The following is a 72,089-nucleotide window of genomic DNA, read 5'->3' on the forward strand; positions in this document are numbered from 1 at the left end:
CCTACAGTTCCAACAACGATTTGCCAAAGCAAGTTTACCAAAGTTTAAATCCATCAACATTTTCTCAAACACAAAAGAAACAGCGCAATAAATTAACAGATACATCATCAGTCTCATCTCTACCGCAAATGCAAATGATTTCACACAAAGCAGCAAATAAAAATTCCACTTCAAAACACATAAAATCCATTTTCAAATTGTCTAAAAACCGGTCAGCCCGACCCGAACCAAAACAAAATATTAAAAAAAAAAAATCGCGATCAAACCCTAGCACATTTCGCAGCAGATCCTCAAGGAAATGAAAAATTCTATAAAAAAACAAGAGAAAGACCAATCGATGTGAATATAACGCAGAAGAGAGACAGATCACGCTTAAAAAGAAGAAAAAACTGCAATAAAACGAGAAAATAACAGAGGAAACAGATCTAAGAAAGAAAGAGGTGACGAAATAAGAAGAGATCTAAGAGAAGAGACCATCGCCGTCCTTATCGAATAGGCTGAAAGCTTCCTTGAACTCGGAGATCTGGTCTTCGGTGAGCTGATCGGCCATTTTTGTTTGGAGACTGGAGAGAATGAAAATATCGGGGAGAGAGAGATGAATAGAAAATAGCTGGAAATGTGGTTATAATAATAGAGGATGATGATATTTGCTGGCTGGTTTTCTCGGTGCGGGCTTTGATAAATCTGACTCTTGGCTTTGGAAAATAAATAGGCAATGGAGAGCGTCTACGTGGGGTTTTTTTCTTTATATATATATATATATATATATATATATATATATATAAAGGAAATGTGCCCTCGATGGTGGTGTTCCGCATCTGATTCTATCTCATCCGCACCTGATAATTCCTTTCCCTCAACTCCTTCCTTTCTCCTTTACCACGCTACCCCTTCCAATTCTTCTTTCTCAATTTTCGCTTTTTCTTTTTTCTTTTTCCTTTATTTGGTGAGAGTTAAAAATGGTAACTCTTGCAGTAACAAGACTTCCCAATTTATTATAAAAAAAAAACTATCAATTTACTTTATACGGTGAATGAGTTTGTTTTTGAATTAAAATCATTATATATTCTATTACATATTAATTTGGTTAAATCAGTATATATTATATTTTGGTGATTAGTTTATTGGTTAATTAGAATATTCATTCAAATATCTTTTTATTTTAAATTAAAAAAAATATATCACTTGATAAATACTCTGAATATCTCTTTTATGAGATTTAAGAACTCTCTAAGATAAAGTCAGTAAAGTAATAAATATATTGAAAAGCATTAAATTTCAAGAATAATATTGTTTTTATGTTGAATATGAATGCAATTCATGTTTACCATGTAACATTAATAATAAATAAAAATATCTTATGCATTAACAAGGGAAAAAATAATTAGGAATTAAGACACTTATTGGACCTATAAACATTAAATCATGTTATTGGGCTAAAAAAAAAAAGCTAGAGCCCAAAAGGGCAAGCATACCCCTTGGTGTTGGCTCAAGTGCTCTGCTCATATCCACGATCTAATCTAGGGTATGCAACTCAAGCCTACAAGGAGCTGGACATAGGTTTAGTAATTACACTCATAACTATTATTATAACTACTATTGTAGATTTGTTCTAAATATAAATATCTTTGTATTAAATATTAAAATAAATATCAATAAATCTTGTTTTCAACACTTTCTTACATGAAGTGTACCATTTTTATTTTATTAAAGATGAAAAATATGTGTCATTACTCACCAATTTATCAATTTATATTTATTTATTTTTGTTTGAAATGCTTCAATTTATATAGTAAATCACTATAGAAGAAATTATATTATATTGATCTCTATTATATGAACAATATCACTTTCAACATGTGTCAACCTATAATGGGTAGTTAGTTCATCAATGAATTTCTCTCGGTATAAAATGCTTCAATTTATGCTATAAATCTCCTGATATCCATATACCATATCAATTTAGTAAGATGAACACATTTATATGAAAATGGATAAAATTGACCTAAACTATTTTAAATCGATTTTCAGTAGAAATAAAATATGCACCCCATCTTTTTACTGATATTTCAAAATTTTGATGAATTTATAATATGTTTAAAAGTGAGTTCAATTTGAATATGGAAGAGGATTTCAAATTTATAAGTTTTAAAGAAATGATCAGCATTCATTTTGGATTTCATTGCTTTGGCTTTCAAGTTTTCAACCTTTTCTCCTTCAGCTCTACAAGTAACCATAATCAGGCTACACAAAATAATTTGATTGCAACAAGGAGAGCATCACCGAGACTAGAAGGAGGAGGAGGAGAGCACTCTGATTACCTTTTATCAAAACACACACTAAAGAGACTTGTCAATCTTTAGTTAATAACTTCCCACTCTTATTCACAATAATCTAACGAGGATGCCAATGATTGCAACTCTTAAGAACTAAATTCACATCCTCTAACGAATTTTATTCAACCATAACCAATCTATAACTAAGAAAGAGTTGAACAAAAAAATTTGGGTTCTAGTGTAATTGTATTTATTGTCTAGTTTTATTGCAACAATCATAATTCTCAATCTGATTTTTAAATTAAGCTGCAAATTTTTTCAAATCTACCCGAAAATATTATTCTATGTTGGGGTAAGATTTTAGGTCAATCAAAGCTTAGAAATGCCTTATAATATATGTTAGAACAAAATATACATATTTTGTTATTTATTTCCTTTTAACTTATGAACTTTTTATTTAGCAATGATCATTTTTTTTTAAATGATGAGGCATCTTGTTTTTTTTTTAATTTCCTAAAAGGAAGGTCAAAGAAAGCCAACAAAGGTTTTCGTGTTTTTAAAGCTACACAAGGAAAAAATGATTCTTTAAAGCTACAATTAATTAATTATTCTAGACAAATAAAGAAACTAAAGAAGAGGCAGCTTCAATAATTAATTTTCTAGTTTTTTAGATATCTAAATGTGACAACAAAGATTATAGTGTTTCTAGGATGAGAATTTCGTTCATGACATTATTCAAACTAGAAAAATTATCTATCTTAGATTATTTTGATTAATTAGGTACAGTAGCTTTAGTTTATGTATTAGATTTGTTATTTTTATTTTTTTCTTATTTGGGCTTAGTTAACATACTTTAGGTTTATTGTAAATAGATAAATTTTAGATCCATTAGGGTTATTAGTTGAACCATTATATAAAGATTTGTAAGCTGAGATTTTCAGCAACCATTGATTTATGAAATAAACTTGTGTTTTGCGTGATGCAACATTTTTTTTTTTGCTCGAACAAAAAACAAATTGATTTATCGAAGCATAACTGATCTTGTGGTGTCCTCATATTTTTTTTATTTGCAAATTTGTATTCATTGGGTAGGAGTTTCTTATTCCAATAGTATTGATACTTTAGGATAAGTTATTATTGTGTCATACTCTATCAAACCTGATTTATTGGCTTTTTAGGAGTTGTATCGTCTTGATTATAGATCGTTTGACCACATAATCAAGAGATCTATATCATATACTCAGACTCTTAAATAATAAAAAGCTTAAACACCATGTTAGAAGCATGCCAAACATAACCAAAAAAATTCAAACTACCAACCACCAAGGTGATTCCTAAATAAGTTAACTTAATGGGTGAGGTTTGACCTAATTTTAATGGGTGAGGTTTTTTTTTATATAGTTAAATTAACTGATGAGTAATTAATAAATTACAAATATTATGAAATCCGACTTAAACTTAACACGAGATGTTTATTTATATGATATAAATATACATGTAAAGCTATATATTTTTTAATCCAGGATAATATATATATATATATATATATATATATATTGATGTAATATACATATATTTATAATATTGTTATTTTATTTTTTTTGTTGAATAATAAATAAAAGTTGATTTATTTTTATAAATATTTAAAATTCAATAAATAAAATATAAATACCTAAATTTCTTACAATATATATATATATATATATATATATATATATATATATATATATATATATATATATCCTAGCCATTTACAACAGGAGGAAAGATGCTAAAGTTATCAGCAATGACGTAAGAAAAAGAGAATACATTGTTGAAAACACCGGCAGGAAGTTTGTGGACTGAATGGTCAGCTTCAGGCCAGCAATCAGCAAGTGGAGGGACCAGCTGTGAAAAGCCCCTGCTTGGTGTTAGCAACCTGCTAGACGCGGGCGGAGGTGAGGATGATAGGCGCGTTAAATTTTGGAACACCCAGACTGGCACATGCTTGAACTCGGTGGACGCCGGCTCGTATGTTTGTGCTCTTCAGGGGAACAAGCAGGAGCGGGAATTGTTTAGCTCTCATGGATTTTATTTAATAAAAGAAAGATAACACGATAAAAAGATTGATATCTTCTTTCAAGTGCAGGAATATCGAAGTAATAAATAACCCGGCAAGACCGGGGTCGAACCACAGAGAGGTTAATTGTACAAATTATAAATAACAATAATACAACAACAACAATAATACTCAGTACGTGGCGTTGTTATACCTGAGAATGATATAAAAGATCGGGTCACAGGTTTCCAGCCTATATACTAAGTTTATGAAAATATCAAAGAGATATATTATATAATATAAACATAATGTAAATAATAATAATAATAATAATAGTAATAATAATAATAATAGTAGTAATAATAATAAAAGAAGAAGATAAAGAAATTAATGAGAACTTTGAGATGAAAGATTAATGTAAGGATTAAACAATGATAAAAACAAATGTCAAGGTTAAAGGATTCACTAATAGTATTTCAAACAAGTATAGTATAAACTCTTATTACTCAATTTGGAAACCACACACGGAGGAGGTTCCAATTGGATGATTTGTCATTAATAGCTCATTATAAATTATTAACATGATCATATTAATTATCTTATTTACATAACACCAAACTTTCAAATATTGTCAGGAATTCATGATGTTAACTGATGTTAACAACAAATCAAGTTCCTTTCATAGCCCAACTGTAGGTAATACCATACGGTTGGACTATGAGAGTGCCAATCATTTGTTGTACCAAGTGCTATACAACACAAATCTAGATTAACCATTTAACAAGCAAGGTATTAAGAATTAGTAAGATAAAAAGATAAGACATGTTAATATTAAACATTAAGGTCCATGTTGAGTTTACACCATACTTATTCTTACACCATTAATGTAACCTTTTCACCTTGACATAATAAACTTAGCTAAACATAATGAAGAAGAGAAACATAAATAAACAAAACAAGAATATAAATAAGATACAAGTTAACTAAGAAAAGGAAAGGAAATGAAAAGCATAAACAAGAAATTAATGAAAGCAAAACTTAAGAATTACAAAAAAAATATAAAGAGAGAAATAAAGAGCATGAACTTGATCTGAACAACCAAGCTCCCAAATACATGGCAAATGCCTCCTTTTATAGGCCAAAATTCAGAATTATTAATTTGATGACTAATTGTTGAGTGGGTGGCCAACTCTTGACTTTGTGAAAATCCTTATCTTCTTGTATGAATGAAACGAAAATGCTAGCATCATAACTGGGTCCACTTGAAAACATGAAAGTTGCAGGAAATTGTCTTAACAAATCTGTGTAAAAAATTAAGGTCATGTGGACTTCTAGAACTCCAGATATGGGCCAAACATTGAACAGTATTCGGGCTGCAGGACAGATTCGGACTTCTCTGTTGTTGCTATAATTTGGACTTGAAAATGGTCTTCTTAGATCTTGATGAAACATGCAAGTTGTAGGCCTATATCTTACTGAATCTGTGTAAACATTTGAGGTCATTTGGACATCTAGAACTCGAGATATGACCCAATTACCGAACAGTGTTCCAGTTTGGACTGCACCAATATCTCTTTTCTAAGTTTCACCCTCTCTTTATCTTCACAAATTTCAGTAGTTGAATTCATCAATCAATCCTTTGATTTATGTGATAGGCCTGCATTTAAGATGAACATTTACCATATATTATGGCATTTTATAGTATTAGACTTGTTATTATAAAACTTGCTTTAGTTAAGGAGTTATTGATACTTAAAGTGCAAAATGATGATATAAAACCTTGATAAATATGCACTTTTAAGCAGTGTTATTAAACCCGGCCCGGCCCGGCCCGGCGAGTCGACCCAGGACTCGGTGGCTGGACCGGTCCGGGTTTAATAAAAGACCGGTTGTGGCAACAGCTCGGCTAAACCCGGGCGACCCGAGCAAACCCGGGCGAGACCCGAGTTTTTTTTTTTTTTTTTAATGTGGGATAAAAAAATTTTGGTTTAAATATTTCAACTTAAAATGATAGCATAGTATCTTTTCAATGTGGGATTTGAAGCCCTTTCATATATATACCCTATGTTCACATGAAAAAAAATTATATTTTTTCAATGTGGGATTTGAAACCCATTAGTATATATACTCTATGTTTCCAAGGAAAAAATCATGTTTTTTTAATGTGGGATAAAAAACCTTTTGGTTTAAATACTCCAACTTAAAGGGATAACATAGTATCTTTTCAATGTGGGATTTGAAGCCCTTTCATATATATACTCTATGTTCACATGAAAAAAGTTATGTTTTTTCAATGTGGGATTTGAAACCCATTAGTATATATACTCTATGTTTCCAAGAAAAAAATCATGTTTTTTCAATGTGGGATAAAAAACCTTTTGGTTTAAATACTTCAACTTAAAGGGATAACATAATATCTTTTCAATGTGGGATTTGAAGCCCTTTCATATATATACTCTAAGTTCCCATGAAAAAGGTTATGTTTTTTCAATGTGAGATTTGAAACCCATTAGTATATATACTCTATGTTCCCAAGGACAAAATCATGTTTTTTCAATATGGGATAAAAAAAAAATTTAGTTTAAATATTTCAACTTAAAAACTTAACATAATATCTTTTTAATGTGTGATAAAAAAACTTTTTAAAATATTATTTTAAATTTTATTATTTATAATATGTATAATCTATATTTACATGGATTTTTTCATATGAAATATTAAAAATTTAATTTTTTTTTAATTTTCCCGGGTTAATCCGGGTTGACCCGAGTTGACCCATGAAACCCGAGACCCGGCTCCTTGGCTGGGTCAACCCCCGGGCCGGGTTTAATAACTATGCTTTTAAGTACTAATCACACCCCCAACCAGCTTATTACTAGTCCCTAGTAATCAAAGCGTTAAAATAGAAAAACAATTTACAAATTCCACAAAGCAAGGCATTCATCATTCAACTTACTTTAATTTATCCAGATAAACAAATTCTCATTAAATTCATATATCTGCTCAATACCTCTTAAACAAGATATTACTAAACCTTTCTTTTATGCTCAAAATATCAACATATAGTTATGGGGCTTTACTTGGAAGAAAAACAAATTTTTGTTCTAATGTTTAAGGCTAACTTCCTTAGGTTGGGATTATTATTTTTTTTTCTTTTTATTTATTTATTTATTTATATATACATACAACTTGAAACACAATGCATCTTTAACCCATGTAACGAGTTTTAGGCTAATTACTCCCAGACTAGTTGGTCTTAGGGCATCAGGTGTTGAGACACCCCTACGAGCTTAGCAACTCGGGTTGCAGATACTGATACGTAGATAGTGCAATGTTTGATTCCCTTAAGCTTTTCTCCTCAACCCATGTAACAAGCATTGGGTCAATAACTCCCAAGTCAGTTGACTATAGGGTATTAAATGTTAAAACACCCCGTCGGGCTTAATTGCTCAGGTTAGGGAGGCTACGAAACCAAACTTATCTACCTTTTTATTATCATTGTTTTTTTTTGTGCAAATTATATATTATCCTTTTCCTTTAGTTGTTACCTTTAACAAAAGAACATAAATAATGTAATAATCCAATGTGCAACCCATAATCATATGTTAAAGTGTGTGTGTGAAAATGAAGATTTAAAAATACTTGTTAAATGAGCATATAAGCAGAATCAAGTGCTACCAATACAAGAGTTTGTAAACCTGAATATTTCAAGAAGTATTATGATAGACCCTGTTAAGAATGTTTACTAAGATGTGTCTCAAGAGTCACTTTAACAAAAGAACTCCTTTTACTCTACCATCCTAGTAACAAAAGTTTTGCAAATAGTTTATGAAATAGAAAACACAGGTTTTTTTTTTTTTTTAAATATCAACTACTACCCTTTTCCCCCAACCAAAATGAGACATTGTCCTTAATGTCTTAAGGTAGAAAGATAGAGTATAGAAGACATCACCTGAAATAACGAACACTAACAAACCTGAAACACACTTAAACAAATATAAAAAACAACAAAACATAATAATAAAACCAAAAGACGCAAATATTTATAGATGAGAAATTGAAAATGCAATCACACCATCTATATGTAGGCCAGTCATAGTCTCGCACTCTCTCTCTCTCTTTATTTATTTATTTTGAAAAAGCATGTGTATGTACAGGTAGTTGTGATTGTGGCTCACATCTTTTCTTGGTTTTACGTCCAAGAACGGCTTAAACGCCCTCTATGGGTCGGGGATAGGCTTCCCATCCAGTTTTCTTAAAAACTAGCAAACAAGGTCTTTTTTACTCAGATTCCCAAGACTAAGTCAAGCATGTTCTTTATGGAATTGTGGCCATAAATCATAAATTGCACGATGCACATCTCCACTAGGGTGCGTCTCAAGAGTCAATAGAAAATTATTTAAAGACCCCCTACTCATGCCATCCTTAATGAATTGTATTTTATCTTCACGGTTTACAGATATCATTTCTAAAGAACGACATGTCGCATTACAAGTCCATCTGGCACATCTGTGACAGACTATCAGTCTTTGCAAAAGTGCTTTTACCTGTTCCAGACATGTGTGAAATGAAAGAATTGGAGGACTGACCTGATAATCGAACCTTTGCTTCAATCAGCCAACGAATATCTTCATGAATTCCATGGTTCATTAACAACCTCAATCTTTCACACCTAGCACGGTAAATTTTTGTAATCGCATTCTGAGGCAGAGCGGGAAAATACTTTTTCAATTTTTCAAGAGTGGTGTCCATTTTCAAATGAGAATTGGGGGAGAGATTCAAAGAAATGAGAAAGAGCAAAGAATTGCACAAATATATACACAGATATCAGTTATCATGGGAAACTAAAAGAACCGACTTAAGAGTCACGAAGTACCGTTATCCGCTATTTGAACGGGGTGAGAGAAACTAGCAAAACAAAAGTCACACCAAAAAGGAACACAAAAAAAAAAATGTGAGAAAAACAAAATAATCAACCTTTATCTAAAAAATCATTCATACCAATGGATTCATTTTCACCTGGAAACTCATCAAAGTAAGCTTTCAAACGATGTCCATTTACCTTCAAAACATTGTCATTCTTTGAATTCTCAATATCAAGGGCTCCATAAGGATACACATGTTTCAAAATAAATGGATCGCTCCATCGTGGTCTTATTTTTTCAGGAAATAAATAGAGTCGAGAATTATAAAGCAAAACTTTTTTACCAGTATCAACTTTTTGACAATTTTCACAAGTTTTGTAGAATGCATGCGTGTCCTTGAACATGGTGGGCCAATAAAATCCATTTTGTAAGATTTTTGCAGTCTTCTTTCTTGATGAGAATTAACTCTCACATGCTTCAGAATGACAAAGTTTAATGACACTACTTACCTCATTGTCAGGAATGCATCTTTGAAATTTTTGATTAGGACAATATTTGAATAAGTTAGGGTCATCCCAATAAAAGTTTTTCACTTCGTTCAAAAACTTTCCTTTGTCTTCAGTACTCCAGTGAGCTGGCAAATCTCCTAAAGCAAGAAAGTTGATATTTTTAGCAAACCAAGGCATTGAACTAAGAGAAAGTAAGGATTCATCAGGAGAGTAATCATCGATTGGTGGGATGTCAGATGTCAAATTTGTTGTCACTCTTGACAAAAGATCGGCATCAATATTTTTGGTGCATTTTTCATCCGTGATTTCTTCCTGAGAATAAATCATTTGCAAATTTTCAGATTCATCCAACTCAATTTTACTCAAAGTAGATTAAAGTTGATCATGAACTAATTCTTCAATATGATCTACTTCTTGTAAATCATTATCATCTCCAGGCTACTTGCAAATGTTAAAAATATTCATCTCCAATGTCATGTTTCTAAAAGATAACTTCATGAGTCCATTCCTATAATTAATCAATGCATTAGAAGTTGCAAGAAGCGGACGTCCTAAAATAACAGGAAATGAATTACATGCTTCAATAGGTTGCGTGTCCAAGATAATAAAATCCATAGGATAAATGAATTTATCAACTTGTAGTAATGCATCTTTAATTATTCCTCTAGGCACTTTTACAGATCTATCAGCAAGTAAAAGAGTTATAGAAGTTGGTTTTAACTTACCTAGTTTGAGACTCTGAAAAACTGAATATGGAAGAAAATTCACACTAGCTCCAAGATCAAGTAAAGCTCTTTCAATTTTATGTTCTCCAATAAAGCAAGAAATTATAGGACAACCAGGGTCTTTATATTTCAAAGCATTATTGTTTTGAAGAATGGCACTTATTTGTTCGGCTAAAAAGGCTTTCTTTTTCACATTCAGTTTTCTCTTCACAGTGTATAGATCTTTAAAAAATTTAGCATAGAAAGGTACCTGTTTAATAGCATCCAACAAAGTATATTGATCCTTACCTGTTTGAAAATTTCAAGGATTTCAAAATTGTGATTGACTTTCCTTTGTTTGGTCATGGCATAAGGAAATGGAAGTGCTGGCGGAGAATCAGTTTTTTCTTCATAATGTTCAGATTCAACCCCTTCCTTACCCTTAAAGATTGACTCATCATCTTTCTCACAAGGTTCAAGAGTGGGTTTTTCAATAACCTTACTACTGCGAAGAGTGATGACTGATTTGACTTGATCCATATGTTGACTTCCAGAACTACTTGCATTTGCATTGTATTGCCCCTTTGGATTTTGTTGTGGTTGAGATGGAAACTTACCTTTCTCTTGAAAACTGAGAGCAGATGTGAATTTTGCAAGAGCATCTTTAAAATTTGTCATGCTTTGAGCAAGTTGAGTGTTGATTATCTTTTGCTTTTCAATGAATGCATGCAATGTTTCCTCAATATTTCTTCTAAGAGGTGGAGCATAAGGAGGTGCATATCCATGAGAATTTTAGAAATTATGGTGTGCTTGAAACGGTGGCTGTGAAGTTTGTGCATTATTGTTATCACTCTTCCAACTGAAATTTGGGTGATTTCTCCAACCAGGATTGTATGTTTGCGAGTATGGGTTATGATTGGGCTTTTGGAAACTGTTTAAAGCATGGGCTTGTTCATAGAGGCATTCCTTGAAAGAAGGCAAAGTTGGACAGTCATTGGTTGCATGTTCATTTGTTTCACAGATTTGACACACAATGTCTTGAATAGATTTTAATTGACCATTCCTTTTCAATTCTAGTGCCTCGACTTTTCTAGCTAAAGATGTAAACTTGGATTAGAGGTCATGATCTTTCCTAAGGTTATACATACCTCCATTAGATGTATGAAGTTGAGTTTTACCCGGTGCCTCATAAGTACCCGTAGTGTCCTAATTTTCCGCATTTTTAGCTAGCAAGTCTAGGTACTCCATTGCTTCATTAGGGTCTTTATCTTCAAAAGTTCCATTGCACATCAATTCAACAATTTGCTTATCTTTAGGTGTTAATCCTTCATAAAATTGTGAAACCAATCTCCATGTTTCAAAACCATGATGCGGGCAAGTATTAAACAAGACTCGATACCTATCCCAATATTGGTAAAATGTTTCACTTGGTTTTTGGGTGAAAGTAGTAATTTGTCTTTTGAAAGAGTTGGTTCTGTGAGATGGAAAAAACTTCTTTAAAAACTATTGTTGCATTTCATCCCAAATACGAATGGATCCTGACCTAAGATTTTATAGCTATGTTTTAGCTTTATCTTTTAATGAAAAAGGAAAAAGTTTTAATCTAATGGTATTTATGCTACAATTTAAGTCATTATATGTGTTACAAACTTCTTCAAATTCTCTCAAATGCAAGTATGGATTTTCTAGATCTAAGCCATGAAAAGAAGGTAAAAGTTGAATAATGCCTGGCTTAAAATTAAAATGAGATGCATCAGGAGGGAAAACTATGCATGAGGGTGCACTTGTTCTTGTGGGATTCATGTGGTCTCTAAGTGTCCTAACACGATTATTCTCATTATTCTCATTATGAAGTGACTGGTTATCTTCTTCGACCATATTTTCTGAAAATGATGAGGATACCCTACAAAGTCTACCACTTAATGTACGTGACCAAACACTCATGCACGTGTAGAAAAAGAATAAAAGGAAGAAGAAAACAAAACAAAAGGGAAACAAAACAAAATAAACAAAGTTAGATACAAGAAAAGTGAAAAGAGAAAACAAAATAAATATTATAACTTGTACAAGAATTTACCTCCCCGGCAATAGCGCTAAAAACTTGACACGACCAAAAGATTGATGTCTTCTCCCAAGTGCAGGAATGTCGAACTAATAAATAACCCGGCAAGATCGGGGTCGAACCACAGAGAGGTTAATTATATAAATTATAAATAACAATAATACAACAACAACAACAACAACAACAACAACAATAATAATACTCAGTACGTGCCGTTTTTATACCTGAGAATGATCTAAAAGATCGGGTCACAGGTTTCCAGCCTATATACTAAGTTTATGAAAACATCAAAGAGATATATTATATAATATAAACAGAATGTAAATAATAATAATAATATTAATATTAATATTAATATTAATATTAATAGTAGTAATAATAATAATAGTAATAATAGTAGTAGTAGTAGTAGTAGTAGTAAAAGAAGAAGATAAAGAAATTAATGAGAACTTTGAGATGAAAGATTAATGTAAGGATTAAACAATGATAAAAACAAATGTCAAGGTTAGAGGATCCAGTAATGGTATTTCAAATAAGTATAGTATAAACTCTTATTACTCAATTTGAAAACCACACACGGAGTAGGTTCCAATCGGATGATTTGTCATTAATAGCTCATTATAAATTATTAACATGATCATATTAATTATTTTATTTATATAACACCAAACTTTTAAATATTGTCAGGAATTCATGATGTTAACTGATGTTAACAACAAATCAAGTTCCTTTCATAGCCTAGGTGTAGGTAATACCATACGGATGGACTATGAGAGTGCCAAGCATTTGTTGTACCAAGTGCTATACAACACAAATCAAGATTAATCATTTAACAAGCAAGGTATTAAGAATTAGTAAGATAAAAAGATAAGACATGTTAATATTAAACATTAAGGTCCATGTTGAGTTTACACCATACTTATTCTTACACCACTAGTGTAATAACCTTTTCACCTTGACATAATAAACTTAGCTAAACATAATGAAGAAGAGAAACATAAATAAACAAAACAAGAACATAAAAAAGATACAAGCTAACTAAGGAAAGGAAAGGAAATGAAAAGTATAAACAAGAAATTAATGAAAGCAAAACTTAAGAATTACAAAAAAAATATAAAGAGAGAAATAAAGAGCATGAACTTGATCTGAACAACCAAGCTCCCAAATACATGGCAAATGCCTCCTTTTATAGGCCAAAATTCAGAATTATTGATTTGATGACTAATTGTTGAGTGGGTGGCCAACACTTGACTTTGTGAAAATCCTTATCTTCTTGTATGAATGAAACGAAAATGCTAGCATCATAACTGGGTCCACTTGAAAACATGAAAGTTACAGGAAATTGTCTTAACAAATCTGTGTAAAAATTTAAGATCATTTGGACTTCTAGAACTCTAGATATGGGCCAAACACTGAACAGTGTTCGGGCTGTAGGACAGATTCAGACTTCTCTGTTGTTGCTATAATTTGGACTTGAAAACGGCCTTCTTAGATCTTGATGAAAACATAAAAGTTGTAGGCCTATGTCTTACTGAATCTGTGTAAACATTTGATGTTATTTGGACATCTAGAACTCGATATATGACCCAATTACCGAACAGTGTTCTAGTTTGGACTGCACCAATATCTCTTTTCTAAGTTTCACCCTCTCTTTATCTTCACAAATTTCAGTAGTTGAATTCATCAAGCAATCCTTTGATTTATGTGATAGACTTGCATTTAAGATGAACATTTACCATATATTAAGGCATTTTATAGTATTAGACTTGTTATTATAAAACATGCTTTAGTTAAGGAGTTATTGATACTTTAAGTGCAAAATGATGATATAAAACCTTGATAAATATGCATTTTTAAGTACTAATCAAAAGATGAGGCCATTGTGATCCATTTTTCATTGATGCATCCTTGTATTTATAGTATTTAATTAAATGCTTGAGAAAGAACTTGTAAAATAATATTTTTCAACTTACAAAAGCACTTTGGGTATTAAAAAAAATCATAATAACAAACCTATAACATTTTACATTTTTTTTGGATTAAATTCACTTATTTTTAACTCGGTATATAATATGAAATCAACTATATAAACAATAAGATTTAAAGAATAATTTGTAAAAGTATGGTTGCAAAGTGTTATTGTGCTAAAATATTTTACATTGCAAAAATTAAAATGATTTTAGTGATAATAGCATAATAATAATGATATGATGTAGTATGCAGGTGATTTGAGTGATATTGAAGGTGATGGTGGTTTTATAACAATCCATAAAATCTCAATTAATTTTAATATGTTGTTTATTTGTAATAAGTAGAAAAAAAAGGTGTATTTTTTTAGGTTGCGGTCCTTCAGCATAATGTTTAATGCAAAAATTATTAATTTATATTAGTTTTGAACTATATATTTCATGATATTATCTATCATGTTAATAGCCAATCATCATTAGACATTTATATAAACTACATACACGTAAGATACAATAATATTATAAAAAAGAAAGGCTCGTAAATACCATGTGCAAAATATAAAGTTTATCAACACACCATAATTTACATATTCTAAATTCAAATATTAATAGTATACAGTTTTACAAAATACAAGTGGTTAATTCTTATTACTACACAAATTATTACATTATCATACAATTTCACAAGGTGCATATTATGAGATTACTAAATACCATGGTCATGAAATTATCTTGTTACAAATTAAATTTAATGTAAGTGCATAAACATTAATTATAGTACAATTGAGCAAACAAGCATCTAGTTGTGGTTAAGATTAATATCTAATGAGTAAGTTCACATTAATAACTTCCTATTGAGTCTATTTTGAATACATCACTTCACATTTTCATGCAACAATAGTCCACGTTACTTTATTTTTAGCTATATTCAACAATCAACTAATGATATGTATTATAGTCTAGGAATTCCTATACATATAGAATTCTTCAATGCGTAAATGGTTCATTGTTAACTATAACTAATCTATATAGCTTTTTAAACATGATTTTTTGTCATAAATAATACGTTATAATCTTTCTTTCATCATATCGATGAATGCTTTTAGTCGAGGCTATTCTCATTATATACTTATGGTTGTCCTAGCGTGGACACAATTAGTCAGAGTTAATCTTTTCCTTTACTTCTGGCCATCCAACATGGATACCATTGAGCAAGTTAATCTTATCATTTGTTCCCAACCATCCAACATGGATAACATTAGCGAAGGCTAATCTTTGATATTTTTCCTAGCTATCCAACATAGAAGCCATTAGCCAAAACTAACTTATCATTTATTCCCGACTACCCAACATGGATATTATTAGCTGAAGCTAATCTTTAACATCTATTACAGGCTATCCAGCATGGATGCCATTAGCCAAAGCTAATCTTATCATTTGTTCCAGCTATCTAACATGGATACCATTAGCCAAATCTCAATATTCCTTATAATTCATGGTTATCAAATAACAGAATTCAAATGATAATACCTTATAAAAAGTACCTTAAGAATTTAACAAAATTAGATGAAGATGGAAATCACATACTTGCCCCCTCGTGATATGTCCTCGCTTGATCGAAGATCCGATTCCTGTTGTACCTTATGGTCCCTAAAGAGACCATTAATTAGTATATTTTATCTCTAGGCATTGTCAAAGGTTATTTTCACACATATATATATGCACACACACATATAAATATATTTTATACGTGTGTATTTTATTCATGTCATTGCATGGTAATAATGTTATAATAAAACATTCATTCAAACTTTATTGAAAATCATCAACAGGAACTAAGTCATTACGACACTGAAAATCATTAACAAAAATTAAGTCATTACATTGAAAATTATCAATGAAAACTAAGTCATTAAGATATTTCTTTTCCCAAGTTCATGTATAAAAATCAATACCAAGTTCTTTTTCTAAAAGATCATATCATAACCTATTTATGGACATCGACCACATCACAATTCATTTCCAAAAGCATATGAGGCAAAATTAGCATGTAATATCTCCAATCTATTACAATTTCACCCAATTGTCAAATATTATTAAGGAGGATCTATTAATTACCATTACATTCATGAAAGCCCTTCTTTCCTATTTTCTTCCAAGATGGATGAAGCCCTAGTCTTTTCATTACCAAGCATACTTTTGTGTGTTTTTAATATGATATTATCAAATTCTCATCTATTATAATATGACATAATATGTTCTACACATTTCAATTTATAAAGTTCTACTAGACATGTTCAAGAATCATGCTTATTTCCATAATCTCATTAAGTATGTTATTGAGTAGTATTTAATTAAATTCAAATATTTACATTTTAAGGATTTTCTTTCCTAGATCTTTATGGTGGCTGAAATATAGAACATTCTTTTCAAGTGTTCATTTCACCATTCTCAATCATTTCTCTTTCAAATCATTAAACACAAGCTAGTAACTAATCTCATATTATGTATAAATTCAATTTCTACTGTCTTGTTTGTTTCTCTAAAGATGATCATAATCTAATGAGACTTTCTTTATTTTCTTCTCTTAGTGGAACATGTTGTCTCTGTTCCTTCAAGTTTATGTATGGGTGGCATGCAAGGGATTTCTTTGCTGGAACTTATAAGAAAAAGGGTTGACATGGTTGTTTCAGCAGGCCATAGGGAAGAAGAAAAGTCTCTCTCTCTCCAATGTATGTATTTATATCTTCTCTTAAATACAAATGGTGGTGATGAGGAGGTGATATTAATTTATGGAATAGTGTATGAGTGGTGGTGGAGTTATAGTACTACTTTATCTACCATGCTAGTCGAAATTATTAAATGACAATGTGAATCAATATTTATTTATAAAATATTTTATAAATAACTTTATAAGATAAAAATATTTTATAAAAAATAACCTAATTTTAAAAATTAAATATAAAATTTATTTATGTTACACAATTCTTATATGAAATATTTGTTTAAAACAATACCAAAAAAGCCACACAAAATATTTTTACTCAAAAAAAGAAACCTTAGTCATAATTAAAACTTGATTGATGTTCTTTTTACACCTCAAAATAATTTAGAGAATATTTATTTTTACGGTTTTGTGATTTTAAATTTTTTTTTATTTGAAATCATTATTTTATATTTTTAAATCATTTAATATATTAATATCAAAAATATTTTTTAAAAAATAAAAAATATATTTTTTTAAAATAAAAACACTTTTAAAAATTTCACTTAAACACTCTCAATCACTAACTTAATAGGAAAGAAAACTACCTTAATATGAAAGAAAGCTCGACTTGCTTGCCATCCGCTTTCAAATTCGCAGTAGCAGCAAAAAAAATAAAAATGAACCTCCTTTCTAATGCGTTCTCTCTACTGGAACTCGACGCCGAAGACGATCGAGTAAACATCGCTTCCTCTTCAAAGTCTAAATCATCTAACAACAAAGGTACTCTCCACAATTTTGCTTCTCTTTTTCACTCACACACTGCACGCTTTTACATCTAGGTTAATCCGAAGGCTCGAAGAATTTTGACTTAATTGTTCTGATAAGTATCTGATTAAGCAATAATTACAAGAGAAACACAAAAAGGTTTTGCTATTTAATTTTTAGTATTGATTTTTGTTGATTTAATTTTTTTTTCAACAGGAAAGAGCAAGAAGAAAGTGAATGAATCGAATTTAGTGGTAAAAAAAGAGAAACAGAATGAGGAGAATTTGGTTACGTCTTCTTCAGAAGTTTATAAGATGCCGCTAGTGTGGATTGACTTGGAAATGACTGGTACATTTGTGCCTGTTCGCGTTTGAAGGTTTTGAGTATTATCCGCGATTTGGGGTTGTGTTTTTTAGCTCATAGTTTTCTAGTTTTTTTGGTTGCAGGTTTGAATGCTGAAGTAGATAGAATACTGGAGATTGCTTGTATAATAACAGACGGCTATTTGACCAAGTCAGTGGAGGTATTGTTCAACTTAAAACACTTTTTTTCTGTTATACTTGACTTGCGGCTTCGATTTGTTGTTTTGTTTTATTGTGTTTGTTTTTGAGTTTTTATCCTATGTAAGTGATTTGCTGTTTTTGCTATTAACTGGAGGTTATGAAATAGACAATTTGAAACTAGAATGATAGAAGAGTGAGTTGGGGATGTCAGGGTTTTAAACTTTTGATGTGGTTGGGAAACCGAGATGGCAACAGTATCCAAATCCAATGGGTATTTGAACGACCCGATCTGAATGGGTGGTTTTTTTTATGAAAAAAAAATAGTCGTGGTTAGTATTTGGATAAAATCTGAAAAAACATTCGTGGCAATGGTTAGATTATGGTTTTCGGAAATCCCAACTGCAGTATAACCAATATGAAAACACATGTACTTATTATATTTATTTGGTTATATTGTGAATGGATGTGTTTTTAATTTTTTTTTTGTTTTTTAACTTATTTGGTTATTGTTAGTGATATGTTCATATATTAATAATGCTTTTGTCTACATATAGTCAACTAAATTTGTTAAAATTATTGATTCTAGAAAAATTTAAAAATGATTTATTCAATTAAGTCTTTTTTTTTTTTTAATAAAAAAGGTGTATGGGTCATGGATATCTAAATTCCGATGGTTTGGATATGGTTATTCAAAATCCAAATCCAATAAATGATGAATAGGTTATGATTATTGTTTTTTTCATTTGCATATTGTTATGGTTATACTACTATCCGAATCTGTGGTTACCTACTGCTATCCCTGTTGAGAAATGGTGAATGCTGGTGTTTGAGGACAGTACAGTTTTAGCCTCTACCTCTTGATTTTACTGGCAATTTTTCTTAAAACTTTCAACTTTTTGCTTCAGAAATTTAATGTTTTAATTAGAGGGAAGTGGAGGAACTTATTTCTTTTGTTTAGATCCTCACTTCTTTTCAGCTCTTAGGTCAGATAAGATGGTTTAGAGTTGGGACTGACCTGGTGATTTTATGTGCACATCTTTTCAATAATTTTTTATCCATAATTCTTTCAGTTTAACTCTTCTTGCCTATCATATTTGGGAGGCTAAACACCCTTGAAGGTCAATCTTTTTGTTTGGTTGGTGGTACCCTATTACAAACAGTAGTAACTTGTAGGTGAGTAAAATGAGGAAGGTACTTGCATCTGATATTTGCATAATTTGCATTAATATAGAGAGACAAACTATCTCATTTTGCGTTGTCATTGTATCTTTGCACACCTGTCTTTTGGTATATGCTGTGAACAATGGTTATCCCCATGATGGCTAGGGTTCTGCAATTGATGCTCTTCTCTGATTTAGGAGGAATACAAGAGAGGTGGAGTGCTGACAGCAAAGAGTTCAGACCTCTTGTTTGGTTGCTGGAGTTGACTTTTTAACTTGCTCATTAATGTTCTGGATCCTCTGGCTGCTAGTCAGTAAATTGTTACTGTTATCTCTCAACCATTCAATGCATTAGTGGGAGCGAGGCTAACTAATGATTGGTTCAGATATTATCAACAATATAACTTGGGTTTAGAAACATCATACAATTTAATTCAAGGTTTCTCCTTTGCATGTTAGAGAAATGGGTTTTGCAGAACAATGAAGGGCTTGAATTGCTTGGTTTGTTTCTACTGTTAGGTTTTCTATGCTCTAAGATGGTTAACCTACTGGGATTTCCTTCAATCCCAGGGTCTTTGGCTATGGGATCTGCTTTAGCTATTCTTCTTTTCTGTTGAAACTTGTAATGAAAGCTTCAGGCAGGAGACTGTGGCAAACTTTCAGTTCTTCTACCGGATACTGTTGTTTTCAATCTTGGAGGGGTACATGCAGAATGGAGGGCTCAAACCTCCTGAAAATTTCAAGTTTCAACTATTGCTAGTAGGATTTAATCCTTGTGAAACCTCTTCCTCATCTTGAAGCTTTCTCTACTGCAAGGATTTTGAGCACTTATCATCCACCTTTCCTAATTTCATAGACTCAATGATCTTAGACAAAGCTAGACAGATGTGCTCAACCAGGGCTTGTTTTCTCCTTGCTTATTTTGCTGTTTAAATTTTATGTAACAGAGGATCAGAGCTCCGAAACATATAGTTTATGTGGTTGGTACTGCATGGGAAATGGGAATGGAGTAATCCTGTTCAAAAAAGAGGATCTCGTGAAGCGTGATGTATAATGAAGTGTTTAAATATATATACATATGGTTCTGCTGTATCATTTGCTCGTAATCATGCTGCACTTATTCATGGTCCTTTATTCCTCTTAAATAACAAATATTATGCATGTATGATTACTCCTAATCTTGTAATCCCTCAATTTCTCATCTTTTAGGGTCCTGATTTGGTTATCCATCAAAGCAAAGAATGTTTAGATAGAATGGGAGAATGGTGTCAAAGTCATCATGCAGCTAGTGGTATGAACAGTTGATGATAAGAAAGCGAAAGATATGAAATGATTTCGTATTATTTTCAATAGTTGTCTTGACTAACAAGTCACAACATTCTAGGTTTGACAAATAAGGTTCTCGGAAGCAAAATTACTGAAAGTGAAGCTGAAAAGCAGGTATGAAAGAACTTTATCAAGTGGAAGTCGTTGTTTTAACAAGTATTCCCAGTCAACAGTCTCTTGTGATGTGTGCTTTATTGTTATTTATTGGCATGTATTTCACAAAGCAATCCTCGGAGAGTATTGAACAATTCTGTCTATTAACTCCCACTTGGTTCATACTGGTTCTCTTAACTTCTCTTTCACTAAATCTTGACCTTCAAATGGTTCTTCATGATTGGGAATATTCTCGTGTGCTTAATACATGTAAATGATCATATATATTATTTTTATGTACATTAATAAAAAAATGTATAACCTTGGCTATTTTGTTTTTTTTCTAGTTTATCTAAATCTTTCATCTTGTTTGATGCACATGAATTTTTTTTTTTGAGATACCTCTTTCTTTTATTTTTTGCATTTTTTTTCTCATGCATTGTGATAATGGGTAAAATGTCCTCTATGTGAAAAACATCTCTTAAAACCTTATTCTCTTAAGTTTTGCATATTTTTTCTTCTTAATTCATTTTTTACATGGACATGATGTCTTCTATGTGAAAAACATATCTTAAAACCCTATTTAACAATTAATCACATTTAATTCATAATCATGTTCCTCTTTCCTTTCATTTTGATGTATAATGTGTTTGCTCACATCTAATTCAAAAATCTAATCCCGCAATCTTATAGTCATGTTCCTCTTTACTTATTCATGTAAGGCAACATCTATATCATGGCATTCTAGTTGAATGTTTTATTCATGTCTCTCATGCACCTAATTATATGCTTGAATATTGCAGGTTATAGGATTTGTGAAGAGACATGTTGGTGGTACTCACACACCTCTTTTAGCAGGAAATTCAGTTTATGTGGATTTTCTGTTCTTAAAGGTATCTGACTGTTTTACATTTTCTTTCCCACCCACCATAATGTGTATTGAAGAACCATTTATATAGTGCACTTCTTTAATATTTGGTTTCTGAGAGAGTTTTTATGTATGAAATCAATTTGTTTCATCATATGGATGCTCATCAACACCAATTGTTAGCATGCTTATTTTTGGATGATTGTTGTGAATGTTGGCTTGAGATCTTAAAGGCATGCCAAAATTTCGAAGCAGTTGCATAATCTACAAGTCCAAGTGGTTGCACTTGGACTGTTTTTTTTATCTTGCTACACATATGAGAAATATTTTTACCCCTAGAACAGTGCATTGTCGTTGGAGAATTGCATAGTTCTTCCAGCTCAAGGGATTAACTAGTGATTGCACTTTACTTGGACTGTTTTTTTGATCTTGCTACACTTGAGAAATATTTTTACCCCTAGAACAGTGCATTGTCCCCAGAGAATTGCATGGTTCTTCTAGCTCAAGGGATTAACTAGTGGTTGCTTTCATTTGAGGACAAGCTGCATTAATATTGTTAACAGTGATGCTGGTCAGGTTGTCATGCAGATCATGTGCATGGAGATATTCATACATTCAGTTTCATTTGATACCCTGATCTCATATGTTTGACGTCTTCTTTATTCAAAATAACCTGTTGGCATTTTGTGATCTACTCTCTGCGCAAGATTTTGTTTCCTTGGTATTTAAACATCAATGCATGCCTGTAATATCAGGGATAAATTATGAGAATATGGCCTAATTTTGTTTGTTGAATGCTAATTTCGAGGTGAACTTGACTGGTGAGATCAGGTTGCAAAGACATGGGCCCAATAATGTATTGATTCCAGGAATTTTGAGAAACTGTAGATGTTAGGCCTTTACATTGGAAGAAAAGTTTTGGACAGCTAAAGCTTCACAGTTTCTTATTTTTCAAAAAAGTTGTATCAAACCAGATTCCCAGACCTTGGCAATCTTATAATGCTTTAGGGGGAGGCCACTAACCTCATTCCCATAGTTTTTAAAATGAAATGCAGTTGCGGCAGAATATGAAATTTTTGGAATATTTTTTATGTTCAAAGTAATTGTGGTATCCAACATTCCATCATATGTTTCTTGGAAATTCATGCAAATTTAATAAATGGAACACTACTTTAACATGTAAGGTGATTTCTTTAGGGATTTTTCTTTCCTTTTAACTCCAAAGAATGAAGTCAACAATTGCATGATGCATGTTTTGTTTATGTTCAGTGATTATCATCGCAATTTTCTGTGATACCTTGTTTTCTGTTTCTTCTGTTAGTTTCCCATATTTTTGCAATATTGAATGGGGGTGATATCTTCCTTACTAATTGTTCCGTAACTTTATTTTTCTTATTGTGATCTTTTTTTTTGTCTCCTTTGCAGAAATACATGCCAGATTTGGCTGGTCTCTTCTCTCATGTTGTCGTTGATGTTAGCAGTGTCAAGGCTTTGTGCATTCGCTGGTATCCTAAAGGTAAATGTCTAAAATTACAACATAGATCCTGAAAGTTTGTTATGTATCATTCTTAGGGATGACTCAACACCATTGCTGCAAGTCAATGAGGGCACCATGCACACCTTGCTTTCTCAGTTTTGTGTTTGAGGCGCATCACTCTCATGTTTCTCTAGGATTGTATCTTAACTCTAGAAAGCCGGCGGGGTTCCCAATTCCTAGAATCCCCCACCCCCCTCTCCCCCTCCCCACATTCTCCTTAATGGAGGATGTCTTGTCTCCTCTCTTCCAACCTTCCAGGAAAGGTTAGACCAAAAGACAGAGATAGAAGAAAAGGTGAAGACAGTGTCACAAGTCATCGCTTATAGTGTTAAACTCTATTTTTCTAGTTGATATTTCCTGAAATCAATAAACAGTTGGAGTATTATCACCTGTTCTTATGTCGTTTCTGTGATGAAAGGTTTGTTTATCAATTAACATAACTTGTACAGATCAGAGGAAGGCCCCTCAGAAGGAAAATAAACATAGAGCCTTGGATGATATCAGAGAAAGCATAAGGGAACTCAAATACTACAAGGAAAATATGTTTAAACCAAAGTCTAAGTGATGCGAAAACGCACCGCATGCATTCCATTTTTTGCCGAAACTGCCTCTTGGTTGTTGTAGAAGGTGCATGTAATTTTAGCTGAAATGCTCAACTTTTGAATGTCCGTTATCATTTAATCTCGAAGTATGGCTGGCTTTATGACATTACAACACTTGTGTATCTATCTATGATGAAGTGATGGTTATGTTTTGAAGAAGTAGCTTTTAAAAAAGCTATAAATTGTAACTTTTTTTAACCAAAACAAACCTTCTAGCAGGAAATATCAGCAGCAATTGCAACAGAAATACAAGGATCGAGAAGCACAAGATCCTGAAACTAAGCAACATGGCAAAACATAACCATGAAAATGGAAGCAGTGTCCCATTACACGACTATGCAGCAAGACAGGACTTTGGGCCTACAATTCATATAGGCACTCCCACCATGAGCATAGTTGCAACTAAATCTGAGATGCAGGGTCCTTCAATAGATTGTTCCAACAGAATACTAGGGTAATGTTGGTGCAAGGAACATTGTTGCTGCAGTCAAGATCGATTGCCACTGGAGTCTTTGTTGATAGATCACAACGCTGACGTGCACTCCAGTTTCTTTTAATTCTACAATATAAATTTAATTTCAGAAAACTAAACCCAATAATCCGTTTTAATCAAAGAAGCACGGTTGCCATGATTATAGGCAAATAAATTTTTAATAGCAATATAAATTTTTAACAATTAATAAAGGCAAGTCACACACAAGCTTGATAGATGTTCACTGGACGAACAAAAAGAGACAAATCATGTGCTTCTCATGTATTCTTAAGGTGCTTAGGGTAAATAGTTTGGCCTACTAAAAATAAATATAGAGGTCGTGTGCCAATGACGTTTATAATTTTTTTAATAAAATATAAGGATAAATTCAACTATTATTTGTTCATTTCTTTTAATAAATAAATTTACTAGTAATTAAACTCTTTTTTTTTTAACTATTTATTATTTTAAGAATATTCATTGAACTTCTGTAAAAGGCTAAATATCTGGTCCTTATACATGGCATTCTAATTCTTTTAGCAAAGGGTTCAACTAATTACGCACAATTAGCAAATTCCAGGCTTATTTTGTTCTATTTAGTTCTTATATTAGTGGTGGCTATGAAATTAATCAAAGCAGACAAACGGAGGAAAACAAAAGGAAGAACCTTAAAATATGTGAAGATGACTGGTTATCAAGTGGTTCAAAGCCTAGTTTGAATCGTGTTTTTTTTTTTAATTGTTTTGAAAAATGACTTGATAAAATCTGATTGATGACCTTGTGTGTTAATATGTTATATGGCTGACCTGGTTGAGGCATGTTAGTGTCGGCTTAATTTATTTTTTAATTTTTATCTAAAATAACATTATTTTATTTTTTAAAAACTATATTATTTTCACAGACCCACCAAGCTTGACGAGGAACAAAAATTTGATAGCTATGGCTACTAGCATTCCAAATATATTTTTAAAAAATATAAGCCACATCAAACTATATTTTCAGTGGTCTGGCTTTCTGTATTTAAATTCTTCAACAACAACAACAAAATCTTCTAAATTATGCCCATCTGTTTCCAGCTAGAGAGAGATGCCATTTATTTTGGAGTCTTTTTGGAAGGAATTGATGGGTATGTGTAAATTAGACTAATATATTAGCTATAACAACTGTTCATAGAAAGTCTACCAGGGTCTGCGAGAGAGTTTTCAATGGGATTGAATCTGTGATTGCAGTAAAACATGTATAGCCCCAACCACGTAACCAAACAGACCCTGTAGAGTGACCTTTTTCCTTCAAAGAATCCCAATTGTAAAATAAAGAAGGTTACCGCTTCTACAGTTCAGATGCTTTGCCTCTTCGACCAGTAACAGCTACGTGCTATCTTGCTTCTATATTTTTCTGCTATGGTTCTATCTCACCAAGTTTTCTACCATGCATAGAGTGCGCTAGTCCATTTGCCGTGCTAGGGTCGAACTAACTTTATACACACACATATATATTTTATTAAACTTAGTTTAATGGGTAAATCTTGAAACCTCGCAACTTATTTATCTAACTTGAATTTTCAACTAAATCATACAAGAATTAGCTCAAATTAAATTAATTGATTTCATAGGTCTAAATATTTATTATATTTTAAAAAAATCTCTAGATAACAAAAAAAATTATTGAAACAATGACATATTGGATCGATTTTAGTCCCTCAGCGACCCAAGTCATGAACTCTATTGGGTTTAATAATTTTATTTTATAAATAAATTTTTTATTATATGATAAAAATATATAGTCACAAAATTGAGTACCAGCCTAAAAACATTATTTAAGATAATGATAATCTTATAGAAAACAAATAAAAATAAATCATACAGTTTATTTCTCAACCAATCAATATTGAAAGATAAAATCGATAAAAAAATTAAAATTAAAGGATAAAAAAAAGAGCATATCCATCAAATCCAGCAAATGGGTAAACTCATCAAATTTATGAACCGAGTAACTTGGACTAGCACACGAAACCTGTGAAGCGGGTTATGAACTCCAATTATAATTTGTTTTTTCTTTTAAAAAAACTAGTTTTTATTTAACTAAATTATAAAAAAAAAAATCACAAAATCAAACATCAACTCAATATTGAGATATTAAAAAAAATAATTAAAAAAAATAAGTTTGCTAGATTTGCGAACCAAATCAACCAGTCAAACTTGTGAACATGTCTATGAACTTTAAAAAGTTTATTAAATAGCTTTTATCTAAACTATTTTTTTTACCATATGAAAAAACCTAGATGAAAAAAAAGAGAGTCAAGTTTAATAATAATAATAAAAAAAAAGACTTCCCAACAAAACTATTTTGGTTTTATAATTGTTTTCTTAAACAAAAATAAAATTGAAAAAACTGACAAAATTATATCATAATATTTAATATTACAATATAGATGATTTAACTAGTTGTGTTAAATAAATTTGTTTAATAAAATCAATTTGAAATAGAAATCGATACATGCATAAGATTTATTAAATAAAATAAAAAGAAAAAAAATATTATACAAGGTTGCATATATAAAAAATATTATAATAATTTTTTTAAAAAAAATAAAATTTAATATATAAAAAAATAACAAATAAATCATATTAATCTCTTCAAAAATTAAAAATATCCAATATAATTAAACAATAATCACTATTTTAAAAAAATAATAAATAAACAAAAAAAATAATTTAGAGAAGTAAAATACAAACTTAAAAGTTATTTAAAATTTATAAAAGAAGCTTTAAATTAAAAAAAAAAATAAAACTTTATATATATATATATATATAAAGAGGTCAAGCCAAGTATCATGTGCCTGCACACAGGCTTTATATTTTTTTAGAAGATAATGAGGCGGATGACAAGATAATATCAGCCTAATTTATTTTTTTTAAAAATAGATAATGTGTTGTTTGGAATTTTTAGATTCTAATTACTGTGATGGTCAAAAAATTAGGATGTCTTTTTTCTTTTTAAAAATCTATTTTCAACAAAAAAAACACTTAGAAAATACCTTAATAACCTTGTTAAATTAGCCTTTAACCTTTAAAAACACAAAAAACCACTTCAAAACCCAAAATTAACATGAAATTCAATTTTTTTCATATGTTCTTTTAGGCACTTTTAAGGTAAAAAAAAAAAAAAAAAAACTTAATTCAAACTCCTTTTATCATATAAAACCATTTGAAATTAAAATCTACATTTTTTGATGATCAGAATCATAGAAATAACATTTGTCTCTCTAGGTTGAAATTTAATGATTCTCTCTCTCTCATCTCACCTCACTTAATAAGAACTGAAAAATAATAAAAATAATATATAATACTGAAATTAATTTTTCTAGAATTAGAGAGACTAATTATTTAATAGCTAAAAATGATGGAGGACTCAAATGTACTTTTCAATCATTTGTCTTTCATTTCAATCATTTGTCTTTCATTTCAATCCTCTCTTAAATAATACATAAATTAAATGCTAATTTGAGCAAATAAAGATGCAATCATGCAATATATATATATAATGAAAATCAAATTAGATATTTAAAAAAAATTACTAATTCACAATAATATATGAGATTGTAAACAATGATTTTAGAATAAGGAAAACACCACCATTTAGCTTTTATTGTAATAAATGAGATCACACAAAGTATTGGGTAGGAAAAAAGGAGGTGTTTCATTGAAAAATTATTCAGTTTGAGACAATTTGTCAATTTAGCTTTATGGTTCTGCATACATCTGGAGTTGCTTTGAAATCTTGAAGCTATTCCATGGGCAAAAATGCAATATAATGAAATCTTCCTAAATCAGAGAAGAGGGAATAACGTGGACATAAAGCAGTTTTGAAGAATATTTTTATAAGGATAGTTTAATGAATCTTTTCTTTTCTTTTTTTTTACTTGGATACTAGGCGAGCGGTTCATTTTCCTCGAACACCGCTTTGCCAAGCTGCAGAAGTAGATAGCTCATTTTGTGCTGAGAAACTCTTTGCAGTGAACATGGACTCAGCCTGGCGATTTTACAACAACTTGTTCTCTTTTGATCCTCTTTTCTTGGGTCCCTCTGAAACAAGGTAATTGACCGTCAAATAATAACTCCCAACGATCATAAACGATGCAAATCCACTGCGAGCCATTCGCAACCCCAGGCCACGAAACAAGACATTCCTGTCTGCAGGGTGGATCCCTGTATACCTCTCAAATCTATTCCCTGGTCGTGTCCATCTCAACAAACTCCTCTCCATAGAAATATACTGCAAGAAAACAATATTGCCACATTAAGTTTTTTGAAGTAAATTCACTCCCTTCTCCGCTTTGCCTTTGTTTTCAACTCTTGTGACGTGAGAACCAAAACCAAAATGCCAAAACGTCAGAAGAATGGACAGAAACTCAAATAAATAATCCATCAAGATGATGCAGTAGTTATTTTTTAAAAAAAAATGAATAAGAAATCATCTATGTTAAACCTGCCAGTAACAAGAAGCATACCTTGGGTAGCACTGTGCACTGTGATCGACATTTGGCAGTGTCAAAACAATGAGATGCAGCTGCAGCAATGGAACCAGAAAATCCAGCAGCAAGACTAACAGATAGAGGAGAGAGTGAGCCGACTTCTTCATTAGACCTAACAAAAGGCATAATACTATGAGAAGAAGAGATAAAAATAACACAGTATTGCTTGAGTGCTGCACCAGAATTTACTGGTTTCCAGCAGGGAAAAAATCACCCCCATTTCAAAAAAAAAAAAAAAGAGGGAATGAACAGGCTGTGAAATGGCACTGAAATTATTGTACGGTATCTTAATGCAGTGCATCATTTTGAATTATATAACCACAATAGAATTGAATAAGTTTCTAATAACTAGCATGTACCTTGAATTCTACAGTGTTTTTCTCATCCATTTAGTTTAGGTAGTTCCTTCAATGTCAAAAGGTTACTAGGAAAACTAGGTTTCAGCATGAACATAAAGTAATACAGGTCAAGCAAGTGTGCGAGTCCAAAAACTCCCAATGAAAGCAGCCATTCTAAACAGTTCCGTATTATAAGAGATCAATATATAGTTTTCCAGTGATATAATCTTATATAAGAACTGTCATTTAAGTGGCTCTTTCAAGCATCTAATGCAAAAAAAGGTGGCAAAAGGCCTGAGATCTACATTTACGGTAATTAGAATCCCGAAAAAATGCTTAATCAGAGGAGATGGAATTCATTCAACAGCTCTAATTGGAAAGCATTCTCAGTTCACCCAAGTCCTATGCAATTACCATCTTGCAGCATTAGCATCTTATTTTAAAATGAGCTCAACCTAAAACATAAAACACCTTGGAAAAAACAAAAAAAAAACTACATATTATCAGCAAAAAATTCTGTGGGACCTTTGATAAACAATGTCAGTAATCACTGAACAATCTCAGGTGCGATTTAGACAATACCTAGATATATTAAAAAAAGAAAGAAAGAAATGAAAGAAAAGAAATGATAAGATAAGGGATGGGTATGGTGGTAAATGGCTGGCTGTTATGTTGGCTTTGAAGGAGCTAAGGCTAGCATTTTCTCTAAGAAATGATATTGACAGACAAACATTAAATAATAGAGCAGAGGGGGGTTTAAATGAAACAAAAAAAGAAGAAGCATATATAAACTGTATAAACTGACTGAATTATCAAACACTACACACTTAACAACCTCCATGTAGGAGTTCTAAAGTAACATAAATGTTGAACATTAACTAATTTAAATATAAAATGCACGTATAGGCTACTGCCAGTCATCTCATTCTAGCATCCTTTACCTTATACCATATGCTCCAATAGTGTTGGTAAATATACCTGGTATTCACATAAAACCCTGTAGACCACTAGATACAGACACAATAACACATCACAATTTCACTGGCAAAACATGACTGTGAGAGCCACATGGTAGCAAATATATCTCAAACCCTTGACTTCGTTGCTTCCAAAGATAGCAGCAGAAGACACTTTGAGACCAAGTTAGCAGATGTTTAGCAATGTTTTTCTTTTCTTTTTTCCTCTGAACAATCTTCTCAATTTCTTTAGGAAAAAATGCCTTGCCAACTTGGGAATTACAAAACTATTCCAGATTAGCAACACAGTTGTAGGTTTCAAGAATATCATTAGAAGCACTTAACAGGGAATCTTGCTCAGATTAGTAGATGGACATTTTTTACAAACCTGGGTATAGGATCCATCCCAACTGCCTTCCAGTTAAGCATTACATCGTGCATAAATTGCCAGCCACTGAAGAATACCCCACCAAAAATAGAATCTCGAACAAGTCCTGATCTGATCCCTCTCCACAGTGCACCCCATCCTTCCAAAGAGATGATGCTTGATAGCTTCCGAACATCACAGACTGACGGAGCCTTCCCAGACCCAGTCATCATCCATGGGTACTCTAGCAAGGCACCAGCCAGATTTGGATGCTTACTGGTTAGGGTGGATAAAAGGGTAACAAAATGGTTCAATGCCTTCTTATCTGGAGTATGTCCAGGTAGTAATTTAGCAATAATGGGTGCAGCAGCTCTATTTTCAGTAACAGGGGTAGATCTTGGAACTCGAGATGCAGATGTAACCTGTGCACGAAGTTTAATAAGTTCAAATGGAGAGCATACAAGTGATTCCAATGCACCAGCGACCATTCCAGCCATAAGGGCCTCAGAGACATACACGTAGCTGTATTCTCGACCATCTGCCAGAATGTCAATAGCAAACACCACAGCTCAATCAAAATTCATATATTCCGAACTCGTTTCCATAACTAACATCAAGATATAAACTCGTTTGACTCAATACCATAAACTGACAGGGAAGGCGAAATTCTGAATACCTTTACAATAAGCAGTTAAAATTTCATAGGCTCCAAACCGAGCTCCAAGGCCAAGAGTTTTGCCTACAGTCAACCACCCAAAACCACTATACAAGCCTAGCATGTTCATTCAAAGAAAAGGGATTCAGGATTATGATACTAATCACGCATTAATCCGAGAAAATTATCGTGAAACAGACAAAAAAAATAATCAACTGAAGCAGAATTCGTACCTGAATTCCCAGATAAAGAACGAACTCTATTTAAAGCCTGAAGTGACGTTAATTGTTTACCAGAATTCGAACCAACCTGATCTCCATCTCCAACAAAACAATAATGCAAAATAAGTAAGTGATTACATTAAGAAAATGTAAAAAAAACGATGAATAAAAAGGCAGAAGAAACCTGAATAAGAACTTTGATAGTATCAAGTGGGTAAGTGACAGCAGTGGCCACTGTTACCGATCCCACTGCTGCAATCGCATGGCTTACGAACAACTGGTTCTTCAACCACTCACCCATTTTCGTCTTACTGATAAAGCTCACTCCTTGAATACGTTTTCGGCGTTTCTATGTAATGCATGGGACTTGTTCGATGAAATGCCTGAACCAAAAACCCTTTTTTATAGCGAAATTAAGTTTGCAAAGGTGTTGTAAGTGAGGGGTGCACAAGTGAAGAATAGAAGGAAATTCAAAGGGGATAGTTTTTGATTTGATTCTACATGCAACCCATCTCTGTAACTCTGGGGTTTTGTAGTCCTTGGGGCTTTTACAGAGACAAGTTCGGTTTTAGTCACCTGAGCTCCCAGGCTTCTTCTTTTATGAATTGATTTTTGTACCTGTAGTTTACAAACTGTACGACTTCAGTCCTTGATATTTATAAATATTTGATTTAGACCTTTGATTTTTGAAATCGCTCAATTCCAACCCACTCACCCATTTACTCATTGATATTAATTAGTAGATACAAAGGATGCCCCACCTTGATATATATAGAGTGTGTTTGGTATTGCGGTAGCTTTTGTGGTTGTAGTTTGAAAAAAGTTGTTTTATAAAAAGTACTTTTAGTTGAGGTTGATTTGAAAAAATAGGTGTTTGGTTAAAACTGTGGTTGAAATTGAGGTTGAAGAAAAAATAGTTTAATGTGTTTGGTTAAAAAAATGCTTTTCAAATTAAATTTATAAAATAATTATATATATATATATATATATATTAATATTAATGATTTTAAATTTATGAAGCCTTACTTCCAACATATCTAATATTGAAGGTTGGAATCAAGAAAAAAAAATTAAATCCATAAGATTTATATATAACCCAACAGAAAGGAAATAAAAAAAAAATTGCAAAGCATAATTCCCAAAACAACTTGATATTGAATGACATAATTTTTTTTAAAAAAAAAACTAAATAGAAAAAAAAATTGGATTGTTAAAGGGTTAAATTAAAAATAAAAATAAAGCAAAAACACAAAGAATTATTACAATGAATAGTGTTTTAGGAGTGGTTATAATGATTTAGCCATACCCTTTAAGCAAGGTTTGGTTATTATTCTGTGATAGAAGGGACGAAGATAATGAAGACATAAATATGTTTGGTTGAAGAGACAGAGACATAAAAATAAATATGTCTATAAAAATAGTTTTGAAATGAATTTTTATACTTCCAAAACAGGAGGTACAAAGAGGACATGTCTCTATAGATATTATTTTTTTATTTTTTATTTTTAAAATACCATTATAAAATCTCAATTCCAAAATTGTTCAACTAAGACATGTAAGATAAAAATAATTATTAATATAATTTTAAAACCTGACTTAAATGTCAACTCGGAGCAAGTCCCGAGTCACGGATTTGGGGGTTACACGAGTTAACCCAAGTCAATATAAGAATAAAAGTTATTATTATAATTTTAAAACTTGACTCGGGGGTCGACCAGGGTAAGGCCCAGGTTACAGGCCCAACTCGGGTTGACTCAAGTCAGTGTATGGATAAAAATAGTTATTATCATGGTTATAAAACCTGACTTGGGATTCAACCCCAGGCAAGGTTCAAGTCACGAGTTAGGAGAGTCAAACTAGTTCACCCATATTTTTTTTTAAAAAAAAAAAATCATCAAAGTAACCTTATTTTAACAAAAAAAATTCAAAATAAGTCAACGATTTTTTTACCTATATTTTATCACAAGTCAACCTGAGTTTTTTATTAGGTCAAATGGAGTCAAATTTTTTCCTCTATTTTTTTTTAACTTGGACTAGTCCAAGCCCTAGATCAACTCGGTTCCAAGTTAATTTATCAAGCCAATCCTTGTTTTATAACTATAGTTATGATGTTATTAATTTCAACTACCAATATAAACTAAAGTAAAAATAACAATAATATCTAGTTATTTTTTAACATATGTAATTTTTATAATAATAATAATAATAATAATAATAATAATAATAATAATAATATGTATTAAGAGTAAATTAGACTTATTCATATTTTATTATGTCTTATCCATCACAATTAAATAGGATACAGAGACAATCACTCCATCTTGTACATCACTACCAAACACAATTATGTTTCCATTTATTTTTTTTTTATCTTATCTTCATTGTCTCTACTTTCTTCATCTTTTTTGTCTCCAGATAGCAATAACATGCTACCTTAGTGTTTTGTTAATATTGTTGGAATTCTGAGTTGCAATAAGTTCGGATGAAAGATAATGTGCATGCAAGAATTATTAAAAAAAACACTAAATGGGGTGACCCTTTTTACTATAGATAAACATTGTTCACACACTAAAAACATATTATAGGCTTACAATTTAATTTTTAATAATTTATTTTGGTCTTCAAAGTTTTATTTTGGATTATTGATCCTAATTGAAAGCCGATTACTTTTGATTCCTTAGGCAATGTTGGAATTGGAAGAAGAGAGACTAAAATGAAAAAAACATCAAACATGGTTGGCATGTTAAAGATTTTGTGAAAAATATACTTAGGTCCTTTATCTTTAAAAATAATTCAATTTATACAATTTAGGTCCCTTTAAATTTTAAAAAATCAATTTTGGTATAAAAGTTCCTTTTATTATTTTTCACTTCTTGGTTAGAGAGAGGAAAGAGAGAGGTTCTCGGGTTTTAGCAATAAGAGAGAAAGTCATTGTTCAAGCCATATCTGACCACCAAAATAGTTTTTCTTAGTGTTTCCGGGTTCTATGTTATGAGAAAAGTTTGATGATAGTGTTTTAAAGCCTCAATATTTTCTAAAAAAATTAAGTTGTGGAAGGTAAATCTAACCTGATTTGATTTCGGGTTCTTGAACCATTTTTTGGGTTGATGGAATGATTTGTAAGTATTCTAAAGGTGTCAATGAGGTTTTTTTATGTTGAAATGACTTAAAAATTAGGTTTTTAAATAAAAAGAAACATTGCCTTATTTTTCCAGCCAGTACAGTGGTGGCTAAAATCTGAGCTCGTAGATGACACATTGTCTTTTTTGTTTTAGAAAAATAGAGGATGACGCCTTTAAAAAATAAAAATAATAATAAATCAAGTCTAGGTGCCCCAGCTTGTGCTTGAAAGTCCACACACGTGCCTGGGTTTTTCCTTGCAATGACCTCTTTTTGGGCCCACTACGAATTAGGCTTTTTTTTTGTCCTTTTTCATTTTTTATTATTATTATTATATTTAGGCTAAATATAAATTAAAAAAAAAATATTGAACTTAATTAAGTTCATAGCACAAATCACAAGTTTGACAAGTTAAAATACAACACTCAATCTTTTTTTTTTTTCTAATTTTTTTTAATGTAATTTTAAAAATAATTTTAAAATTTATGTTTTGATTGATATCCCTCATCTGTGATTTTTTTTCTTATTTAACCTATTTTTATAGATTTTTTTTTTTAATTATTGTATGTGCATTTAATTTTTAAGAAGATTATGTTGATTCATTTATAATTTTTATTTTTATTTTATCTTTTGTATAGATAAAATTTATTTTTAAAAATATTTTTTTTTATTTTTACATAATACTTATAATATGTATAGTCTTACATAATATATTTTTTTTCTCTTTTATTTTATTCAATCATATATTTTTTATTCAATTAATTTAATACATTATATATTTCATCTTACAAAATTAAATATTTTGATATATACATACCTTTTAATATTTTCAGTTTTGTTTTTAGTTAATATTAATATATTTTTTTTCATTTATGTTAATAAATAGTTCTTGATTTATTTAATTATATATATGCATTATTTTTTTTATTTATACTTAAAAACAATTATATGTAAAATCACATCAGAAAAAACCTGATTAAAAAAAACTTGCATATATAATATTTTTTATAAAAAAAATACTTGACTTCAAATCACAAATCAAATAGATACTTACTACAATCATGGGTTGCACGGATATAAAGAAACTTGACTTAAGAAGGCCAAAAAACTAACTGATTTTTTTTCAAATTCAGAGCATAGGATAACTTCCATGTAAAGGGAAACATGAAGCAAGCTAAACGTAGAAACAAAAATATCACAACACATTCTATGAGGGTTAAAAAAGAAAGAAAAAAAGATGTCAATTTACAAAATAAAATACAAGTGGCGTTACACTGTCAAGGGCAGCCTTGAAATGCAACAACCAAATTAGAACGACGGAAATATTGCAGTTCCAAGTATCCCAAACATGGAAAGGTTTTTGCCATCAGATGTGTTTCACTGGTCAAAATCAAGAAGGGCATCATCAACGCGAAAACAGGGAAATCCCTCTCCATGACAAATCTGAATCCTTGGTCCTTCAAAGAAGCAAACTGCTTGCTAAGATACCGCTCCTATTTTCCTTTTTGTCAAGATAAAATTTCCGAGCTCCTCTAAGATGGACACTCATTCAGGGAGTTGGAAGAAGCCGATAAACTGTGATTTCTTGCTGCTTAAAATACCGTCGATCTTCTTCGTCAACTAGAACAAGATTCAAGTAGTACTTCACACTGAATTTGTTGTTTATGTTGCGATATGTGGGTGTCAACTCGTATGGACTCAGGAACAGTCTTACTGGAATCGATTCACCTGTTAGGGCATCAGTAATTGCATCAGTGTTATAAAAATCCTCTCAAATATGAATAGAGACCAGTATTCAGCACACAAACAGAGAAGAATAGATGCAACACATCGTCAAATTTTCACATTTTCTCATCAAGACTTGGTGCATAAATCATAAAATAAAGGCATTATAGAAGCGGTTCATTGCTTCACATGGATGACATGCAATCACAAAATTCTAAAGTCATAAAAATAAAGCTTGCATGTGTATTTCATGCATACATTTCTCAAAAATTATACAAGGTTACCATACTTTACAGTTTAGCTAAACTTCCAATAATGAGGTGCAATTCCTTTAATTTTGTTTTCCATTAAAATACGATTTGTTTTCTGTCTAGTTCCTACTTTTCAAAATTTTCTGTTCTGGCATCTTTATTTCCTAGTGTTTCTACAAATGTCCTTACTTCATAGGCAAAAAAATGTTTGCAACATGGTAAAGGAGTGTTTGACAACCTTAAATAAACACATAAGCCTCAAAGGCATCTACAGTGGTCCTACTCTGCTGCCAAAACATTTGAAAAAATATTGCAACGCCAGTAACTCATCACAGATAACTAAATGTGAGGTAAAAGTAAAGCCATATCAAGATCAAGTTAAAATTCAAGCATGACATTCATGATTTTAATGGTCTATATGAGAGTTGAAATTTAAATGCATCACTCAGATTTTCTGGGAGTGATTTGTTAAATGCAATCAGTGCATATTATTGGTGATAAAAAAAAAAAAACTAGAATACTATGAAGTTATGTACCTCTGACAGGAGCACCATCCATCAATTCAAATTTTGCAAGGGTCTCTGTCTCAACATATGTATTAGGCCCCGATCCCGTTGACTCACGGCGCCTGATCTCGAGCTCCATATTCTTAATCTTAATTCTCACCAGAAGAAAATATATTTTGCCAACGATGACATCCTTCAAGTGGTACCTGATTCATTTAAACTCAATAAGACTACATAAAGCTCCCTTCCAAGTTAACTCATCATTTGTCATTTTATTCACTATAAGCTTCGTTTAGACTTACTTGCTTTTACTGTATTCAAATTCAATATGAAGACAGTCCTCAATTCCAACTTCCATCTAAAAGTACCACCAAGAATAGCACACAGGGATCAGGATCAATTTTTAGAATGAGTTTTGAGTGCTAATTCATGATCAACAACCAAGTTTTGTAAGAATAATTCATTTATGTCATGACTTGCCTTCACAAACATCTCAACGCAATATGTCAGGAATCTAGCTGAGTAATTTTCAAGTCAAACATGTGATGAGACAAAGGATGTCCTCGAACAACAATTAGGAAAAAAAATGCATGACTTAAGGCTATGATTCATGCTTCTTAAGGCCTAATAGAACAGAAGAAGAGATGAAGTTGTATTGACAGGATAAACAAACATTTGAAGGAAGTTTCATGCGAAAAAATGTGTTTTCTCAGATAGAATTAGTACAAGTAAACTGTCCAAATAAAGAGCAATCAAACAATTGCAAAAGAGTTTTTGCTTTGACTTGTGGATGTCCATATAGTAATAGACATGCAGAAGAGGAATTATATCAATCCTGACCTTGATGCTGTTATTGATTGATGGAAGCGGAGTGTAGTTGTGAACCTGAACAAGAGTATTAAAGTTAAAACAAAACAAGCTGTTATGTGACCTTCTCAAGATTATTTATATTGACAAGATATTCAAACAAATAAAAATTAAAAAGCATTAGAACAAAGACTTGCCTTTCAAGAACCTTACATCAAAAAGAAAAAAGAATTTATCAGAATACCAATTTGCAAGACTGATTTTGAAACATAAATAGATGATATCCTGTGTATAATTTTAACATGAATATGCAAAACTACTTATGCATTGCACAATTATTTGACTAACCAACCTTATATTTGGGTAGTTGCTTCTTTATTAGTTGGACATTGTCTGACTGCACTTATTTTTTTTCTTTAATAGGAGAAGGACAATATCTACATAATTGCTCTATCTATTTGTATGGGAGTTTCTCAAACACTCTCGCAGCATCCACTTCTGCAAGACCAATAGCAAGCACTGGCCCTTCTCATTCTGTCAGTGAAGATTCTGGAATTCTAGTTAATTTATCAATCCTGGTCCTTAGCAGCAACCACTTCTGCTACAACGTCTCTAGCTACCATTCTCCACAATCAGGAAACCAGTAAATTCCTTTCATTGTTTAAATGATCCTTCATGTTACCATTATTGAACAAATTCACACCCTATTCTCAATATACTTGCCAACTATATCAGAAAGCCCCTTCAACATCCCCTCCAACACATTCCTCTATAAAATAATGACAGCAACACAGTAAAGATGTCAACTTTGTGAAACAGCTCCCCTATTAATTCCAGTAGATAGATTTGCAACCCCCCCCACTCCCCTTTTTTTCCTACAGACTGCATAATAATGATGAATGGTCTAACTGATTAACTTCTTACAACTTGAGGCACATGAAAGTGCTCAGGAAATATGAAAGAGGTAAATAAGACAGAAAATCCTACAAGTTGCTATTTAAACACATTAATGTCACATGTAACACAAACCATATTCTTAAATCAACAAATAACACAAAACTATATATATATATATATATATATATATATATATATTTTGTTGCATCACTTGTTAATATGACTAGCATAACTACAACAGAACAATTATTCATCATTACCACAAAATCCTGGTTCTCGACAATGTTGCTGACATAATTTCGACTGATTGTCACTTTCAATATATACCTGTAAACAACAATAAAGCTTGCGTTGGCTTTTATGCTTTTTAAAAAATAAAACTTATTTTGGTTTCAAATTTCAAAATTATACTAGTCATTATAATTTCTAATACTGTTTGCAGTCTAATATAAAAGTACAAAGAATGAAATGGTGAAAATCACTTTGAACTCTCAGGGAGCACAAAAATAAAAATGGCCATATGCCTCTCACGATCTCAAAAAATTTCTACTAATATATTATAGTTTGTTCCCCGCATAACATCCAGCTCTCTTTAAATAAATAAAATTCTGCTAAAAAACCTACAAGTAAATGCTCTAGCACCAGCATTAAAACAGGCAAGATTGATCTTTCAAAACAATGTTTATATGCATAACCAATCAGCCAAAATCTGGTTTTCTTACACGTGTCTCTATGTGTGTTAATGCCTAGAGAATCAGCAATTGTCCCCACATAATAGAACTAATAAAAATCATTCAGTAGCAAATGCCAAACTATGAGAATTCTTTCACAATGAATATATAACAAGAAGAGAGAGGGAGAGAGGATCAGGTAACCTTTTGCAAATCATAAGAATCAATAAACAGTGAAGGTGAAAAAGCATGAAAGAAATAGGAAACAGATGAAGGAACAAGGGGTTTACATATCTAGCCTGACAACCATAGGCAAGAGTATTGCTGGGTGCAAGTTTGATCATTGGTCTTCCAAATAAAATTAGGGTTTGATTGCGGTGTTGGGAAACACCCCCAAGCATGCTTACAAATTACTATCAATTACACAATTAAACCAGTGCAATTCAAAAGGATAACCTACCTAAGCCTCACATTCACTCCATTGTAGGACTCATACGGCATTTCCACAGTAGAAAATTCAAAGGGATATGTCTTTTTTTCATATAATTCTCCAGGTACATCAAGTTCACGCACTGCACATGACAGGATAAGAGTTCATCATGGATAAAAAAAACTACCTTCACTAATTGATTAACAATACCAACCACAAAAGTAATAGAAGGTACAACAAAAATTTAAATTTACCATGTATTTGAAAAATAATGAAACTATTATACACATATATAAACTTAAAAAAAAATGATGGCTAAACATGTTATACCATATAAAGCCCTTCATTAAGTGACCAATTCTACAAGAAATAAATGTTTAGGTGCACTCACCAAGAGATGTAAAATCATAATAGTTGCCTCGATCAAAATACATTTCTGCAAAGAGGGGAAGAAATATGTCATACTCTGAAATGTGATTTCCTCATGTGATAAGCCAATAAATGTAGTCCTACAATTTAATGTTAACTTGAATCAAAGAAATATTCACCCAATAACTACCCCAAGGGGAAACAATCAGTTACAAAGAAAACAAGAAAGGGAAAAGAGTTCTATGAAATTATTAATTATGTCATTTTTTTTAATCATAAATGCATAACGGATGTATTCTACCATTTTATCTGCTATTTTTGTCTTCTTAAGTCTTTTCTTATATATTATTTTATATTCTTCTCCAAATCAAAATTCTTCGCAGAAAAAAAATATAAAGAGACTCTGTTAACATAAATATTACTATTTTGTGTTTGACAATAAGAGATAGCCACCATTCTTCCCTTGAGTCACCCGCCCTTTGGTGGAGACAGCATTTAACCCAAAATCTCAAGTACAACACAACGAGACTCTGTTAACATAAATAGTGAGACCAATGACAAGCTATAGAGATCAGTTATAGGCTTGGACAACTTATGCAGGAAGAAGAAGCTCTCAACATTGCTTTCTTTTCACTTCTCTTCTTACTTTTACGGGCATTGATAATGCTTTCAAATCCTAGATTAGACACAAGCATTACAACTCCCAAATAATTCAGCATGTAGATTTCCAGCATTGCCTGCTTCCAGATCTTATCTTTCCTTATCTCGTTTATGTTAGAATTTTCCACATAATTGAATAGATAATAATAATAACAATAAGAACGTGATCTTCCAGATATAAAATACAAGATCTAAATATCAGAAATGGAAGCAAATTCAACACACCTATTTGACCAAGCAGCTCGATTTTAACACCATTGTGTTCAACCTTCTTCCCTTGAACTGGTTCTATGACAACCTGAATATGAATATAGCAACAATAAAATTCAATTTCAGTCTCAATGACAACATCACCAAATATGTGACTTGTAAGATTAAGAAAAAAACCAAAAATTCAGTAGCTACCTCCCCAACAATGTTTTCTTGACTTTGGAAGAGAGGAACCATGACCGTTTGGCCATTTTCCTTCTTTAATGGAACCTATTGAAACACATAGAAGCAATAGTTATATGCTTGACTAAAATGATTTTTAGACAGCCTCTCAACAAAATCCAATATTTCACTTCAAGCAAACATATCTAGGAAAAACTCATTAGTTCACTGAACCAAACTCCATGTTCTATCTCATAAAGAACACCACCCAATGTTGTCGCCCAATTGCTTAACTGATGTCTGACCACTTATGATGTTTAGAATATCAACCCTTTCATTGAACTCAATATGTTAGAGTAGCCATTGATGTAATGGATTTTCATACAAAGTTACCTCAATTTTGGGGGGGGAAATATAACCAACATGACTGAAATGATGTGAGAGAGAAGACCTTTTAAACAAAGCTATAAATTCATCCCAAATGCTAAACAGGGAAAAATAAAATTACTTTCAAGACTTATTGCCCAAAAAATGTTTGCCTCATATTTCCTACTATTCAGCATTCCTGCAATGGTGGGTTGGATTCACGGGTCACCTAGAAATCAAGTGGCCCACAAGGCCCTTCTTTCATGTTCTTACATTCATATCCTAATCCAGACATCAAACATCCTAGAAATCAAATTCAGTCAACACAAGGCTTTAGCCTCCATCTCTATACGAATAACAACAGAATTCCTGACATTATACTACAGTAACAATTAACGAAACGTAAATGTATGACAACAACAATAATACAGAGAAAGCAGAAGACTTGAGCAATGTTAGCAGATTAACAAGGTACCTGTTTGCGTGTTCTTCCATCAGCAAAAATGATAGAAACACTACATGGTGGTTTAAAAGCTCCAACTAAGAAATTCTGAAGCACCAAAAATACATAGCAACTGCTTTAAAAGAAATTAATGCAAACCAAACAAATACTAAGACAGAACCCAAAATTACTTTACCATGATGATATTTTGGTCAAATTCAGCACCGTATTGTTACTTTGTCAAACATGAAGGACCTTAAAAAAAAGATAAATTAATTCCATGATTGAATCAAATCTTCTTAGATATCTATTGAACCAGAACAGAAAAAAAAATTAAAAAAAAAAAAAAAACCCTTTGAAACTCCATAAAAACTGAAGTGGTCGATGAAAGTTGAAAGCTTTATGAGAATTGAAATCGAGCCCAGAAATTACCTGGACTTGTTTTGAAATGGGTTGATGTTGAAATCTTAAATTAGTAAATAAATACAGCAGATCAGCATCGATCCCCTCAGCTCAGCTGCTCTTCTCTTTCTTCTTTCTCCCTCTCTTTTTTCCTCTCTTTCTAGCACAGTTAAATGTCAAACTGATGGTTGCTTTGTTTCTTCCTATTTAGCGGTAATCCAATCAAGATATTACACGTCACTGGCAAAGGTGTTATTAAGGAACTAAGACAAACGTTGTTTAAAAAAACAAGAAAAGAAAAAGGTGAGGACTAACTACCAGTCTTTCTTTCTTTTCTTTTGTTTTTCTGGTTACAAGCTTTCTTGCTTTTGCTAGACTTGGAAAAGGGAAAGTTTTTGTGGGATGACTAGTAGCTTGATGATCCAAGCACTCAACTAAATCTTGACTAAAGTTATTTTTAAGAGAATTAGTTCAATTTGTCCTTATATTTAGACCATGTCTCCAATTTGATCCTATAAATTTAATCACTTCTAATTTGTCCCTAGATTTTGGATCCTTCCCTAATATATCGTTTTGTTAGGTTTTTCATTGAAATTGGTGAAATTACACTTATGTGAGAAACTCAAATCCCATTTGATTTAGTAGAAAAAAAAAATGAATTTTAGCTCCAAATGAAAATCCTTTATTTTTTTAATAAAAAAATTAGGTTATGCTAAGTTTCTCAATATTTTTATCAAAGTAATTTTCAAAAGGATATATCAACAAATTGGAAATATTTAGAGTTATCCTAAAACATTAAGATAAATTAAATCAATTAATACGTTTTTTAACAATAATTTCTAAAAGTTTAGGATACATAAAAAATTTTAACATGTTTATTTCATTATTTTTTATATATTTAAATGACAAAATTTCAAATAAAACAACTACGTACTTAACATATTGCAAAGAACAAAATCATGTTTTTCATTTTTAGGTGACCTAAAACTTCTTAATTCACTAAAAAAAAATTACACGGATCTCCATCTTCATTTTCTTCGACCTTCTTCTTTATCCTTAATTCACTGAAAATCTTCAACATAGATAATAAAACCTCTATAAGGTTGTCTCCTTATATTTTTAACTCATTTAAGTATCAAAGTACCCAAATCTCTCGAAAGGGCTTGTTTTGTAGTTATACCAGCACCCTAGTAATCATCAACGATGAAGATACTCCCCCGCTAATTGTGATGAGGAGCATACACTTGCATCTCAAATCTTGTCATGTATTAGATAATATTATCTTTATAACAAAGTATGTGTAAGCTATTAAGAATATATCTGATATGATTAGGAATAATAATTTTTTTGAGTGTTGATAGAGAATTATCACACATTCATATTAATATTTTCTTCTCTAGAGTTCAAGGAACTAGTCATTGGTGACAGAAGATCATTGATGATTGGTGATAGAAAACTCAACACCTACAAGATATTTTTTTTTGTGGAATTTATGAATTCTCTGATAATAAAATTAGCGACTTTGTGTAAGGGATTATAATAAATAAGAGAATGAACTTTTAATTTTTAAAAACAAAAGTATTTGTTCTTTCTAATGTATGATGAATGCTCTATAAAATAAGGGTATAAATAAAATATAGAAAATGTGAGGCTTAGAGGGTATATATAGCCTTTGAACTTTGTCATGTTTCTTGAATGGAGGGATTGGAGCGTCATTTTCTCTTGATAATATTAATGATGAATAAATATCATTTACACAACATTAATTAATGATAGTTATCCCTTGCTGAAAATTAATATTGATAGAAATATGGTAGGTCATTTGGAGAATTTTATGTGCCTAGGGATGTAGAAAAATTATCATTCTTGACTTGTAACATTTTATGTTAAAAATCCATGACAATGAACGAACAAAACCACACGACCCAGTATAGGGTCTAAAAAGATTATCATCTCTATATGTATTGGGTTTAGAATGACTTTAAACCCAAGGTAATAGGTCTAGCACCTAGCTAAACTCATATGCACTTGGGCTCAACGTATAGCTGAACCCAAGGTATTTCGGCCTTGGCGTCTTGCTAAACCCATATGCACTTGGGTTCAGCATGTAATTAAACCCAAGGCAGTTGGGTTTGGCAGCTTGTTAAACTTACATGTACTTGGACTCAGCATCTTGCCATACCCACATGTATTTGGGCTTATCGCGTAGCTGAACCTAATGCAGTTTGGTCTTGCCATCTTGACAGACTCATATCTACTTGGGTTCACCACGTAGCTAAACCCAAGATAGTTGAGTCTGACACCTTGCTAAACCCATATACACTTGGACTCAGCGCATGGCTGAACCCAAGGATGTTTGGGTTTGGTGTCTCATCATATCCACATATACTTGGATCAGTGCATAGTTCAACCCAATGACATTTGGGTCTCATACCTTTTGAGAACCATATGTACTTGGACTAAACGTGTAGTTGAACCCAATTATGTTGGGTCTTGCACCTAACCAGACCCATATGCACCTGAGTTTAACATGTAGCTGAACTCAAGATAGCTGGGTCTTGACTTTTTGTTAGGCCTAAATATACTTGAGCTTAGTGAATAGCTAAACTTAAGGAAGTTAGGTCTAACATCTCATCACTCATGTATATTTAGATTCAACGTGTAGCTAAATATAAGTATATTGGGTCTGAAAACAATGCTAGGTCCATGATACCTGAACATGGTACCCTACAAAGTCTTAATACATTAAATTATTATCTTGACTTTTACCCTTTTAATTATGTTTTTTTTTAAGTAAACATATTAAAGATATATTGATCCATCAGTGTTGATAAAGTATTTATAAGCGCATAAAAATATTATTATTTACTAATTTCGTATACTTCGAAGATATATGATATGTATAAGAAAATATTTATCATATACAAACTCAACGGATATTCAATAGTTTTGAATATCCTTGTTTCATAATAATAGTCTTGGCACACGGGAATTGCCAGATGACAAGATCGAATGAAATAGCTTCACGGGTAGTTCTGCTTAGCGTGCACGCAACACATGATAATAGTTTTTTTACTGTAGCAAGTTTTTGTTTTTGTTTTTTTTTTACATGTGTTTTTTCTTTTTTTTTACCCAAAATTAACTTCTTCTTCATCTTTTTTTATTTTTTTTTCAAAATTATCTTTTCTAATTTTTTTAAATATTGAGCTGGTTGAAAATTTAACTATGTAGTTTTTTTTCTTTAAAATATTGTGAATTGATATAATATTCTCATACATTTTTTTTTCTTTTTATAATTTTTTTTTCAAAATGATCTTTGTAGATTTTTTTTTTATATTAAGTTGGTTGAGAATTTAGCTTTGTAGTTTTTTTTTTAAAAAACGAAAACAATATGGATTGTTACAGTATTTCTCCTACATAGTTTTTATTTTGCTGCAGTGTTTCTCCACATATTTTTTTAAACAATTATCTTTATCGAATTTATTTTTTCAATATTGAGCTGGCTGATAATCTAGCTTTAGCTTTCCCCACATGTTTTTATTTTTTTTTATTTGTTTTTCTTTTTTTTCAAAATTGTCATTTTTTACATATTTTTTTTTTCAGAATTTTTTTGTTAATTTTATTTTTTTACTATTGAGCTGGTTGAAAATTTAGTTTTTTTATTTTTTTAAAAAACACTATAACTTTCCTTACGTGTTTTTTTTTTTTCGCTTTTGTTTCCTTTTTTTTACATGTATTTTTTTCATTGTTTTTACCCAAAATTGACTTTTTTTTTTTTTGAAAATAGTTTTTGTCGGTTTTATTTATTTATTTACTAAGCTGGTTGAGAACTTAGCTTTATAGCTTTTTTTTGAAAAAAAAAAAAACAAAAGTACTATAGATTGCTATAGTGTTTCCCTTACATGATTTTTGTTTGGCTGCAGTGTTTCCCTCACATGTTTTTTTTAAAAAATTATCTTTGTCGAATTTATTTTTTCAATATTGAGTTGGTTGAGAATTTAGCTTTAGCTTTAGCTTTCCCCACATTTGTTTTCATTTTTTAAAATTTTTCCTAAAATTGTCTTTCTTCTTTATATTTTCTCTTTTTTTTTCATAATTATTTTTGTTGATTTTATTTTTTTACTATTGAGTTGATTGAGAATTTATTTTTTTAATTTTTTTCTTTAAAACACTAAATTGCTACAGTGTTTTTCTACATGGTTTTTTATTAAATAATTTTTTTTCAAAATTATCTTTATCGATTTTATTTTTTTTCATATTAAGCTGATTGAGAATTTAGCTTTGTAGTTATTTAAAATACTATAGATTGCTACAGTGTTTCCCCACATGTTTTTTTATTGATGTTTTTTTCCAAATATGTTTTTGTCAAAAAAAAAAATTTCATACTGAGCCGGTTGACAATTTAGCTTTTTTTCCTTAAAACATCGTTGATTGCTACAATGTTTTTCCCATATGATTTTTTTTGTTATGTTTTTTTTTTAATTATGTTTTTTGTTTTTATTGTTTTTAATACTGAGCTAGTTAAAAATTAAAATTGTAGATTTTCTCATGAAACACTATAAATTGTTATAGTGTTTCCCTGCATGTTTTTTTTCCTTTCGTTTTTTTTATATTTGTCAAAATTATCTTTGTTGATTTTTTTTTAATATTAAGCTAGTTGAGAATTATAATTGTATATTTTCTCACAAAAACACTATAGATTGCTATAGTGTTTTCTTATATGATTTTGATATTGAGTTGGTTGAAAATTTAGCTTTAACTTTCCCCAAATGTTTTTTTTATCTATTTTTTGCTTTTTTTTTTCCTTCCAAAATTGTCATCTTCTTATTTTCATTATTTTTGTGTTTTTTTTTCATAATTTGTTTTGTCGATTTTGTTTTTTTAATATTGAACTGGTTGAGAATATAGCTTTGTAGTTTTTTCCTTTAAAATATTGTGGATGGTAATAGTTTTTTTTTTATATAATTTTTTTCACAAATCCACGATAATGCACAAGCATGCCACAAGCCCGTGGCATCGCGCGGGCATGTCACACATTTTACTAATATATTTACTTATTAATATATTATATTATTATTATATTATATTATATTATATTATATAACTGTTTTTTTCTTTTTAATTTTTTTTAATGAATTTTTTTTGTTTGATTTAGTTTGTTAATGTTAATTTTTTTTATTTAGTTATCAAATTTTCATGATACGGATCTCAAGTTTGATGGGTTAACCTGATTTGACGAGTTATTTTTTTTATTTTCTTTCTATTTAATTATTAGACTTACATACTTTCATGACACATATCTTGAGCTTGACGGATTAACTTAGTTTGATGGGTTAACCAAATTAATTTTGGGTAAACTCGTTATTTGCTTTTCTATTTAGTTATCAAACTTTCATGACGCGAATCCCAGATTTTACGGGATAACCTGGTTTAAAGGGTTAACCCAATTAATTCATTTTTTTCCCTTTTTCTTCATTAGTTTTTTCCTTCCTGTTGATTTTTTTCTTTGTTTTTTTTTAATTAATCTATTTAATTATCACACTTTTATGACACGATCTTATAGCTAGATCCACATCCAATATTTTTGGGTCCGGTGTTATAGCCAGACTCACTTAAACTTGGGTCATGCAAGTTTAATGTTATTATTAATATTATAAATATTACTTTTAGATCAGACGTTGCAGTTAAACCCAAGATTTTTAGGTGTAGTTTTACAGAAAAACCTAAGATTTTTAAATTTTTATTTTTCTAAATATTTTTTATGTAAAAAAAATGTAATGTATCTCTAGTGTGTGTGTATTGTAATTTTTACTCATTTTATATTCAATTTTTTGTCTGGCATCCGTCAATCTCCACGAAATAGCTTGTACCCTTGATGGAGCGTATGTTTTGTCCCCCTGATATCTAATATTAGACCCATTTTTGACAGAAATTATGCTCGACGGACATTTCGTGTGTAATTATGATATAAAATAATTTTTAAAATAATTTTTGTTTTTTAAAATAAATTAAAATATTTTTTTATTTTTAAAATTAATGCATCAAAATTATAAAAAAAAACATAAAAATTAAATTTAATATTTTTTTTTCGTGTAGAACATGTTTTTTACAAACAATCTAAAAACAATTTCAAAAGCATCTACATCTTGTTCAGCTTGTTTGTTTTGGAGGTGGAAATTAAGTTTTGGGTGTGAAACATACCAAAAAAAACTAAAAAATAAAAAAAGATAGTTTTTTATAATTTAATTTTATTTATAATTATATCATATTCAACTACAATCTCAACAAAAAAAAAAAGTTAAAACAAACATCCTAGACTTGCTGTCTTTCACAGAGTGGAATGTGAAAGAATAATGGCAAACTTACCGAGGAGTGTGCCAGCGTCCACATGGCGCTGATCCGTTGAGCCTTAGGCATGGTAATTGGGTCCTTAGCCCAGCCCACCGTCCTATTAATGGGTCTCTGGCCACAACCCAGCCCTATCACTCAGCACAACTCAAAACATCAGTTAATTTTGGGTCGGACCAGGTAGGAAAGCTCAAAATAGAATATAGGCCAAAGCCCGTATTCCATCTAGGCTAGAGCCTAGATAATGGGTTAAAATAGAGGCCTGTGAAATAAGTACGAGGCCCAACCCATCAAAAATTTATATTTAGCTTTCCCAAAATGTTCTTATGGAAGGACAACTTGAGGGGTTAAATCTCATTGTGCAAACTTCAAGAGAATAATTGAGAAAATCCCTATTAATTTTAACAATCAAATATATGTTGTAGATAAAATATTAAAAATAATTTATGAATTTATGTACAATAAATCATTTTTTAAAAAAATAATGAAAATAAAACACTCAACTTAATACTATACTTGTAAAAAAAAAAAAAAACTATTTAATTGAATATGACATGAAGGGATGGTGCCTTATTTTTCTTCGTGCATATTCTAGAAGGGATGGTGCCTTATATTTTCCTACTTTGCCTAGAATATGATGAATCCAGTATACATTAAATTATTATAGCTGATTGCATGCTGACTGTATGAGACTGGAATATCCATTATACTATACTAAAAATCTTGATTAGATTTTGATTTGAAGGTCATAACATGTTCTTGGATTTAAAATGGATTATTTAAGATCATGACTTCGAGCTAATACATTCACGAGATTTTTTTTTTTCTTCACATTGTATTCTTTAGATTTTAACAAAAGTTACGAGACTTGATTTAGTGCTTATTCAGTTAAAAAATATATGAATTATTGAGTTAACTTAAATCAATTATTTTTATTAAAATATTATTATTTTAAATATTATTAAAATTAAGTCAACAAAATTTGTGCTACTAGATTAATGAAATTTTACAAGAATAATATCTTCTTCTTTTTTTTAGCTTAAAATTTAATTTGAATTAGATTTTGTATCTTGAATTTCTCGGATTAATCTACCTACTAGTCCAACTAAGTTTAATAACTAATATAACTAATATTAAAGGCATGAATGATAATGTGGGAATAAAAACATACATGCATCTTAAAGTTATCCTACATGTAATCTTGAGAGATATAGTTTAATTGGTTAGACTCTAGATTTGTTTTTAAGAGTTCACCAGTTCGAGTCCTATAAACTTTAAGGCTATTGGAGACTTACATAATCATTAGCTTTAGAATATTTAAAATTAATCGAGATACATATAAACTGACCCGAACATCTAAATTAATAATAATAATAATAATAAAAAAGTTATCCTGCATGCGTTTTCCAATTCGGTGTAGATCTATTCTTTCAAGCCTAACTACTCTCCAGACAATAGCTCAATCGTCAACAAGAATAAATAAATGAAAAGGGAGCAAGTCAATTTTAATTAATCTGCATGATTAATGTGAGAGTAGGACTGCTGGAGAATTTTGCTCGCATCAGCCACAGACAATAACGATAACGTTTTCCATCTTTCCCTCTTCAGGTTACGATCTATTCTCCTATCGCTATAGCTTGGTCAATTTTTTGCATTAAATTGGAATCAATGCCTACACATTGAGGATATTATCATGCATTCTTTATATATATATATATATTCATGGACCACATGCTCTAACATGCTAGTTTGTTTTTTAATTTTTTTTATCTTCTATCCATCAAGTTTTTAGTTAAATCAGACATAAAACCCAATTAAACCAAATATTTAAACATCCTAGTTTTTAATTTGTTTTTGAAAAAAAATCATATTTTCCAGCTTTCTCTCGGCCAAGTTTTTAATTAAATCAGATATGAAACCTGATCAAACCGAATGCTCTAATATACTAGTTCTAGATTTTTTTAATTAAAAAAACCACATCTTCCAACTTTTTTTCAAGTTAAACTTTAGTTAAATCAGACATAAACCGAATGCTCTAACATGCCAGTTTTTAATCTTCTTTTTTCCTTTTTTGAAAAAGAATCATATCTTCCATCTTTCTTTTAAGTTAAACTCGGTAAGTTTTTAGTTGAGTCGGACATAAAACCATATTAAACAGAAATGCTCTAACATACTAGTTTTTAATCTTTTTCTTACAAAAAAAATCATATCTTCCGAGCCTCGATCCTTAAACTAGTCGGCATCGGTTTCCCACGAGAAACAAGCAGCCTCGATCCTAAACTAGGTGGCGTTGGCTTCCTTGTCGAAGTTTAAGACCACTGATTACAGAGATACACATTTCCCTTGAAAGAAAAGGACAAAAAGAACATAACAATATGAAGAATAATTTACAAGCTCCCCTTGGGCCAGCTCTAGCACATGGAAACTCGATGGCTTGAAATTTGGAAGGAAAAGAGTTGCACTAAGAACATCAGAAATATACTGGAGAAATACGAAATTGACATGGAGAATGGAAACAATAGTAAACACAATCTTCTTCTGAGAAAAGTTTCCGAGAGAAAGGAGCAACAGGAATACAGTACTTTCATCAATTTGAAATCTTTCTATCGAAGAGGAAAACAAACCACCCCATGAAAATGAGAAAAAGAAACAGGACTATGAGAAGCATCCATGTTTCCCAACATGAATAACAAGGAAAACAAGTGGAGAACCCATGCCCGCCTACTTCTATGGAATGAGAAAATATTTCCAGGGAAAGAGATGAAAAATACAAAAGGAACAAAGATGTAGGGCACATATAGCACATTTGCATAGGTGCCGTTAACGGAAGTACTTGTACACTTCAAAATTGGCACAACTTTTACTTCGTTTCTTGCATGTCCTCCTCAGTTTTCCAGACAACATCATCAAGGCAGGTTGAAAGGTTTTTATAGAACTGCAGAAGACAAGGAACAAGAAAGACGGAAATATAAACCGTTTCTAACTTGAATGAGAGGGGACAAACTGTGGATGTTCTGGTTCAGGATAATCATCTAAGACATTGTCAATATATAATTAAAATGACAAATCATGCATGCACCTATTGGTTGTTGGGTAGCATTTCGTTTAATGAGAGCAAGATGCAAATGGATGAATTAAATGAAAAAGAAGAGAAGGAAACTATACCTTATGGAACTCCAAAGTGTCTCCCTTTGCTTTACGCACTTCAACCATATGAAGCGAAGGTGCCACTTGAAATATCTGATTGAAATGCATGAAACTGTGAATTAATTCCACAAAATAACTATGGACTTGACTTTGGCAGCATTAGTAAGTTTAATCATAAGTTTGTCACAGACCTCGGTAGCAACATTAAGGTTTCCCTTTCTCCCAGCCTTCACATTCTCAAGCCTCATCTGAGAAAGACAACGATAGCCGTAAGCATTACCTCAGACCTTTTTAATTTTTGTCAAACGAATAATGAATACTTTATGAATTTGTTACCTTGTAATTTTTCTTGTGGACATCAAAACCAAGGGGCTTGGCAGCTTCTTCGATCTTGTGAATTATTTCATTGGCAGGGCATCTAGACGTGAACCTCGTTTCCCTCTTAAATTCCTGCTGCAAGTCATATAATCATAAACATACGAGCTCCAATATTTAATGGAATTGCAAAAAAATTGACATTATAAACCTATCATATGGCCTATCAGCTGCGAAAGAAATCCTCATTTAAACATCTCAGATGCTGTTAGGTAGCCAATGCTACTTTGTTGATAGTGCAGAATAATACTGCTTTCATAACAGAGGCTTCTAATTTCACAGTCTATAATAATCTCTCACTATAATTGACAAAGCTGGATATCTCTAATTGTCTGGAAGGAACTTCAAAAAATAATTAATGATCCATTTTCTTGTTGACGCCTCGAATGGATAAACACATGGACAATACTAGAGTCTCAATGCAGTAAGAGATCCTGGATTGGTTCATACTCTGAAACACTGATTAATCCCTTCATAGGTGATAACATTTATCATACGTATTGATGATTTGGCAAGTTGATGTATCTCTGAAATATTTAAATGACAAGGGAAACAAGGAAAGGCATACAGCTGCATAAGCATGCAGACACAACACCAAAGAAACAGACGCACTCCCCCGACTACCAGACCATGTCCGCATAAGAATGTGACAACATGTCACCATCATCTCTTATTTCCACAGAAGCAGGAAGCTGATGTTTAATGTACTTGCATTAAAACATGCATCATCCACTGGAATACAATAAATCAGGTTTTAAAGGTTATGACATAAAAGAAAGGCCTTTCAACAAACAAACCTGTTCTCCATCAAACAAATTCCCAAGATTTAGTCCTTTAGACATAGAAATTAACTCAAATGCATTCATAGCTGTTGGTTGCTCCTCTTCCTTCTTCTCTGTTACATGGTGTTCCTGTTGCGAGGACAACAGTAAGATTTAATAAACAATATTGTCAAGAAGTGCAAGAAATTGTCAACACTTCCTTCAATCTGTGTACTACTTTTTTGCTAGTTCAAGTATAAAAAGCTCATCTTAAACTCACTTCTGAGTCCTTAAAAACAGCTTCAACATCATCCAAGTTGGTGTCCTCTTTCTCTTCAAACACAGGAGGCTTATAACCTTTCTTAAACCATTCATCTACCAGGATTTCAGGTATGGTGATGCGCTGCCATAAAAACAAATAGTAAATTGAGAAAAATTATAAAACAATATGAAGTTGTGAGTAATGATAATATTTCCATGCATTGAGGCCATTTTAAAGTATTTAAAATCCCAGACTTCTTGGAACATACTTTAAAAAAAAAAAAATGTCTAACAGCATATGCTTGATGCAGCCAATGCATATGCAGTACACAAAGAATCAGAAGCAATATCTGACCTAGGTAATGCAAACATCATGACACTTTTTACACATCACTTGCAGATTAGAGAAGTAGTCCAGGCATCCTAATGATATCCACTGCAGTAACAACCTTTCAGTGTTCCAACCTTGCTACCTGATCAAATCTCTGAAGATTTAATCTCAGTTACACAACATTCACATGCCTAGACTCTGGGAAGCTTTTACATAAAGTTCTATTTACAGTATAGATGCAACAAATTAGCATGAAAACTGGATAGGCTCTATTTGTCCAACAACAGTGTTATGGCAGCATTGGGATCAGAGCAGCTATTCCTTGTGCCAATTATGATGAAAAAGAATAAACATAACTTAAAATGCACATACCGTTCTTTGCAGTGATTTATCATATATAAATTTCTGAGACTCATTTTGATGAAATTTTGGTAGCATCTAAGACGAGAAATTTTGGTAGAATTCTCTCTTACTTTTTGAAAAGAAGAGTTGCCAACCACTAGTTAATGTAGAAATCCTTTCTTTTTTCCTCCATTCTAAGATGCAGGAAATGTATTATAATCAGAAGCTCAAGCAAGGAATGTTAATAAAGCATAACTACTCACAGTCATAGGGTTGGGATCCAAAATTCGAGTTATCAATTTCATGGCACCAAAAGAGAGCCAGGGGGGGCAAGTAAATTCAGCTGCTGAGATCTGTATTTGGCAGAAGTAAAGTGAAAACCAGAGGGCACAGGAAAGGGGGAGAACAGTTTTATCAAATTTGTAAAATGCTCACTTTTTTATACAGGTTCATAACATTTGAATCATCGAAAGGCAAATACCCTGCTAGCAATACAAAAAGTATCACTCCACATGACCATAAATCTGCAGTAGTCCCATCGTAACCTCTATCATTAAGAACCTAAACAGCAACACAGAAAAAAATAGAGGTATAAATGTGCCAAAGGCTTAAAAGGCAAACATATATGATCAAGAACTGTAGCATATAAACCGTCATCCAAACCTCAGGAGCGACATAATTTGGAGTTCCACAAGTTGTATGAAGTAGGCCATCATCCTGCCAAAAAAGAACCGGTTAGCACAAAAAAAAATGCTTTCCTTGCATGAGTCACAGAAGAGACTTTAAAAAACAACAAAAATATTATTTCCATGAAAAAAAAAGTAACTGTAAGGAAATAGTTCTTATCAGTAGCCTTAAACAGGATTAATTTCTGCCACGCCTATTTTTATTGGCAAAGCTTGTATTCGAGAATAAGCATAGCATAGGCCTCTTTCCTTATTCATAAGCTTCGGTACATCCCAGCCTGCTTTAATGAAGGTTGTTATTTTGAACCAATCAAATTGATAATATCCATAATAGGGACTTGGTTGGCAGAATGATGTCTATAAGACTTCAAATGAGAAGAAGAATTGATGGTAGTTACCCTGACTTGTTGGGACAGCGCACTCAGCCCAAAATCTGAAACTTTGAGGTTCCCAAAAGCATCCAACAACAAATTTTCTGGCTGCAACACCCAATAAAAAAGAAGAACAATGAAGGTCATGATGAACAAAAATAAACAACCTATTTACATGTTACAGGGTGATTAAAGTTCTGAGTACCTTAAGGTCTCTGTGAAAAACACCCCTGCTGTGGCAATAGTCCACTACATTGATAAGCTGCTGGAAATATCTCCGAGCTTCATCTTCTCTCATCCGTCCATGGTTTACCTTCGTAGAATTAAAACAGAAAAATTATGCATGCAAAGAAATGCTCCGTAATTGGTATGAAAATAAAGAGTCAAAAGAAACTTCCAGTCCTTTTAATGTTTTGGTTCCAATCAACACAAGATTGCATTATTATAAACAAAAACAAATGCATGACGATTACAACTAAGATTGTAATTGTCAATGATAAGGAGATGAGCCTTAGCAGGTGTACAACAAATTTCTAGTACTTGTAATAGCACCCAACATATAATTCCCATAACTCTACCAAGGATATTGAACCAGTAAAACTGGTGGAGCATAAACTAATGGGAAAAAAAAGGTTTGATAACAATACAAAACTTACAATTTTGTCGAAAAGCTCTCCCCCGGTGACAAACTCCAAAACAATAAATATCTTTGTCTTACTTCCCATCACCTGAAAATCAACATTTTTTTCTGCTAAAGCTTAGAGGAAGATTTATATCAAAATACTGCTTTACATAACACAATTAAGATAGCTACTGACTCTTTGAAATAAAGTTTAATTCGAAGCTAAAATAGGCAAAAAGATCACAAGGTCAAACCTAACAATTATTTAGAAATCAAATGTCATTTAAGGTAACTTTTACAAGCATGCTTGATTCCGTCACTATTTCTATACAAGACAATCCTTCATTCTTTACAATGATGCTAGAACTTAACTCATATGGAAAAAATGGGACAACTGGTACTGAACAAAATTATTGTTCACAGTCTTGGCCAAAAATATGTAAGAACAGAACCAGAAAATCTGATGTTGCTTCCATTTGGTAGAGAAGGATGCAAGGGAAGACTAATTATAAGGATAAGCATAAAACATATAGCTCCCATTTGGTAGAGAAGGATGCAAGGGAAGACTAATTTTAAGGATAAGCATACAGCATATAGCTTGTAATAAATGCTGAAGACTAAGAGAGGGACCTCATATAATCGAACAACATTTGGATGCTTGATAAGCTTCATTGTCTCAATCTCCCGCTTGATCTGTCAGAACAACGGCAATTTTAGAATTCTGGGACAATATTGGAACACCTTTTCAGGTGGTAGCATATATATAAAATAAAAGAAGTCTATAGGATCCAAAAGGGAAAAAAGGGCCAGAATCTTCCAGAAGTGTACGAGAAAGCAATTGAAAAACAAACATAGATAATGCATATAGTATCAGTTTCTCTTGAGACATGTAAAGCAATGAGAAACAAACAATTTGCCATAAAAAGAATTAACTAACCAGACCTGTTCAGCCATCTTGTGTTTGAGAACCTTCTCTTTATCAAGGATCTTCAGGGCCACAGGTTCCCCGGTCTCAGAATTCCTTGCAAACTTTACTTTTGCAAACGTTCCTTCACCAATTGTCCTTCCCACTTCATATTTACCCACTCTACGCTTGATTTTAGGTTGACTCATGCTTTGTTTATGGGTTCAACACTCTTATTCTTGCAGTTATGCAAACTTCTAACTCTTCCTGAAATGCATAAGAAAGTGTAAGTGACAGACCAATACAGCAATAAAGTTCAATAAAAATGGGATCTATTGAGCATATCCTCAATTGTGAAGAAATGGTCAAGACTTGGCTGGTTCTGGATGATTTTAAGGTTTGCATTACATATTCTGGAGATTACAACAATAAAAAACCTTTCCATAAAGTATAGCTCAATTAATATAGCAAATCAACCAATACAAAGAAACAACAAAGACTAAAAATGCCATAAAATGTGAACACAAGGAACTTACAGCATGATAGATAAAAAAAGAAGCCATACTATGCTGAAAAGATCTACATCAACAACCTAATGAGAAAGCAAACAAACTAATCCAAAGTGATTATAACCAATGAGAGCCTAGAAAACACCCTGCCCAGTTGCCATTTTATCAGTACAGTGAATAGATCAGGTTGCCAAAACATAACCAGAAATAAAACCAGAAGGAGGTGAAACAAAACGGCAAAAAACAAGTATCTAAGTTGAAAATCTTGAACTGGGAAAACAAAGAACTTAAAATTGTCTTCACCAATTAACACAGATACTGAAAACACAATCAAATCAAGATTAAGTGAATTAACCTCAAATCCAATTGCAATCTTGACCAATTAAGACATACTGAAAACACAATCAAATCAAGATTAAGTGAATTAACCTCAAATCCAATTGCAACCAGTGCCACCAAAATGCCCACGGAAGTGGAATTTAGACCAGAAACATCTCAGTGGTCAATCAAAGACTGCTTATAAAAGCAACTAAATAAATACTTTATAGTTTATAATTAACAAATAAAAAATGAGTTTAAAACAACTAAACAGAATCTTCCTCTGAAACACCATGTTAAAAATAAGAAACTATAGCTGAAGTTCAAGAAACTCAAGAGAACTCAAAGTTCTTGCCAACTTTACAAATTCCCACCTCGAAAAACAAAAACCCAAATCAAATTGTACAAAAACTAACACATGAAAAAGCAAAGATAGGACCTTTTCCAAAAACAAAAGCCCAAGAATTATACTGGAAAGAAGGAAAGAAAAGGCTCTTGTGGTATAAAAAGAAGGAAGCTTTTAGCTTCAGAGAGAGATAAAAAAAATAAGTAAAAAAGTCAAAGACGAGTTTCAATTCAAATTCAACATAGAAAACATATCTTACACAATGGATAAATAATTACAAATAAAATAATAACAATGATTAGAAGGAGAGAGAGGATATACTTGAGCAAGACTTTTAAAATATGGGGACTGAGAGAGGCAGGCTGATAGATAAGCAAGAAAGGCTGGAAATTATTGCTTTAGAATCGGCTTTTGAGATGACTGGAAAGGCAGGATAAGGCAAAGGAAACGGCAATGAGTGAGACTGGTTTTGATGATTTATAGTAAGTAACCTTGTTGATGACGATCACCTCCTGGCCTCTGCAACCAGACAAATGGTTGCCTGCTACTGTACTCTACTCTACCTGTCTTAATTTTACTGCCATAATTTACTTGCTTACAGCAACACAAGCACGCGTCTACTAATGCAAGTAGCGAGAACAAATGGTTCATGTTAGCTGGCTGGCAGGAGCTTAGTAGGAAAGAAATATGCCTCCGATATGTTGATGATTTTGCTGACGTCTTCAGATTTTTGCTTAACTGGGTTTGCCTAAGATGCCACTTGGGGTTTGATTCTAAATTATAATAGGATGGCAACGGGTGTCTATGACTCATGTGTATCTACTATATTTTTATTCTACTCTTACTCGTTAAGATGTTTAGATATATATTATATTCATGGCCCCTCATGTCGGAACAAACTTCTTTTTAACCTAAAAAAAATTTTAAAAGACAATTATGTTTTTTAAAAAAATAAGAGAAAATTGATAATCAAGTTATACCTTAATTAATTTGATAATATAATGAAACAATAATAACAAATAAATTAAAAAAATATCTCGAGTAAAACTAAGTTAACACATAAAACATGTAATCAAGCACATGATATTGAAATAATCTTATAAAAACAATGGTGCCGACAAAAATTAATTAAAAAAAAACTGAAAAAATATTTAAACTAACTCGATTTAATCTTTTAAACTTGTAATCCAAAACATTAGCAAATTCCTAATCAATAAAATATTGGGGGATAAGATAAAAAAAAAAGTTCCAATAAAAAATTTAAAAATAAAATAAATAACAAGATTATATTTTGAGTGCTCGAAAATGCAAATAAAACTTTACAAATTTTGCAGTAGCTATTGTAATAATTATTAAATTTGGTTTGGGTATAGTTTTTTTTTTTAATCAATTTAAAATTAATTTAGTTTGATTTGGTTAGTTAAGTCAAAACCCGATTTAACTTTATTTTTTTAAAAACACTAATATTATTTTAATTTTTTAAAATAAAACTTATATGATTTGGGTCAATCTAGATTTAATAGTTTTTGTTGGGAAAAAAAAATACAATTTAGTTTTACCAACACAATTTATTATTCATATCTCATCTTAAATTTTAAATATAACAAGAAGCTAAAAAACTACAACTCACTCTAAATTATTTTAAAACTAACCAAATGAGACTTGGAATAAGTATTTCTTTACATAATAATAACAAAAAAAATGGATGCATGGTGTGTTTACTCGTGCGATAAAAACAATACAATAATTTTTTTTTTTTTTAAAAAAAAAACAACTAAACAGTTGACTCAAAGGCTTTTTTTCTTCTTCGATTATTTTTTATTTTGTGAAAGTAACGTAATGTATTAGTCTTATATGATAACATTAAATTATCAATGGTGTGTTAATCGTGTAAATTGTAACGTAAAATGGGAGGCCGGACCACGTGGCCATGTGGGTGGTTTCCGTTGCTGTTGAAATTAGTGGTTGGACTGAAACTGCAGCAAATATATATATATATATATATATATATATATATATATATATATATATATGAAGACATGACGACAAAGGCATTTCTTTATTACCGAACCTCTCTCGGTCATGTCTTCTTTGGGTTAAAACGGCATTCATGGCGGTCGTATGGCTATCACTCCTTAGTCCTTACATTTGGGACCATTTTACTCTCAGGCAATCCGACACCACCGCGTATGTTTGGTAATGTTGTCTAACGTCCGCAGGAAAGATTCGTTTGGTATATAATAATGTAAATATATAAAAAATATGGTGGTCATACAATCAATATAGAGATCTGAAGTGTATATTACGTAAATATATAAACTTGTAAAAAATATATAAAAACAATCATAACTAAACAAATATTGAAATTTTACTTAAATGAAATTAATTTGAGTACTTGTTTATTAAAGTCCTTAGAATATATATAATCTAAAATTTTATTATTATCATTGATTAATTATTTGTTATTAAAATTTTATTACTTTTCATTTAATGCACACGGACTTTCTTCGATAAATTTCTTAAGATTCTAATAATTTACTCTTTTTAGATACACGGCTAAATAAGATTGAATGAACTTAAATGAATAATAATCAACATCTCTTTACAAATATTGAACCTAAACTCTAGAACAAAAAGAAAAAAAAAAAAAGAAGGAATGATACGTCTTTAGAAAAAACAATAACAAAGAGGGGAAAAAACACTAAAAAGATTATTGGATAATTTCTCACCCATCCGAGACACCTATTTATATAACTTGAAAACCAAAATACTATCAAATCTTCACAATTCATGAATCTTTTATTAATTATAATAAATGTTCAGAGTTCAAGAATTAATATTTATAATTCATGAAAAGAATTCATAAATATTTATAAATTTTTGAAAGAATTCATGGTTCATGAAAAACATTCATAGTTCATGAATTACTTATAGTAGACAAAGACTAAATAATAATTTTTTTTTTATTTTCCAAAACCAAGCCCAAACTCATAGCAAATATTTTCCTAACTCGTATCATTTTCTCAAAACCTTTACCAAACTATGTCATTTAAAAAAAAAAAAAAACATGGTTTTTAGTCCTAAATATGAGTGGACCTCATATATAATTTTTTTATATAAACCATTTCTAACAGGTAATGTGGTGTAGAGTACTTTTCAAAAGTTCTTTTCAATTGAAAATACATCAAAATGATTTTAATTTTTTTTTTTAATTTTGACATTTATACATCAAAATATCAAAAAATTTCTAAAAAACATAAATTTTATGTTTTTCATGCAAAAAGCAATTGCAAAAGCAATTTTAAAAGCGAAAGCTACCATAGTGCCAAACCAACATTGAACCAATTGGTTATTGACAAATAGGGATTGCTTAGTATTGTGTTGTATTTCAAATAACGTTATTAAACCCGGTCAAAACTGATAGCTTAACCCGACGCCCGGTCTACCTAGGACCTCACTTGGATTGAGGTGTTGGCGAGCTTTACCGTGCCTTCAGAGAAGGTATTGTTATTGGGGAAAAAAAGGTTTTGGATTTAATTATAAAATTATAATTAAGATTTAGGAATCGCTACCTAATATTATGGTTACTAAGAACCTATGGTCTGTGAGAGTCTAGGTAAAAGACTAGTTGTGTAAGGGGAAGACGCATCATCCTAAGTGTACCCTATCTAAGGTAAGCTGCATTGTTATTTAATTGTTTTTCTTTGTCAGGTTTCTATTAGTTGGTATTTTCTATGGTCTAAAATAATTGTTAGTTTATAATTCTTTTTTAATTTATTGAATATATTTTATTGTTGTATTGGCATAATTATTTAATAATTTGTTGAATTAATATTGTTAATGTTTAATTTACCATAGTATTAGTAATTGAATATGTTGGAAGAATTATTAATTTTACTCTATTATTGCATGATTTATGTTTAATTGTTTCTATTTATTTTGAATTTATTGTTTTTGTTTGTATTGGCATAATTATTGAATAATTTGTTGAATTGTAATTGTTAATGTTGAATTTACCTTAGGATTAGTAATTGAATATGTTGGAATAATTAGTATAGATTGGGTCAATTGGTTGTGGCTATTGTTAATATTTATAGGTTTGTGGATTTGGGTAGTATCCTAGTATAGGGGAGATGTTGTTGAATTTTTTTTAACATTTGAATTTAATTATATAATTATTTATATAAAATTGGTTAGATGCACAGAATGAAAACCAGAGCTTCACATCCAGTCGCATCAAGTTCATCTAGCAGCGAGGAAGAGATTTTCTTAGGTGCCTCTCAAAAAGAGGCACCTACACCACTTGCGTCGTCAACTGATGCTGCCTCTTCTAGCGCTGTTTCACATCGTAGAAGCGGCGTGTCTTCATAGCGGAATCAATTTACCCTCAAGTACGAGGCACAATGGAAAGACGATATTTCAATGTAAGTTTGTTAAGGTTTTAGTTTTTTTTTTTTTAAAAAAAAAAACAAATTTAAAACATAATTTATGAAGTTGTTATTTAATTAATTTCATTTCTTTTCAGGATCACAAACATTGAGGCCGCCCGAGTAATATCATCGGTGTTTAAATTGTCGATGGAGATTCCATTGTTTCAATGGAGTCAGATATCTAAGCATCCTGAATGGATGCCTCAAATCAATGCATGGTTTTCCAGATTTCAGGTTCGTGTTAATATATAATTTTCAGCTTATTTCTAATAAATTCTTAATATAATTGTAAATAAATTATTAACATTTTAAAAAATTATTTTTTATACACAGAATCGATTCTGCTGGAATGAGAAACATAACATTGTTGTGAGGAGGGTGTGGGAAAATCACGCGGCAACTAGGTAACATCGAAAACAAAACAACTTTTTTTTTACAAAAAACATTATGTTTCGACATGTAATTTTTGCTTGCGTGAAGTAGGTTGGGTGATTTTTGGTACGAAGCCCAAAAAAAGGCAAAAAAAACTGCGAGGGATAGGGGGTTCTAAGGCTGGAACGATGTTGCAGTTTGGAGGGATTTCAAACCGATATACATCCCGGAGGATATATGGTCGCACTATCTTCAGCACGTGACATCTGAGCGGTTCACATGACGCTCACAGTCCAGTGTTGGCAACCGGAATCGGTCAATTCATGGCTAGGTCACAACGCACACCGGCGGCTCCGTTCTATTTGTTGCACATGTGAAACGGATGGTAAGATTAATTTAAATAAAATATATCGTTCAATTAATTTGTTGTTAATAAATTTTTTTCATTATATGCTACATCTCTTGGACATGAGCCGAGCCCTATGGAGCTGTTTGTGGAGACGCACGTGCAGAGTTAAGACCACCAAAAAGGGGTGCAATAGTTTGTTGACAGGCGTGCTCAACATTTTGTGGTATGTTTGTTCAACCATTTTATTTTGTAAGTTATTATTATGTTTATTAATTGAATATGATGATTACTTTTTTTATTTTCAAGATACCTATAATAATCGGTTGAGGGAGAGATACGGGGACGATCCTTTGACCCATTTGGAATTCGATCCGGATTTATGGATGGAGGCTGGATCGTCAGGTGGACCCGATAAAAATCAGGTTTACGGGCTCTCCAACACTACGTCCGACAACTTGCGGTCGACCCGTAGTGCTTCAACCGTCGGGAGCTTCCAATCAGTATCGAGCTCCCAATCTAAGGAGTTCGTGGCCTTGCAACAACACACGGCTCTGCTCACCGAAAAGTATGACCACCTATCAGAGGCGTACACACAACTCGTAGAACAACAAAGAGTGGTGTCCGAACGACAAAGAGCGGAGTCTGAACAACACAGAGCGGAGTCTGAACGACAAAGAGCGGCCTATGAAGAGCTTCTTCAAATGGTCATGAACATGGCACAAGGTGGAACATGTGCACCAAATCCTTTTTGGCCACATAACAGCCAGTCTCCTCCTCCTCCTCCTCCTTTATATTAATTTTTAATAAACATTATTTACATTTAAAATTTCATTTTATGTTTTTTTGACACACATTCATTTTGTAATGAATATTATTTATCTTTCATTTTTGTTTTTGATGCTTATTATAAATTTTATTTGCATAATTGGTTTTTATTACCATTAATTTATACCATTTTTATATTATGTATTCAAAATAATTAAAAAAATAATTAAAAAAAATTACAGAGGGATTTACCGACGGAATTAATCCATCGGCATTAGACAGTAGCCGAGACCATCACCAACAAATTTACAGACGGATAAATTCGGTCGGTATTTTTATGACTCACTAACAGATATACCGACGGACTTATTCCGTCGGTGTTTTAACTTACCGACGAATTGACAGACGGATATATTTGGTCGGTATTTCAACAATTCACCAACCAAGTTACCAACGGAAAGTAACCGTCGGTGACTTGTGATACCACCGACGGATTAAAATCCGTCAGTATTTTTCAAGCATGAAACTTTTTTTTTTTTTTTGCGCGCAAATTCCATTTGTAAAACCGTTGGTAAATATTTTTTTTGTTTTTCTGACCGATATAACGACGGAATGTGGAATCACCGACGAAAGGTAAGCTGACAGACGTATTTCGTCGGGTAATGTAGTCGGTAAATAATTTACCGACGAACTCCTAATCACACACCAACGGAATATTGTCGTTGGTAAAAACTGTGAATTCTTGTGGTGAAAGATGAAACTACCATGATACCAAATGTTTTCTATATATATATATATATATATATATATATATATATATATATATATATATATATATATATCAGGGCCAACCTTTGTTTTGGCATAAAAAATATTTTTTAAAAAATAAATATCAAAAATAAAAAATATAATATTCAAGTAATTAGCTCGAGTGAGTTTAATAAACTCTGTTAATTTAATAATATCATTAGAAAAATAAGATATTAACAACAAACAAAGAAAAAAAAACAATAATTCAATGCAAAAGATGAACGCTTGTCAATGCTATGAAAATATATCTGCACAATATTCCAAAAACATCTCAATAATCTTATTTGTTAACAAATTAAGAAATAAATGAGAATAGGATAATTTCATAGAAAGAAAAATAAAAAAAAATAATATAGAAAATTCAATTAATGTTAACTTTTTAAACCATGACCCGATTATAAAACCAAGAACATTGTGTTTGAAAAAATTGTGAGGGTTTAAATCACTAAAAAAACAAAAAAAAATTCAAAAAAAAAAAGAAAATAGAATAAAAATATTGAATGTTAAAATTGAAATAAAAAATAAATCAAAAGACAACAATAAGTTTTAAATTTGAGAGTTAAATTGAAAAGAATAAAAGCATTACAAAAATGATAAAAATCAAAAGAACAAAGATTGAAAAAAAAACATAGATTGAAAGGTAAAACTAAAAACAATGAAACTTTCATAAAAGATTCAAAGAAAAAAAACTAAAATATCATAAGAATAGGCATCAAATCCTAAACATTAAAACATAATAAAAAATGAATATATATAACTCTCCAACATGTTTTTTTACACTAAAAAAATACTCTTAGATGTAAATTAAAAGACATATACACGCATCTAATTAAACAACCCAATATCTATTGTGTAAAGTAACGAAAAAAAATTCATCAACAATAAACAAAAATGAAATTGAGAAAACTAAGCTAAAAATGAAAATCAAGATATCTAACATCGTAATATGGGTAATTTACCTGATTATATTTAATGAATTTCTCTATCAGAATAAATTTATAATAGAAAAACACATAAAATTTATAATATAAACTGACACACACATAAAATTTATTAAACAATAATTAAAAAAAATGCAAGGTTGCACATATGAAAAATCTTATAAAAAAATCAATATTTTTTTAAATTTAATTTATATAAAATTAAGGAAAAAAATAAAAGATAAATCATACTTACCTCTCTAAAAATTAAACAAACCCAATATCATTTAAAAATAATCACAATCTAATTAAAATATAAACCCAAAATTTATTTGAAAAAATATACACAAATAATGAATTATTTTTTTAAAAACTAAAAATAATAATAAAAAAAAATAAAAAAGAACTAGGCTAGACGCTGATAGGCTTGGTAAGCCAAGGCCATCATCGCTTGCCCAATAAAGCAACGTTCCGTATGCAAGTCTTTATTTAAAAAGAAAGGATTTGTTGTTTGTGTCAATAAACAATACATCGCATGAGAAATCCATAATTTGACACTTATGGTGGTTGGGAAAGCGACATTCTTTGTTTTTTTCATCCAAAGTCTCATTTTCAACCCATTTTGACCCAAAACACTTAGAAAACACTCTAAAGATCTCGTTAAACTAATCCATGGCCACCAAAAAGATGATAGACAACCCTAAAACTTGAAATCCACTCGAAACAAAAATTATTTCCAAGCTCATATATGTTGTTTTAGGTGTTTTAAAAGTAATTTGACGACTCCCTTTCTCTCCTTCCAACAGAAAAGGACTAAAAAAAAATAAAATGAAGTTAGGTACCAAAATATATTGTCTTTAAATTCAAGGGACTGGTTACCTAATATCTAAAAAATATAGGGATTTAAAATAAATGTTTTAACGAAACTTTCAACCACCATTATATTACTTGAGATTTTAACTTCAGTCCCTACTTTCAATTCAACCCTCCCTCCTAAAACAATATGCAATTGAGGGCTAATTTGTGATTCAAAAGGTCAAATCAAGCAAAATAAAATTTTGAGGATCAAAGTGAAAATTACCATAAACAATACACTGCTCCAATCCTGTATTGTAAGAGAATGAACAATAATTCAATCATAGTAAAAAGCTTATGCCTTTTAGTTATATATATATATATATATATATATATATATATATATATATATTGTAACAATAAAAAAAGATGGTTCTTTCAGTTTAACATAAAAAAGAAGAAACCAAAACCAAAAAATTAATCTCTTTTCACCGTCATAGACATACTTTCGACCATAGTTTTAAAACTCGGCTCGGCCTGGTGGGTCAACCTAGGACCTAGCAAACCAGGGGTTGGAATTGGGTTGAGTTTATCAAAAAATAAGGGAAGTTAAAAACCCAGTTGACCAGATAAGATCTAGTTAAAAACTCGGTTGTAACTCATTGACTATTTATTTTTTTAATCAAAATGATATCATTTTGATTTATAAAAAAAATCAAGGTTGACCCGGTCAAAACTCATGACTCGGACCTTGAGCCGGATCAATCATCGGAGCAGGTGTAAAAACACTACTTTCAACAAGTGAATTTTAGGGATCTTATAAAATTAAAACCTCTGGCGCAAGCTTTTTATTTTTTTTTTATATAAAAATTCAAATTAAAAAATCATTACTGTGACTTGATTACTTTACATTTTCAAGAAAAATTTACTTAATTCTCATCTGAGGCATGAGCTGGATAGTAGACCGCATGGATTTAATAACTTTCTCTATTAAATTTTAAGAAGGTTGGTGTAGATGGTAAGAAAGAGATGATTTCATTAAGTCTCTACCTTGTAAAATTACCTTATGCTTTGGCTTTAACACCGAAAGAAAAAGAACATCGCCTTCTTTTCTCTATTTCTATTGAAGTTGATTAAGAATACTGTAAATGAAGAAAAAATGGTTTTGATAAAATTTAAAATTTTTTATTTTTTTTATTTTAAATTATTTTGCTTCATTGATATCAAAAATAATTTAAAAAAATAAAAAAAATATTATTTTAATATATTTTTAAATTAAAATTATTTTAAAAAATAACTGAATTGCTTCTCTTTTATATACGCTATAAAAAAAATTGTTAAAGGAGAAAAAATGGGTTTCAGTTTTCAACCTAGCCAGGTCATTGCCTGGCTACGGCTAAGTAGTAATTCATGTGGCTATGAGACATGGTGGCCCCACAGCCCTCAAAGGGCACATGCCTAACCTTTCAACTAACGCCAGCTAATGCCACGTCCAAGCATTTTAGCCATTTTTGTACTACGGCCAAGTCTACCCACACATTTCCTAGCTCTACCGAATACCCTCACCCCCCCCCCCCCCTCTAATTTCTTGTTCCAAAAAGGATGGAATGTTGTTACCACAAGGGACCCCAAGCTTTCACAAGAAGTTGTTAACAATAAATAAATAAAAAAACTCAAAAAATAAATATTAATCAAGATATTTGATCTCGTAAAACAATAAATTTACCCATTTGTGTTTACTAAATTTATTTATTAAAATTAATAAAAGATAATAAAAATAGAAACACATACAAAAATGATTGAATAAAATAAAATAAAAATAGTATGTAAGGCCAAACATATTAGAAATATTATTCTAAAATAAATATTTTTTTATAAAAAAATCTCATTAGTATAAAATAAAAAAAAATCTTCAAAAATTAAATACAAACAAAATATTAAAAAAAAAAACCTCTATTAAAAAAAAAGCTTGTAAAACTCATGGTCTAAGCCATGAGATCATGATAAATCAATAGAGAAGAAATTGAAAATAACCACAAATTATTATTTTTTAAATAATATAGAATGATAAAATTATAAAAAAAAGTGAGAAAAAAAATCTCAAACTGCATGAACTTTTCAAACTTGTTACGTATGTCATTAGATCAAAACCACGACAAATAAAAAAAATTACAAAGCTAATTCTCTAACAAATCAAACGTAGAAAGATAAAGCTTGAAAAAAAAAAATCAATCACACAACAAATTATGATTAAAATATTCAGAATGAAAATCAAAATAAGAAATAAATTAGAGGGCATAAAAAAATTTGAATTGAAAAAAAAAAAACTTTAACAAAAGAAAAGGAAATAAAAAAAAAATAAGGATTAAATTGAAAACAATAAAACATAAGCTTTGATTGTAGGATAAAATTGAAAACCAACAAAAATTTAACAAAAGAGCCAAGGAAAAAAAATTAAAAATCAAAAGAGTAAGGACCGAATTGAAAATATATATATGAAAAATTATAATTTAAAGAATAAATTGAAAACATAATTTTTTTATAAAAGGAAAAAGGAAAAAAATAATTAATAAAAAATATAGGGACTGAAATTGAAAACTGTAAAAAAAAAGAATAAACATTCATTTTTTTTTTGAAAGAGAAAGAAAAGATAGAAGGAAAAAAACAATCATAGATGATAAATTGCCTATCATTTACCACTAGGAGCATGTCTTGATTTTTTTTTTTAAGGATAAAACCATATTTTTATTGTACTCTAATAAATGAGAAACCAAAAAAAGCTATTGTTCAACTATTTAATTTTTGTTACATGAGAGGTAATTAAGTATTTTGATTTTTTAAAAAGTTTTTAAAAGGAGTAAATAACCCTCAATCAACAGCTCAAGATTTTGTTGACTTCAAAAGATGAAAAATAAAATAAAAAAACCTCATAGATCTCCTAACAATCTTCTAATACCCAATGTACCTCTAGAAAATACTAAACTACCCTCGAAACAAAACCTCTTAATTTTTCCATTTTTCCACTCAATAACACAATAATAATATAATAAACTATATCCAGCTGTACTAAAACTCCTCTCTCATGATTCCCAAGAAATAAACAGGCCACCTGGACTCGTCTGGACATCTGGCCGCATCATCAAACCATCTTGGCAGCAAGGTGAGTCGACCATTATAATTGCTGCATGCACTGGGCAGGGTACCGTCAAACTTTCCGCATCTCATCAACCACATATACAGACTATGTCCCCATCCATATCGACTCATCGGAAGGATACCGTGAAAAAGTATATTTCGATGCAGTTCTATAGGCTCCAGGAGAGGCCGTGCCTCTGCTGGAGATCGCCATTCCACAGTAATCAAGCGTGTGTTTAGTGCTGGTTGAAATTTTTACTTATTTTTTTATATATATTCTTGGATTGTTTTGATATGTGACTATTAAAAATAGATTGTAAAAAATAAATATACTTAAAAATACAGACACCACAAATTATACATCATCTTGCTTGTTAACTGCTTTATCACTTAATATTCATGCCCAAAATGGAAAACAGTACCCAGTTCATCCAAATCTTGAGCACAGGCCGCCTGAGCCTCACAATCCGGCAAATCCATTATAGGTTATGAGATTCTTAAGATCCTCTACTTGGTCCCCAACACCACTGATATACAAATCAAGGCCAGCAGCAGCAATGTGATATTACGAAAGGAGTAAACCAATAAACCACCAAATAAATAATAATTAAAAGCTCTACAACTGCCTTATAGCCTGATATGGTGTAAATCTTGAATTTTCCCAGTTTCAAAATTATCAGTAAGCTATAGGTTTATACACTCTCCACTCACATTTTTCTTCAAAATGTATCGTCATTAAAAATAGAACTCATTCGGGGACAAACTGAGGGAAATCACAAAAGAAAAGAAAAGTTTGCTCTTGAATCCACCAAATACTGATACAACCAGAGTGCTTAACTTGAGGGAAATCACACAAACTGCTAAAATCTCAATACACCCGGTTGCTGACAGTTTGGTAAAGAGACCTAAGTTGTGTGTTCCATTTCTCAATGGCGGTATACTTTTTCATTCCCTTTGACCTGCAAGACATTTGACAGTGAGGAGGATGGCTGGCAGAAATAAAAGCCTGACATTTTGTACAGCTATAATGAAGATGCAATTACAACTGCCATGCAAACAGTAAAACAGGACAGAAAGAAAGGAGAAGAACCGTTACCTGTCACCACGCTCTAATAGCCTGTTCACTTGATCAATGTGTCCATCAATACGATTATCCAATATTAGTGAAACCAGCAATTGTTCTACATCTTTTTCTGGCACATTGAGTTCCTGCCAGTCAACCAGATTTGTAACGGGGAACATAAGTTTATAGGGAATATATAACTAAAAAATTTCAATCAAGTTAAAATTCTCAGTCAATGCTAAAAGGTCCTAAGAAATAACAACAATAAAACATAAACAACAGTATTGCAGTAATTGTGCACAATACTGCAACGATAAGAAGAAACCACTGCCTTCACCTTTGATATGAAAGGAATCCTGATTCTTGTGTAAGGTTTAATAAGCTTAAGCAGAACTTGAGTCCTCACATTCTTCAACAGATCTTCAATATAATTTCTTATAAATGGATCATCCATTATTGTCCTTCTGTTACTCTGAAGAAAGCCCAAGTAGCAGCTTCAATGCAAGCAGAGGGACAACAACAAGGTTTACAACTGCGCAAGGATAATGTTGCCATCAGAGTCCACTAACCATACCTTGAGAATTTTCTCGAACTCCAATATTTCATTTCGTTGATAGGCAGCTATGAGATTTGTCATTGCCAAAATCTCAGGGTCATTTTTATATCTGAAGAGTAATTAACATTAGAGAATGCATAGATGAGCTGGAGAAGAATAAATAAGACCGTATTTTGAAATTTTAGGGTAAAATATACGATGAATGTACTTACGGCTTTGCCTCTTGACCATCAAAAGGATTAACTTCAGATTCCATCAGCATATTAGCTAGAACCAGGTATCTGTCAACCGTGAAGCTTAGATGGTTAAATGTTTGACAAAATCCATAACAGCAGTTCTCATCCAGGAAGAGATCTCATTGATGATGGACTATTGATGCAATGTAAAGGCAAGACATATATTGTGAGAAAACCACCCAAATGATTACATGTCACATTGATGATGTATATAATCCATTTCTCAATCCACATTTTGTCACTTTATACTTGTATCCAGATGCTGCGAATTAGTTGGCAAGCCATGATAGTGCATCTTGCAAAGTTCTTTTACTCCTCTGGAATTCAGGTGAGTTTTTCTAATTTGTATCTTAAAAGCTTATTTCCAATTGACGTTATTTTTTTCTTTCTTTTTTCCAGGAGGAAGTCCTTCAAATGTCTTGATGCATTTTGTTTCACTCAATAAACCAAATTTTGTTGGTAAACATAGAGCAACAGGATGAAGAGAGCTGGTATAACTGAACCAGCTAAGCTTATAACTGAGACTTTGAGGAGTCAAGATGTAGATGATACCAAAACAAACTAATACTTTGAGGGAGGGAGGGAGTATGATGACATGACACAATAAAAGAAAAGAAAAGAAAAAAATATTAGAAGAGAAGGCAGACATACTTTAAGCATTGTATGCGTCTCTGGTTCCCTGCTTCATCATAGTTCTTAAAAGCTTCAAAAAAATCTGTTGCTGCCTCAGCCCATTGACGCTCTGCCATATGCATCTTACCTCCACATTCACGGATTATTCCCATGATCCTTGG

General features: G+C 31.2%; 6 protein-coding genes across 19 annotated transcripts in view; 1 reads left to right on the forward strand and 5 right to left on the reverse strand.

Annotated features, from left to right (window-relative positions):
* Positions 1–720, reverse strand: part of LOC118047005 (calmodulin) — a 1,999-nt gene extending 1,279 nt beyond the window's left edge. The window contains exon 1 of the mRNA XM_035056143.2: positions 475–720. Coding sequence (XP_034912034.2) covers positions 475–550 — 76 coding nt within the window. The 5' untranslated portion in view covers positions 551–720. The remainder of the gene's footprint in view (positions 1–474) is intronic.
* Positions 721–17,722: 17,002 nt separating this feature from the next.
* LOC118047006 (oligoribonuclease) lies at positions 17,723–24,576 on the forward strand. Of its 5 annotated transcripts, XR_012168975.1 has the most exons (9): positions 17,728–17,908; positions 18,110–18,241; positions 18,325–18,416; positions 20,766–20,847; positions 20,941–20,996; positions 21,779–21,868; positions 23,269–23,359; positions 23,830–24,007; positions 24,202–24,340. XR_012168975.1 is itself a non-coding variant. In XM_035056145.2 (8 exons), the coding sequence occupies exons 1-8, from the start codon at positions 17,740–17,742 to the stop codon at positions 24,438–24,440; spliced, it is 951 nt and encodes a 316-aa protein (XP_034912036.1). In that variant the 5' UTR covers positions 17,723–17,739; the 3' UTR covers positions 24,441–24,576. The 5 variants fall into 5 exon arrangements, 4 of the variants coding, with proteins under 4 accessions (XP_034912036.1, XP_034912037.1, XP_034912038.1 ...); XM_035056145.2 differs by lacking the exon at positions 23,830–24,007 and having other exon boundaries at positions 17,723–17,908; positions 24,202–24,576; XM_035056146.2 differs by lacking the exon at positions 23,830–24,007 and having other exon boundaries at positions 17,726–17,908; positions 18,340–18,416; positions 24,202–24,576.
* A 3,558-nt stretch (positions 24,577–28,134) lies between these two features.
* On the reverse strand, positions 28,135–32,124 carry LOC118047007 (uncharacterized). The gene is made up of 6 exons (XM_035056149.2): positions 31,710–32,124; positions 31,538–31,613; positions 31,326–31,421; positions 30,671–31,187; positions 28,965–29,100; positions 28,135–28,729 (listed from the first exon to the last, which is right to left on the reverse strand). Exons 1-6 carry the CDS (start codon positions 31,824–31,826, stop codon positions 28,496–28,498), a joined length of 1,176 nt encoding a protein of 391 aa, XP_034912040.1. The 5' UTR covers positions 31,827–32,124; the 3' UTR covers positions 28,135–28,495.
* Positions 32,125–35,736: 3,612 nt separating this feature from the next.
* Positions 35,737–42,948, reverse strand: LOC118047009 (vacuolar protein sorting-associated protein 26A). Its single transcript, XM_073405856.1, has 12 exons — positions 42,574–42,948; positions 42,338–42,396; positions 42,175–42,249; positions 41,367–41,441; positions 41,187–41,259; positions 40,324–40,368; positions 39,963–40,074; positions 39,092–39,158; positions 37,968–38,012; positions 37,430–37,485; positions 37,158–37,333; positions 35,737–36,373 (listed from the first exon to the last, which is right to left on the reverse strand). The coding sequence occupies exons 2-12, from the start codon at positions 42,338–42,340 to the stop codon at positions 36,195–36,197; spliced, it is 906 nt and encodes a 301-aa protein (XP_073261957.1). The 5' UTR covers positions 42,341–42,396; positions 42,574–42,948; the 3' UTR covers positions 35,737–36,194.
* Positions 42,949–51,234: 8,286 nt separating this feature from the next.
* LOC118046988 (CBL-interacting protein kinase 32) lies at positions 51,235–58,493 on the reverse strand. Of its 9 annotated transcripts, XM_073404798.1 has the most exons (16): positions 58,186–58,493; positions 57,630–57,713; positions 56,730–56,958; positions 56,418–56,480; positions 55,822–55,893; positions 55,371–55,478; positions 55,193–55,273; positions 54,772–54,825; positions 54,544–54,669; positions 54,372–54,461; positions 53,455–53,577; positions 53,211–53,324; positions 52,375–52,491; positions 52,230–52,286; positions 52,057–52,131; positions 51,235–51,826 (listed from the first exon to the last, which is right to left on the reverse strand). In XM_073404798.1, the coding sequence occupies exons 3-16, from the start codon at positions 56,898–56,900 to the stop codon at positions 51,752–51,754; spliced, it is 1,326 nt and encodes a 441-aa protein (XP_073260899.1). In that variant the 5' UTR covers positions 56,901–56,958; positions 57,630–57,713; positions 58,186–58,493; the 3' UTR covers positions 51,235–51,751. The 9 variants fall into 9 exon arrangements, 8 of the variants coding, with proteins under 8 accessions (XP_073260899.1, XP_034912004.1, XP_034912007.1 ...); XM_035056113.2 differs by lacking the exon at positions 57,630–57,713; XM_035056116.2 differs by lacking the exons at positions 57,630–57,713; positions 58,186–58,493 and adding an exon at positions 57,958–58,131.
* Positions 58,494–70,017: 11,524 nt separating this feature from the next.
* LOC118046993 (COP9 signalosome complex subunit 2-like) overlaps positions 70,018–72,089 on the reverse strand; it is a 3,640-nt gene continuing 1,568 nt past the window's right edge. The window contains exons 4-9 of one of the 2 annotated variants that reach the window (XM_073408405.1): positions 71,947–72,089; positions 71,272–71,340; positions 71,078–71,168; positions 70,841–70,975; positions 70,537–70,649; positions 70,018–70,399 (exon numbers count right to left, since the gene is read on the reverse strand). The exon at positions 71,947–72,089 is cut by the window's right edge and continues 45 nt beyond it. In XM_073408405.1, coding sequence (XP_073264506.1) covers positions 70,309–70,399; positions 70,537–70,649; positions 70,841–70,975; positions 71,078–71,168; positions 71,272–71,340; positions 71,947–72,089 — 642 coding nt within the window. In that variant the 3' untranslated portion in view covers positions 70,018–70,308. The remainder of the gene's footprint in view (positions 70,400–70,536; positions 70,650–70,840; positions 70,976–71,077; positions 71,169–71,271; positions 71,341–71,946) is intronic. The other variant, XM_073408406.1, reaches the window with a different exon arrangement.

This window comes from Populus alba, chromosome 1 (assembly GCF_005239225.2).
Source record: "Populus alba chromosome 1, ASM523922v2, whole genome shotgun sequence".
NCBI lineage: Eukaryota > Viridiplantae > Streptophyta > Magnoliopsida > Malpighiales > Salicaceae > Populus > Populus alba.

Coding starts and splice junctions, on each gene's coding strand:
- LOC118047006 (XM_035056145.2), top strand. CDS start 17,740: ATGAAAGAAAGCTCGACTTGCTTGCCATCCGCTTTCAAATTCGCAGTA. Junction 20,848..20,940: donor AAGTCATCATGCAGCTAGTG/GTATGAACAGTT, acceptor ACAACATTCTAG/GTTTGACAAATAAGGTTCTC. Junction 20,997..21,778: donor AAAGTGAAGCTGAAAAGCAG/GTATGAAAGAAC, acceptor TGAATATTGCAG/GTTATAGGATTTGTGAAGAG.
- LOC118047007 (XM_035056149.2), bottom strand. CDS start 31,826: ATGGGTGAGTGGTTGAAGAACCAGTTGTTCGTAAGCCATGCGATTGCA. Junction 31,422..31,537: donor TTCTTTATCTGGGAATTCAG/GTACGAATTCTG, acceptor TGAACATGCTAG/GCTTGTATAGTGGTTTTGGG. Junction 31,188..31,325: donor TTTAACTGCTTATTGTAAAG/GTATTCAGAATT, acceptor ACATTCTGGCAG/ATGGTCGAGAATACAGCTAC.
- LOC118047009 (XM_073405856.1), bottom strand. Junction 40,075..40,323: donor TTATGATTTTACATCTCTTG/GTGAGTGCACCT, acceptor TGTCATGTGCAG/TGCGTGAACTTGATGTACCT. Junction 37,334..37,429: donor TTTGAATACAGTAAAAGCAA/GTAAGTCTAAAC, acceptor TAAATGAATCAG/GTACCACTTGAAGGATGTCA.
- LOC118046988 (XM_035056113.2), bottom strand. CDS start 56,900: ATGAGTCAACCTAAAATCAAGCGTAGAGTGGGTAAATATGAAGTGGGA. Junction 55,274..55,370: donor TTTTTCACAGAGACCTTAAG/GTACTCAGAACT, acceptor TGGGTGTTGCAG/CCAGAAAATTTGTTGTTGGA. Junction 54,670..54,771: donor CAAATTATGTCGCTCCTGAG/GTTTGGATGACG, acceptor GTTGCTGTTTAG/GTTCTTAATGATAGAGGTTA.